The sequence below is a fragment of the Prunus avium genome, chromosome 3 (genome assembly GCF_965620075.1).
Source record: "Prunus avium chromosome 3, drPruAviu1.hap1.1, whole genome shotgun sequence".
Classification (NCBI taxonomy): Eukaryota; Viridiplantae; Streptophyta; class Magnoliopsida; order Rosales; family Rosaceae; genus Prunus; species Prunus avium.
This window is the reverse complement of record NC_142286.1, coordinates 35515818-35585222: the sequence shown is the minus strand read 5'-3', so window position 1 is coordinate 35585222 and position 69405 is coordinate 35515818. Positions and strand designations below refer to the sequence as shown.

Sequence of the window (69405 nt, the reverse complement as noted above, 5' to 3'; positions counted from 1 at the left end):
TACTTAACGATTTATGAAAATAAATAAATAAAATTTTAAAAAATTGAAGCCAATCACAAATTACTAGTAGTTTCCTCGCATTTTAAGATTGTATACATATGCGCCAACAGGTCTAGCTTAATGAAAAAGGATGTTGACTTGCAGACTAGTGGTCTCAAATTTAAATCCTCATGACACCTTGGCAATGTGTACGAGAAACCCAACCAATCAATGATTTCTATTTTCAGTTTAGACCATCGCTTCTATTAAAAACAAAACAAAACAAAAATCTATCAATATGCATCTACCAACCAATCAATCCAAGATTTGGATCTAGCAACTCATTTCTCATGTTATAAATAGTAATTTTTCGGCTGCTTGGTGCTTTGTCAATTGTTTAGTAGCTGCTCCAGCAATTGAGTATAGATTTAACCAAAAAGTTTGGACATTAGTGTGGTATGTTACTATGCTTCCCATCTTTATATAACCCATGTTATAGGCTTATAGCATATGCTTTGTTTGTGAGAACACTAGAGAATCAAAATGGAAGAAACAGAGGCTGAGGCAATGCTTAGAGGTCAAGCAGATATATGGAAGTACATGTTTGGCTTTGCAGATTCCATGGCCTTGAAATGTGCTGTGGAGCTACGCATAGCTGATATAATACACTCTCATGCTCCTACTGATCATATGATCACTTTGTCCCAAATAGCCTCACACTTAGTAGCACCCTCTCCAGACATCACATGCCTCACACGCATCATGAGACTTCTCGTCCGCCGAAACATCTTCGCCGATCATCACCCGTCCGAAGGGGGAGAACCCGTCTACGGGTTGACCTGCTCGTCACGATGGCTGCTACATGACTCGGAGATGAGCCTAGCTCCAATGCTTGTGATGGAGAATCACCCCTCCCTAATGGCGCCATGGCACTATTTCAGCCAAAGTGTCAAAGAAGGAGGGCCTTCGGCCTTCAAGAAGGCGCATGGGCTTGAGATTTGGGACTTTGCCTATCCAGGGTTCAACAAATTGTTCAACGATGGCATGGCCTGCACTTCTAGGATTGTGATGAAGGCAATGCTCACAGAATATGGACATGGGTTTGATGGGGTGGGGTCCTTGGTGGATGTAGGCGGTGGGACCGGAAGTGCAGTGGCTGAGATTGTGCAGGCCTACCCCAACATCAGGGGTTTCAATTTTGATCTGCCACATGTTGTAGCCACAGCACCAGCGTACCATGGAGTGTCACATGTTGGAGGTGACATGTTTGAGGACCACATTCCAAATGCTGATGCTGTTTTCATGAAGGTATGTCATGAAAAAAAAATGTATGAGAAAGAAGCTAGGGCTTATTGGCTTATTATACACTAACTTTTGATTGAGATTATGCAGTTTATTATGCACGATTGGAATGACTCTGATTGCATCAAGATTTTGAAGAACTGTCGAAAAGCAATACCAGAGAGAGGTGGGAAGATCATGATCGTTGATATAGTTCTAGAGCCAAGTGGTGATGGGCTGCTGGACGACACACGATTGGTGCTTGATCTAGTGATGATTGCACACGCGTCAGGTGGAAAGGAGAGGACTGAGAATGAATGGGAGAAGATATTGAAAGAAGGAGGTTTCCCTCGCTACAAAATCATCAAAATTCCAGCTCTGGTATCCATTATTGAGGCCTACCCTGTATGATTTAAAATTTAAATCAGTGTGAAGTGTTGTAGTTATTAATAATATGGCACTGGCAGCTTATATTTGTGACGTGATCTTATCCAACCTTGTTTTCCAGTTATAATGTCAATGATTTGTTTCAATTATAATGTCTCCGGATGAATATTTCTGGCATTTTCTTTTTTCAAATCGGGACTGTATTTTAGCAACCAAAAAAAAACTAATAGAATTTTATTTTATTTTTTTGTCTGAGAAAGCGATAATATTTTATTGATAGTGAGAAAGTAACAAGTAAAGAAAAAAGACTAATCCCTAGAGGATTAGGCAAGCCTCTACACATAAAGGTTCGGTCATTGGTCTAACCAAAGTAGCCTACTCTCCTTCGGCATAGACATCGAAAAAAACCTTTCCCTTGATAGAGCAACCCCCGGTCCCCGGGGTCTCAATTACAAAAGCCCACTAGTTACAATCATCAAACAAAAAATATCAATAATGACTTGGTATCCTCCACAACTAAACCAATGACAAAATGATCCATCTCCAATTTCCTAAGAAAGCAAAATTTTGCAGTTTTAGAGAGAGAGGAGAGGAGAGGAGAGGGGCTGCACTGCTGGGTAAGGGGTTGAGTAGGGTGGGAGGTGGTTGCGGAGTCTTCCCTGTCCTTTTATGTCTTTGTTATTTATTTTTTCTTTAGTTTTATTATGAATGTAAAAAAGAAGTTTTAAATCTAGCTGCATGACAAATTTTGAATGGGAGTATCAGACACTTTAAATGCGTGAGAGAGAAAGAGAGATCAAATGGAAGCATACCAATTTGATGAAACACTGGTAAGAGGTCACACAATTAGTTTTGCCTCTCATGTTTGGGTTTGTAAACTGCATGGCATTAAAATGTGATGTGAACCTCCACATTACACGTTCAAATTTCAGTGAAATTTCGTGATAGAGCACGTTTTCCTTACGAAGAGGAGTGTTTTGGACGGAACATTAGACTGAAATTGGGATGTGTCCTCAAATTTTGACGCTTTCCAAAATTGAAACAAATTATAGGGACCAAAAATGACTTTTGTTTTTTCCATTTTTTAAACGAAATTTCACATCAAATGAAATGAATTGGGATCATAATTTCAAAATTTACATGCAATGGGTGTTGCATAATTGGAGTGATGAAGTTTGCGTGAAGGTTTTGAAAAATTGCCGGAAAGCAATACCGTAAAAAAGGGGAAAAGTCATAATTATTGATATGCTGTCAATGTTGGATTTCTTGATGATTGTTCATCACACCCCGCGCGGAAGGGAGAGGAGAGGACTGAAAGCGAATGGAAGAAATTGTTAGAGGAAGGAGGCTTCTCCCGTTACAAAATCACCAATCTTCCATATATACCCTCCATCATCGAGGCCTTTCCTGCATGTGTCACCAAAAAATAAAAACTAATTACATCTTGCTTTTCTCTCTTGCTTTTATATCCCCCGTAATAAGAAACTGTTGGCAAGAAAACCATTAGCATGTACCTTAAATCATGCTATGTTATGTCAATTAATGCATCCTTTTTTCTTTCTGAAATTTGGAAGAAGAGGTGAGTTCACACTCCATCAATGTGTCATGAGAATTCGAACCTAAAATCACTGGTTTGTCAGTCAAGATCATTTTTTACTAAACTAAACCCGAGAAAATTGGATTGTGTATTTCCGTGTGATACAAGAGGAACAAATTTTCAGACGATCATGGTTATTATGTTTTTTTTTATCAAGTCATGGTTATTGAAATCCTGGCCACACACCAAAGGTATCAACTTTGATTTGCCACATATCATGGTGTATATGCGTGATGGAAATTTATAGGACGAACTCAGACCATTTTCAGGCGAAACCTGTTGGATTGGACTGTTCTGTGTTTCCTTCTTCTTGTGTATTATTATTTCGTTTCCAGCCCAAAAAACAATAAAAATATACCAGCATGTTAGCTTATCCTGGTCATGATGCAAATCCATTATTGACTAAGTAAAATTGAAAATACACGATTCAAGACTAAACATTAGGTCATATGTCAAGTCAAGATAGATAAGCAAGGAATTCATATGCCAAATCCCGTAAGGAAACGCTAGTATGTTAGGCATTATATCTAATCCCTGCAAAGTTTTAACTATATAAACTAGTTTTTTTTTATTAGTTCTTTGAAAAGAGAGATCATGGCAATGCTAGAAGTGAAGGAAGAGGAAGCCATACTACAAGGCCAAGTTGACATTTTGCGTTACACGTACAACTTTGTTGAGAGCATGGCCTTGAAGTGTGCTGTGGAGCTTGGCATTGCAGACATCATAAACTCTCATGGCCAAGGCCAACCCATCACCTTATCTCAAATTGCACTACAAATTGCCTCACCTTCAACCGACCTTGATCTCCTCTCACGTCTCATGAGATTTTTGGTCCACAGGAACCTCTTCGAGGCAACCATTGATCCAAAAACAGGTGACGCCCTCTACGGCCTCACGAGTTCATCCAAGTGGCTTTTGAGCAATGAGGAGCAAAGCCTGGCCCCTCTAGTGCTCATGGCCAATCAATCCCATCACTTAGCCTCCTGGCATTGCCTAAGCCAATGCATAAAGGAAGGTGGATGTGGGTTTCAGAAAGCAAATGGGTTTAGCTTATATGATATCCCAAGTGAGAAATCTGAATTGGGAAATTACTTCAAAGAGGGTATGGCATGCACGTCTAGAATTGTCATGAAAACAATCTTGTCGACTTATAAACAAGGGTTTGATTGCGTGGGATTGATTGTTGATGTTGGAGGAGGTCTAGGCACGGCTGTGGCTGAGATTGTGAAGGCTCATCCACATATAAGAGGTATCAATTTTGACCTAGCGGACGTGGTGGCTAGGGCACCAAAGTACCCTGGTGTCATCCATGTGGGTGGTGACATGTTTGATGTCATTCCTAAGGCTGATGCCATTTTCATGAAGGTAAGATCCATGCATTACATGCACAAAAATGTTATTTTGTTAGACTTTGAACATGAATCTTTAGTCAATTAAATGTGTACCAGAATGTTAGATTTATAGTACTAGTCTGAGAGCCATAATAAGTTTGGTGAGAAGTATGCACTAAAACTAACTCGTGACACTCTAATTTGGGATTCAGTGGATACTTCACAATTGGAATGATGAGAAATGCATTAAAATTCTGAAGAATTGTCGCAAAGCTATCCCTGAGAAAATTGGGAAGGTGGTTATAGTAGATGGGGTTCTTCTTCCAAATAATGGACTGTTGGACTTTTTTGTTCAAAGGTACGACCTGACGATGATGGCACAAACAATAAGTGGGAAGGAGAGAAGTGAAGTTGAATGGGAGAAGCTGCTGAGGGAAGGAGGATTTGGTCGCTATAAGATCATCAAAATCCCAAGCTTTCTATCAATCATAGAAGCTTACCCTGAATGAATTGCATCAATGTTGTTTTGTTTTTATCAAGTGCATCTCAATAAGCAACTCAAGTGCTTAATTATCATGTAATAAGGCTCTACTTGGAAAGTCAAATTTCAATTGTAGAGGATTTAAAAACTTTCTTAGTTCTCTCTCATTATCCTGGGTGCATTGATCAAATTGATGGGTGCTAACGGAAGCCCAAAAGAAGGTTTTGTTATACGGATAAACGAACAAAGTGTCAGCATAAGTTGTCACAACCATCCAAAAAATTATAAACTCGTGTCATGAAGGGAATCATATATTCTTCTTTCAAAAACAGTAAAAGTCAAAAAGAGAAAAGATTAACATCCAAGGCAAGAACATATTCTCATGAAGACAAATGATAGTTACAAATACAAGATAAACAAATTTCAATTATAAATGATAACTATGTGTCTCTTTGTGTGTGTGTGTGAGAGAGAGAGGAGGAGGAATCATTAAAGGGAGATATCGGTTTTAACATTCAAGGTCTAAAGTTTTGATTACTCTTTTGTTTAATCCATCTTGTTGAGCAGAAAAAGGGCAAGCAGATAGGACACAAATCAAACCGAAAGAACGAGAAAAATAGAAAGCCACAAATTAAGGTTTATGAGCTAAAATTATTGATTTATAAGTTAAGGTTATTTTTTAATGGACTAGACCCGAGAAAATTTAATTATGTATTTCCAGACCATACAAGAGGAACAAATCTTAGACGGTCATGGTTATTATGTTTTTTTGATCAAGTCATGGTTATTATGTTTTTTTGATCAAGTCATGGTTATTATGTTGATCCGATATATATAACTTTCACATGTGAGGTCAAGATCGTGATGAGGGCTTTCTCTATAAAGATGAGCTCTGTTGAATTGAAATCATTGTTGAATGTGGGAGGTGGGACCGGAGAGGTTATAGGCGAGATCAAGCAATCCTGGCCACACACCAAAGGTATCAACTTTGATTTACCACATGTCAAGGTGTATATGCGTGATGGAAATTTATAAGACGAACTCAGACCATTTTCAGGCGAAACCTAACCAGTTTTAATCAGTTGGATTGGACTGTTCTGTGTTTCCTTCTTCTTGTGTATTATTATTTCGTTTCCAACCCATAAAACAATAAAAATATACCAGCATGTTAGCTTATCCTGGTTATGATGCAAATCCATTCTTGACTAAGTAGAATTGAAAATACAAGATTCAGACTAAACATTAGGTCATATGTCAAGTCAAGATAGATAAGCAAGGAATTCATATGCCAAATCGCGTGAGGAAACGCTAGTAAGTTAGGCATTATATCTAATCCCTGAAAAGTTTTAACTATAAAACTAAGTTTTTTTATTACTTCTTTGAAGAGAGAGATCATGGCAATGCTAAAAGTGAAGGAAGAGAAAGCCATACTGCAAGGCCAAGTTGACATTTTGCGTTACACGTACAACTTTGTTGAAAGCATGGCCTTGAAGTGTGCTGTGGAGCTTGGCATTGCAGACATCATAAACTCTCATGGCCAAGACCTTGTCCCAAATTGCAGCACAAATCGCCTCACCTTCAATATTGTTACTGTTTTCAAGTATTTTGGAAAAACCAGAGTGAGAAGAATAGGAATAGAAGAAGGAAGAAAGAATTGACAAAATCTCTCTCTGCTATTCGTGTAGCAGAGAACCTTCTCTTTCTTTAGATTGCAAGAATTGGTACAGTATAGCTCACACTCTTGGTGTGAGAATATTACCGTTAAACAACGCCAGCTGGATGCATTACATCACAATGCAATCTCAGCCTTCCATTAAACTAACCAATCAACCTATGACACTTGGCTTATAAACTGAAATACAAGAAAACTAAAATTAACTAAATATGAAATTAGCTTGAGCACTTATAATTCAACACTCCCCTTTAAGTCTTGAGCTGATTTCACTCCAAGCATACCTCTGAGATAATTGAATCGATCTTTGGCCAAGGGTTTGGTGAAGATGTCAGCCAGTTGCTCATTCGTGGGGCAATATTCCAGATTAATAACTCCTTCTTGCAAAGCATCCTTGATGAAATGGTATCTCCTGTCAATATGCTTTGTCTTCTGATGGAATACAGGATTCTTAGTGATTGCTATTGCTGAGATGTTATCACAATGCAATGGAGTAGCTTCGGTTTGAAGCTCTCCAAAATCCTCTAACACAAAACGTAGCCAAATGGCCTGTGTAGTAGCCTCTGCTGCACTGATGTACTCAGCTTCTGCAGTGGACAGTACAACACAATTCTGTTTCACAGAGGCCCAAGAAAACACTCCACTTCCAAAAGTAAAAACATACCCTGATGTGCTCTTGCTATCACCAACTGATCCTCCCCAATCACTGTCACAGTAGCCGATCAGAATTGATTTCCTGCCTTTCACATACTCTAAGCCGTAGTCTAGAGTTCCCTTGACATATCTCAAGACACGTTTAGCTGTTCCATAATGTCTGTTTGTAGGACAGTGCATGAATCTGGCTAGCAGACTTGAAGCATACATGATATCAGGTCTGGTAGCTGTTAAGTACAGTAGACTACCAACAATGCTTCTGAAGTGTTCTTCATTTGCAGCTCCACTTCCATCATCCTTAGCTAGTTTCTCAGTGGCAACAAGAGGTATGGTTACAGATTTGCATTCAGTCAAGCCATATTTGTTCAACAAGGTGCTAGCATACTTCTTTTGATGTAGAAATATACTAGACTCAGTTTGAATAACTCTCATGCCAAGAAAATGATGAAGTAGACCCAAGTCAGTCATCTCATACTTAGCCATCATATCTTCTTTGAATTCAGCCAATAGTGCTTGACTGCTCCCTGTATACACAATATCGTCTACATAGATAGACACAATTAGGATCTCTTTATCTCCCCTGGCTTTGGTGTACAAGGTTGCTTCACTTAAGCTTTTCTCGAAACCACATTGAGAGAAATAGCTATCTATCTCTCCATACCAGGCCCTAGGTGCTTGTTTCAAGCCATATAGAGCCTTATGCAGCTTATATACCTTGTCTTCTTGACCTTGAATCACAAAACCATCCGGTTGAGCAATGTAGACTTCTTCTTGTAACACTCCATTAAGGAAGGCAGACTTCACATCAAGTTGATACAATTTCCAGTTCTTTTGAGCTGCAAGAGCAATAAGTGTTCTGATAGTATCCAATCTGGCTACAGGTGCATACGTTTCATTGTAATCCAGCCCAGGCTTTTGAGCATATCCTTTGGCAACTAAACATGCTTTATTCTTTTGAACTGAACCATCCAAATTTAGCTTAGTCTTGTAAACCCATTTAACTCCAATCACTGGTTTTTCAGATGGTCTATCCACCACTCCCATGTTCCATTCTTTTCAATCATCTGCAATTCATCTTGCATAGCCTTAAGCCAAGATTCATCCTGTGCAGCATCTGCATAGTTTTCTGGTTCCATGATGCACAAGTTACATTGTGCCAGCACATCATCTAGTCTCCTCCACTTCAATGGAGAATGATCATAGGCTTGAGTTCTCCTTTCTTCACTACTTATATCACTTGGAGAATGATCATAGGCCTGAGTTTGAGGTGTAGCCACATCATTGTCATCTGAATTTCCAGAATTGGTATCAAAATTTACTTGATTTCCTACTGAGTATGGTGGCATGTCTGAACCATTGTTATCTGTCCAATTCCAAGCACCTTCTTCATCAATTGTCACATCCCTTGACAATATCAACTTGTTAGAAATTGGATCAAAGATCCTATAACCTTTTTCACAAATTGCATATCCTACAAACACCCCTTTTTTACTCTTTGGTTCCAGTTTGTGTCTCAATTCATTCGGCACATGAACATAACACAAAGAACCGAATATTTTCAGATGTGCAATTCCAGGTTTCCTTCCACTATATGCTTCAAATGGAGTGATGTTGCTGAGGGCTTTGGTAGGACACCTGTTCAACAAGTAAACAGCTGTATGCACTGCTTCAGCCCATAGGAAATAGGGTATTTCCTTCTCATGCAACATTGATTTGGCCATCTCAATAACAGTCCTATTCTTCCTCTCTACCACTCCATTTTGCTGAGGAGTATAGGCCATTGTGAGTTGCCTTTGGATGCCTTGAGTCTCACAAAACTCCACAAATTCTGCAGACAGAAACTCTCCACCTCTGTCGCTTCTGATGCATTTCACTTTGTGTCCAGTTTGTAGTTCAGTCATGGATTTGAACTTCTTGAAACAACTGAAAGCTTCTGACTTATTTCTCAAGAAGTATACCCAAATCATCCTTGTGAAATCATCAATAATCAACATGAAATATCTGTTCTTTGAAACAGATTCATTTCTCATAGGGCCACACAGATCTATATGCACTAATTCAAGTGCCTTGTTTGCTCTTTGAGCTTGTTCCTTTGGAAATACATCCCTGTGTTGTTTTCCCAATTGGCACCCTTCACACACACCACTTTGTTCTTCCAATTGTGGTAAGCCATGCACCATGCCCTTTTCTCTTAACTGGTTCAGACCTTTAAAATGCAAGTGACCTAGTCTCTTATGCCACATCCATGTGCATTGAGTGAAACTGGTTTTCATGAGCAGCTGGTTGTCAGCAAGAAAGGATACCGGATAGCATCTGTTACTCTTCATTGGTACTTTGATGATTAGATAATCCATAGATGGACTATCAAACACCCTGCACATTCCTTCTCCAAACACCAAACAATATCCATGTTTATCCATTTGCCCAACACTGAGTAGGTTTTCCTTCAACCCTGGCAGATACATCACCTCTCTGATGTATTTCCTGCCCTTTTCTGTGTCAATCATCAGTGAACCAATGCCTGCTACATTGACAAGTGCACCAGTCGGCATTTGTACCTTCCCCGTCACATTAGTTCTCACATCAACCAGCAGTTTTAAATCTCCTGTCATATGATTGCTACAACCACTATCAACATACCATTCTCCATTGGCTTTGATTTCAGTGGTTGTGCAATTAGCATAAAACAGATTTCCTGTCACCTCTGTTTGGTTTACATAATTTGCCTTCTGCACATTCTTATTCACAGTACAGTCCCTAGCAAAATGTCCAAATCTATCACAGTTATAGCATTTTGGTTTTCCCTTGTATCTGCACTCACCCAAATGATACTTGGAACACACCTTGCATTGAGGTTTAGCATTCTCCTGGTTTGTGAAATTGACATTCTGTGCAGGATAACTGCTCTGCTGTGACTTGCCTTTTGACTCTCATGGCTTTCCTTTAGGATTCCAATTTCCCTAAGACTTGGATGAACCAGACTGAGATCCATTTTTATTCTGACCTTTGGAACTCACAGTGAATGAGGCAAATGCTTTTTCATGTGTATCAACATTATGCATTTCAAACCGTTGTTCTTGACTCTTCAATATAGCAATCACTTCTTGCAACTCCACTGTTTCCAGATTCTTTGTGTTTTCAATCACAAGACATATAGGGCTCGTTTGGTACACCGTATTAGACTTTGGATAGGAGTAAATAGTCTATGTTAGGTGTTTGGTGTCAACTTGTATTATTTAATTACCCGACTATTTTATACGGGTTGGGCTTTTAATACTCTCCTTACCTGACTAACTAATACAACCCACACACCCCGGATTAGATAATACATGCTTAATTATACGGTTAGGGAATAAGAACACGCGTTCTACGAAAAAAGTCAGACGCTCTTTTCATCTTCTTCTCCCTAGGGTTCTCTGCTATCTTCTCCACATGTTATTTTCTTCACTCTTCTCCAGGTATCCATCTCTCACTCTCTCTCTCTTTTTCATACTCTCTCCAATATGCTTCTTCTTTCTTCTTCTCTATTCTTTATATATTTCAATTTTTTATTAAATTTTTGTGGAAATTAGGTTATTAATTTTTCTTTTTTGACATTTTTTTAATCGAATGTTTTCTTTGTATGTGATATATTGATTCAACGTTGTAGGAATATTTAGATTGTTGGTATTAAACAGAGTAGTGGTAGTTTTCGTCCAAAAGCAAACAACTGTGCTAGTGTTGGTAGTTTAGTTGAATACATACATACCTGACGATTAGGTAGCAAAATTACAAAATTAAAATTGTATGAACTTGAATTCTAGGTACCTTTTTTTTTTCTGGGCGACCATGGGCCCTTTATGATGTTTTCCTCTTGAACCATTTTCTTGATTGATAAATTTTCTCTCTTCCTTTTCTTTTTACAATTCCCAAGCTTGTGGCCTTGGCTCTTTTGATTGCATTGCTTCTGTTTTGCTGCTACTTTCTCCTTCTTCTTGTTGGACATGGAAACTTTGATGTCCAATACAGACATATGCAGATCAATATTCATAATACAATTCTAATAGTTAAACCACATATATTTATGTATATGCAATCGGGATGGTATTTTGTAGCCTTTTGTCATGTGTAGAATTCTACTTATTGTTGTATTATTCTAATTTCCAAAAAAAAATATGAATCTTATGGTATCTTGTCATATGAATCTTAACAAAAAAAAATTCATGTCATTTGAATCTCAATTTCCATTAAAATTATCAAAGATTTTTTATTTATTTTTAAAATAGTTTGATATGATGTTATCCGGAACATCACCAAACACAGTATAACTTAGTCAGACTATTTATCCGGAACAACACCAAACGCCTTATAATATTATGGATAAATAGTCAGTACTCTCCGGAACAGATTAGTACTATCCGACAGAAATTAGTCAGTACAGTCCGACGTACCAAACGAGCCCATAGGATCATATTTCTTACTTAGACTAATTAAGACCTTTTGAACCTGCCTCTCCTTTGAAAGCACTTCACCAAACGTTTTCATTTGGTTGATCAATTCATTTAGTCTAGTAAGATAATTAGATAAGGTTTAATTATCATGCATCCTAGTGTACTCAAATTCACGTCTGAGATTTTGAAGTTTTACCGATCTAACACGCTCTCCACCATGATATTCTGAGTACAGCAGATCCCAAGCCATCTTTGCAGAGTCAGCATTTGCAATCCTTGGAAAGATCTGATCAGAAACTGCATTTTGGATAATTCCAAGAGCTTTCGCATCCTTCATGAGAATGGCAGCTGCTTTCTCTTCATCCTCTTCTTTTGAGATTTCCTCAGTTGTCTTCTTCTTCTTTGAATCTGATGAAGGAAGTCCTTTCTCTACCAGATTCGAAAGACCATAAGATCGAAATATGGTAATCATCTTAATCCGCCAAAACTCATAGTTCTCTCCAGAGAAAATTGGAAGTCTCGACTCTGAGCTTCCAGATCCAGCCATTTTGATTTCTGATGCACCTGAAAACAAGTTGTTTTCAGACCCTAAAAAAATGATCGAGCTCACTCAGCTTCGTAAGCTTGAAAATGAACTTCTCCTCGACCGATTTTCTTCACAGAATGAACGCCCCTGTTTAGCTAATCGAACCTGGCTCTGAGGCCATGTTACTGTTTTCAAGTATTTTGGAAAAACCAGAGTGAGAAGAAGAGGAATAGAAGAAGGAAGAAAGAATTGACAAAATCTCTCTCTGCTATTCGTGTAGCAGAGAACCTTCTCTTTCTTTAGATTGCAAGAATTGGTACAGTATAGCTCACACTCTTGGTGTGAGAATATTACCGTTAAACAACGCCAGCTGGATGCATTACATCACAATGCAATCTCAGCGTTCCATTAAACTAACCAATCAACCTATGACACTTGGCTTATAAACTGAAATACAAGAAAACTAAAATTAACTAAATATGAAATTAGCTTGAGCACTTATAATTCAACAAATATCTCCTCTCACGTCTCATGAGATTTTTCCAATCTACTATAACCACCTTCCCAATTTTCTCAGAGATAGCTTCGCGATAATTCTTCAGAATTTCAATGCATTTCTCATTATTCCAATTGTGCAGTATCCACTGAATCAAAGGTGCGACCTAACGATGATGGCACAAACCATAAGTGGGAAGGAGAGAAGTAAAGTTGAATGGAAGAGGCCGAAGAGGGTGCATTGATCAAATTGATCGGTGCATTTGGAAGCTCAAAATTAGGTTTTGTTCAACCATTGCTGGGCTGTGCTCAACCCACCAAGCTGCAGGCTAAAAGCCCTGTAAGGCCTTCTCCCTCAATTGGGTGTTTTATGATTTTCACAAGTCCAAAATAGAATCTGTTCATCAATCACCATCGTTTGACAAAACACAACTTTAGAGTAATGCCTAATTGACAAAATGAACAGCCATCTTTTGGAAACCAATTATTTACTAGCTTTCAACTTATACGTACGATACACAAATGAACAAATTTGATCTAAGAGAATAATATTTATATTCGATTTGCCAAAGAAACAAATTTGATTCCATGTGGAAAATTGAGAAGGTTCGAGTTATACTTGAACATGTACTATACATGAAAAAGATAATATAATTTGTACTTGGAATCATTAATATTAGTAGGTGATACCGTGATAATATCGAACTTTGAACGTATTTGCACTCGAGATACTCATAAAACACAACAATTTATTTTCTTTTTTTATTATTGAAAAAGCGATAGTAATTTATTGATAAAAATAGAAAAAAAAAGTACAGAGCAGTCATAGTGTCAAATATGAGTACAACATCTCTAGTGACCAAACACAAAAACAATTTGGTTTGATCCGAAGAGAATTACGCATAAACATAAAAAGTCTTAAAACTCCGATTTGGTAGACAAAAGCACTTATACTCATACTTACAATACAGATACACCGTGTAACGGCAGTAATGGCAAATCCATATCGAAAAGTCGAAAAGTAAAATACAAACTTCAGCAAACTCCTAAAGAGTTTCTAAGAATTATTATACTACAACAAACAAAGAAACAAGAACACCGCTCCACATCCTCTCCGGCAAACCGAAAAGACTCGTAGTGCCATACAGGCTAAACCCATAGTGTCTTACTGGCTAAATCCATAGTGTCTTACTGGCTAAACTCACAGTGCCGCAACAGCAAAACCCAATCCAACACAAACCGTTAACTTTCATTTTTGTAGCCCCAAATCCAAAACTATAGAAAAACCTTGTGTGCGTGGACCAAGCGGAAACTACATCATGGTGACTACAGTGATTTGCAGTGACTGCTTCAACAACACAACAAAACAAAAGACGTTGGGTCGACAGCTACCACAACCCATCCATCCCAGCGACAGCAAATCTAGCAACACAATCAAGTAAAAGATCCAACAGCAACATAAATCCACCAAGAACCTACAACAAAAACACACAAAACAAACAAACAAATTCCAAGATCCAAACATATCTAGGCAAGAGGATTCAAGATCCAAATAGATCTCGACTCCAAAAGTCTCCCCAAAAGATGAGGGAGGGAAGACTGGAGCAGAGAGAGTTAGAGAAACTACAATGGAAAGAGAAGAGAGGGGAAGAACTAGGAAATAGAAGGGTAGGGGAGTAGTGGCAAAGCCAAGATTTTGCATTAAGGGGGCCCTTCACAAAATATTATAAAATAATTTGAATAGGAGCATTCAAGCGCTAACTAGTTAATAATTTAATACGATACTAAGTACTCGGTTTAGCCCACTTCATAATATCATTTCATATTGATTAATAATTTATTCGTTCATTACAATCTCTTAATTTCATAGTATAAAATGGTTGAATATTAATCTCATCATCTACACTATTAAAGACTCATAAGTTAATAATTTATATTCCAACAGAGAGAAGAAATACAAAAAAACGTTCATAAATCCCAATATTAAAGTACTCTACTCATACATGGAAAAAGGGAGGGAAAAAAAATCACAAAGCTTAAGCTTAAGTTAAACAAAAGAGAAAGAGAAAGAGAATGAAAAAGATTAGGAGTTTTTAGTGCAAATATCATAACATAACCTAATAGATTTAATTGAAAGCAGAAGAGTGATTAAGAAGTTTAATAGTTAATTTGTAGACAAAAGAACCTAATATATTGTTTATTTTAAAGTAAATATCTCAAATATATTATAATATTTAAATACAAAATAGATTGAGGAGGGGAGGCTTGGGACCACACTAGTCCCTACATGGCTCTGCCCCTGGAGGGGAGGAGGGAGAAAAAGGAGAGACGAGTGGGAAAGGTGTTGGGTGGGGGGGTGGGGGGTGGTGTTGCGAGAAGCCACCGACCCCCAAAGGAGGCAGCAACTGCTGTATAACAGTGCGCATCTTTTAAAAAAATGACCAAAGCACAACAAATTCTTCAAAAGTAGAGAATTTGTCACTTGAGAAACTTAAATTGTCAAATAAATGCTCAATTTGTTAGAATGTGAATTTGATCCACACATTTAAACGTGCGAAAATAGTAATTTAGATTTGGTTACATTAAAAGTTTGATGTCTTGTTGTCATGAATTTGTTTTAGTAGTAAGAAAAAGAAAGGAGAGAAGTTCTTAGCATGGCATGTGGCAAGCTATTATAATGTCAAATGGATTATCAAATTTAGTGAAGTAACATCCCAAGTGCAATACAGCAAATCCATCCATGATCAGTTTCTGTAGACCAAAACAAAGCCCCAATGGAGAATGCCCATGCGTAGTGCAATTTTGATGTTTGTTGGTAGTTGGGCTCCAAAGTCCTTGTATATTTATTTCAGTTCACAACACAACACAACACAACACTATATATATATATATGCATGGTTAGTGGTTGTACTTTTAAGATCAATGACGTTCTTTGTCTAGATAAGATAGTGAAGTTTGGGATTTTCCACTTTGTGAACCAAAAACCCTAATAAGTGGATCACATAGTCGGTTGCACTAAAAAAAGAACCCTCCTCCTCTTAGTCAATGGGATTGTCTTAGAAACCACTAACATTGTACATGTGCCCTGTACATGTACAATAAAGAATTTCATAATTCTGAATTTGGGTTGATGAAATGGAAGCGTGGGTTCAATATCCAATTTTTTATATTTTAAGATTTAGGTCTTGTGCATTATTGGATGACATGGGGATATAAAGAGATAAGCAATGGAGCACTAGCTAATGGCATTCAAAAACACTTAACCCCTAGCTAGAGCTTGAGAAAATTAGTATATCATTGTAAACTCAATGTGCGATAGGCCAGTTGACCAAAGTACTGTATCCGCTTCATCGAACCCGAGTTTGATTCCTCACTCCGTACAATTGTTATTTTTTTTTTTATAAATAAAAAATAAAAAAGTTGTATGACAAATTAAAGGTGATTTGCGTTTGGCTTTTAGGACACTAACAAATCTATAACCCTCCTGCTTCCCACTAGAGACATGGACATCCAAGAGAGAGAGTTCTTCTAGGCTTATAGCCAGCCAAACATTCTTTTCACACGGTAAGCTAGTTAGAATGTTTTGGTCTCAATGCCTTAGGCAATAGCTACCACATTTCCTGCCGCACCATTCTCAGGTCTGGTCCTATCCTATATCTATCTCAAAAAGCATGACAGAAAAATGCCACTAGCTCTTTGGATTATATTTATTTATGTCCTAAAACGTTTGTTAATAGCGCTATTATATTAACAAATCATTAATTAAATACCTAATACTTCATATAAATTCACCTTGCTGATCTAATTCCAACCCCCCCAAACAACTCCCAAAATTGTGGTCGACTTGGTTGTATGGTAATCACAACCCTGACAAAAAAACTTGAATATATCCTTCCATGATTCAATTTCTCCACAAATTGACAGGGTGAGACCAAACATTTTATTGCGCCACAATTAAAGCATGACTATTAGCACTTTAATGATGACTCTTTAACCCCAAATATTATTCAATATCCTTGGAGGAACCAATCGACTGAAAACAACAACTTGATGACCTATCGGGTGTTCAATGGCCGCGAGCACATAGAATGACAGAAAACACAGCAGGCCAAGGCAACCTTTTCAAGGCCAGAAAGTGTTTTGGTTGATGCAAGCACAACACAACCATGGACCCCACTTCTCTAGTTTTGTAAGTTAGATTATCCACAAATCCTCATATAATCATTCTTAGTTTCTACTTCTAGACTCAGCCATTTGTGCTTCTCTTTTTCCTAGAGAGATAGAGACCAAGTCTTGTGTGCCAACCAATATGTGGTCATGGACTCACGAGAAATGATCACATATTTGGCACATTTGTAGAAAAAGAAAATTTAAAAATAAAAATAAAAATAAAGTTGCAGGACCAGGACCAGAAGGCATTTTCCTCATCTCCCATAGGTTTTTTCTTTTTCATAAAATGGTCAAGGGAATATAATTTACAGAAAGCACTATTATAAACTCATAATTCAAGAGCCTCTCTCTAACCTCACCCATCTCTCTCTACTGACTAAATACAAAAGGCCCAACAAAAGGAGTCAAAAGTCATCACATACCCTCTACTTATCTCATACATGGGGATGAACACTAAAACACCCTATCAATAACCAAGTACGTACGGCACGAAGAAGAAATCAACCACAAAATCCTCAAGACTTGTAGCCAATTTACTCCAAAACAAAGGTTAACAAAAACCAAATTATCCAAAGTGAGGATTTTAGTGTGGTCAATCACTTTCAAGTGAGAGTTGTTTTTTTTTTTCTTCTTCTTTTTCTCTTTCAAAAGTAGTGGCACTGGCCACCACGCCGAATGGCCGTGAAGTAGTTGAAGTCGTGGTGCTGGACCCTAAGTTGCTTTAGCCAAGAATCAGCCACGCTCAATAGTGACATGAGCCTTTCTTGGTCCCTTCCACAATTGCCTGAGACCCACACATTCCCTTGCATCTTGTAAGTGGCCAAGCCAAATGGAGGGAGAGAGATGCTTTCCCCTTTCTTTCGCTTCCGCTGTTCATCGCTCTCCATATCGTCCTCAAGGTCCATGTCTACACAGAGAGCATCATGTGGTGTTATGTCAATATTGTGCGTATACATAGCTTTCTGAGAATTTAGATATTTAAGGTGAAAATGGCATGAGCATAGAAACAAAACAAAGTGAAAGGGACTGAGAGAATACCTTGAAAAGAAGATGAAAGGGTGTGATAAGTGAGGAAGGATGTGGACAGATCCTTTATTGTCCTTCCCATGGGAATGTGATAAATGGGGTACCTGAAAATAATCACATTGACAATGTTAAAAACAAATATGAATTTCTATTAATAAGGGAACATGCTAATGTGCGTAATTACAGTCATTTGGGTATTACAAGCAGTAATTATTCTCTACAAAGCATAATTAAAGCTCATGTGGGACTGATTTTCTCAAGTGTTACACACACTGCGCTATGAAGCAACAAAATGAAAAAGTTGAGAAGCATGCTTTTTTTTTTTGGTCGAAAGAGAAACATGCTTTACTACTCTGCTTCAATTTAGATATTTATTTGGGTGTCATGTGTTCAGGCGTGCATGGAGAGAGAGAGAGAGAGAGAGAGAGAGAGAGAGAGAGAGAGAGAGAGATATGTACCAAGCAACAGCCATCCAACTAGCTGGTGATAGATCAACACTCCTCAATGACATCAAGCCAGGGTATCTTTCAGCTAATGTATTGATCTGAAAGCATAGAACGAACAAAGTGTCAATCAAATCCATATGCTTTTATTATATGGATAGTAAAACGGAACCTGAGAAACGAATCAGCACTAGTTTTCACAACCATCCAAAAAAATATAAACTCATGTCTTGAAGGGAATCATACATTCTTCTTCCAAAACAGTAAAAGTCAAAAAGAGAAAAGAACATCCAAGGCAAGAACATATTCTCATGAAGACAAATGATAGTTACAAATACAAGATAAACAAATTTAAATTATAAATGATAACTATGTGTCTCTCCTTTTGTGTGTGTGTGTGTGTGTGTGTGTGTGTGTGAGAGAGAGAGAGAGAGAGGAGGAATAATCATTAAAGGGAAATATCGATTTTAATATTTAGGGTCTAAAGTTTAGATACCTAACAAACAGGAGAAAGTAGTCAGATGACTATAACAAATCCATTAATGTTTTGATTACTCTTATGTTTAAGGAGAAAAAGGGCAAGCAGATAGGACACAAATCAAACCGAAAGAACCAGAAAAATAGAAAGCTACAAAGTAAGGTTTATGAACTAAAAAAAGGGTACCTTATCCATGAGAGGAACTCTTCCATAGGGAGTTGATCTCTCAAAATACTCGAAATATAGGTACCCTAATCTATCATTCACATGCCAGAGATTGTCTTGCTCAAACCCACCATCTTCTGAGGAGCATGCATCCCATCTCCATTTATCACTTTCACTCTCAAAACTGCATGAATCACTAAACGAATCCCTTGTCTCACAGTCACCCGACTCGGCCTCTTCCCTGAAAAAACTTATTTAAATGTGATTTTGCCATTGCAGGTGTTTAAGAAACACAGATACCGAATTCAATTGTAAATTATATAAAGTTGGAATAAGTAAACCATATCAGAAGAGCATGTATTACCAAATCAATGTTGTCCAACTAACCCATATCTGAATCTAAGCATTTCAATGGTACAGCAAATCCAAAAACACCACCAGATACACAATAGCCACCACAGATAACAAACTCGAATGATGCTTTCGACCAAAAAAGAAAAAACTTGAATGATGCCATATTGGTTTTGAGCCAATCAAAAACAGCATTTTACAAATTTGATCACCCCAACAATCAGATTACCAAACCAAGCAGGCACAGCTACTACATATGTAATTCAACCTCAGATATAAGTAAAACCCACAAGGAGAATTGCATGTGTGAAAACTGAAATTGATACCTGAAGCTATTCACAGATGAATTGCTGGTGAAAATTTGAATAGCAGAGAGATAAGGGACATAGTACTGCACAAGGGTCTCGCCGCTGTCCAAGGCAATATTAACTCCAGCACCATATGCACTCCATTCATCATAACAATTCCAGAGATCACTCAATGTGAAATACTCAACCTTTTCTCTCTCCCACGGGTGCCATAGACGGTTGAGGTTCCTAATCTCAGACTGCAGCACGATCATGAATACCAACATGTTCAAGAAAACAAAATCAGCATGCAATTTGATGAAAAATCATTCATTTACAAACAACCCAGAAACAGAAAAAGGCAGAAAATTACAAACCTTGGGTAGGAATTGGGATTGGAGCACTGGTGTTGTACAATGGAGGAAGCACTCAAGGTTTGATTGCATTGACCCTTTGTCCAAAATCATATTTTTTTTCTCTGTGATTCTTTTAAAAATGAGAGAGAGAGAGAGAGAGAGAGAGAGAGAGAGAGAGAGAGAGAGAGAGAGAGAGAGAGAGGAGAGAGAGCGAACTTGGAGATTTTCGCTCACCCTGAATCAGAGAGAGAGAGAGAGAAACAAAAACAAAAAAGATTTCTCTCACCCCAACCTGAAAAACAGAGCGAACCTTATAAAAACAGAAAGAGAAAAACAGAGGAGAGAGAGAGAGAGCGAAAGAAATGGGAAAGGGAGAGACTGATTGTCGGGATTTGATTTCCCTAGAAAACACAGAGACAGAGAAAATGGCAAAAATGCGAAATGGGCCTACGACAGACTTCTATTTTTTGACGTTTCGACAGAAATATTCACGGGCAACTCTAAGTACTAAGTCTTCTCACCTCTGTTATTTTTTCACAGAGAGTCTTCGCTGGCAATGCTATCAATTCCCAACTGATTTCCGTTCTCCCCAGAATTTAAATTCCGGCCAGTTCTCCATACACGGACAGAGAAAACAAACTCAATTCTCTACGCTTGTTTCTTGGTTTTTCTAATTTCTGACTCTTTTTTTTCTTCCTTCCACTAACCTTAAAGAAAACTCAAGCCGGTTCTGGTTTGGTAGATTTTGAAGATACGGACTTGTCCTTGATCAAGTCACGACAATTCAACGTTAACCCTTCAAGCTGAATCAAACCCACCAGAAAACCCACGAAAATCCCATAAAGAAACAGGCTTTCCCCGAGAACTTCGAAGGAAAAGAAATCCTGAGAAAATGAGAGAAAAGTTCTGAAAAGAGTTTTCTGAGTGAGAGATTGATGAGTTTTTTTCTGTGGTAGTTTTCGAGATGTACGCACAAACAAGGTAACAAAGGAGACGTTTTGCAACAGAAATATGAAGGAAAATAAAGGAAATAACTTTCCCGGAAAAGCAGAGCAAGCAAGGCAAAAACACAGAGAGAGAGAGAGAGAGAGAGAGAGAGAGAAGAAAATATCAGAACAACCCAGTTGAGCTTTATGTTCTAGAAAGAGCCATTTTGTAGAGATAAAAAGCAGCGAAAAGATGGAGAGATTTTGGGATACCAACAAATAATTAAGGCATCAGAATACCAGATTTACCATTTAAGAGTCTCATCTGTCACAATCAAAGGTCCCTCCCTCTAAAAGATAACCATATGAATTTTCTTTTCTGTTTGCTTCTATCCTTTTTATTTTCCTATTTAAGATTTAATCCAATACATGGCAGCTCAAGATTTAACTCAGTAGGACTTGGTCTCCATGGCTTGCTCGGTAAGCAGCATGATCATCTTTCAACTATTCATGTTTTTCTTTTCAACACTGCAATTTCCAAATAAATAAATAAAAATTGATACGAAGGAGGATCAAAAAATAATATGTTTTTTTAACTGAAACTCTTTTAAACTTATTTCTCTCTAACTTCGGTGTTCGGGATTTGCGTTTTTTTAGTACAAACGATTAAGAGAGGGGGTTTTCACAAACATTCATTATATTTACGTTTTATTCATTGGATTTACGAAATACAATATATTTGCGTTTTCTTATATAACCCAAAAGTTGGTCGTGGTCGAGAGTCGGGACTTTATTTTGTAATTTCGATTGCTTTGAAGAAGAAAAAAATATTGTATGTTTTAGCTTTTTTTTTCTTTTTATTATTTCCTATTACATGCACAATATAAAACAATTATAGGAGGAACTAAATTTGTGATCTCATCGTATCCAAACAACCATTTCTTCTTTCACGGCTTCCTAAATTATTGACTCCAAAAAATAACAATTATTTTATCTTTTTTTAGTAAGAAAGTACAATAATGTTATCATTCCAGCTTATAATTGCATGAACATTAGTTTTTTTTTTTCCTTCTTTGCTTGTCCTCATTTGTAACAACTACCAAATTTGTTAACCAAATTTGTACCCAATGAATTGGTATGATATTATCGATTTGTACCAAATTTGACATAATAAAAACAAATGAACCAATCTATTCCATCCTAATATAATTTTATAATTCTTCTACTCATATTTAATTGTTATTTTGATAATAACGTGTGATTTTCATTTAAAATGTGAAGAAAAGTGCCGAGAAAATATCGATTTTAGACCTCGGAGAGCATGACTTTGAAGATGAATCCTACTACCTACTTCATTTTAATTGTTTTGTTAATTACTATTTTTGTTCCACAGCTGTGGGACATTAACTATTTATTATTTCACTATTTAATTATTTTCCATAGCTACAAGGCAAGGAAAGGTTCGTGAAGAAGAAGGAAAACTTGGCATTTGGCAGACCGCGTAGACGTAACAACAGGAACACTGTCACAAAATACGTAAAATACGACGACGTAGAATGCCTGCAGAAGCAATTAGCTTTGAGTATTTATTTATTTCTTCTCTCTTTTTTTTTTCCCTTTTTTTTGAGTCCACAATTATATTGAACAGTCTGAACACGGGGAATAGACATCCAGTACGGCAGGGCACAGGGTAGCGTTGATGAGGAAGTAAGCTTGATGTGATGCTGAAATTTTGGAGTGGGCCCCGGTGGGCCCTCCACTTTGACCAGTAGATTTGCTAGGATCGTGTTGATAAGTCTGACAGTAATGTGTATGAATAGGTAGATCTCAGATCCGTCCAAAATTATGGAGATGACAACGCAGGAGATTAAGACATTTCCCCCCCTTAAAATCTTGGTTTAGTGACAAGTTTTCTGGGGCTTGATATGTCATTTGGCAGCATGTTTCATGCTTTTCTAATTTTCCCTTTCTGAGACAAAAAATAAAAATAAAGTAACCCATTATTGGATAGCTACCTCATCTTTCTTCCTCTTTTCTCAATCTCATCCACCAATGAATTCTATGATCGAAATTCTTTCATTTTTGAGGACAAAAATTAAAGATAATTTCACCAATAAGTATATCCTCACTCTGCACCTGAGTTCCAATCCTACTACCCGTAGTTTAGATTAAATTAAAATAAAATATCATCTATTATTGCGGAGTAATAATGAAAAAGTACAAGAAGATGACACTGAGGAGAACGCTAATTATTTTATTAGTATTATCAACCCAATGGATAATGAAGGCCAAAGAACAAAAATCCAGTGGGTCATCATACCATATAGAGCCTAAAGAACTAAGAGACAAAATTCAAAGAAAAAAATTTGAACAAGTTAAAAAGAAAATGACTGTTTATTTTCTTCTGCATAACTCTGTTACTGAACAAGACGTGGCATAATGTTTTTGGTGGTCGCTAAAGAAGAAAATGACACTGGGGACCGATGTGAAACTGTAAATGGTAGCAGTGCTACATGTCGTTTGCTGGCAAGATTGTATGTATGTATGTGAGTTGGGTTTAATTTCAGGTGCATCTTCTATCTATCCAAACTTCAAAAGGGCCCCCACCTGAGGGACCCATCTGCGACATATTTTTCTGCATATTTAATTTGACGCATTATTTCCACCTACAAATATGATCATGATAAGAATCCGAAAAGAAAACGAAGCGAACTTGCCCCACCCCCTTGAATCTGCTGTCTGCTAGCACTTTCAAAGCTTTGTCGAAACTGTTTGAAACTCACAAATAATTAACAAAATAAAGTGCTGCCTATATATAACAACCCTAGCTAACCGCTACAAGCTTTTAGCTCAATCACTGGCTAAAGGAAGGAAGGGATCCTAGAGCCTAGAGGAAGTCAATTTCAGCAGACTCAAAACCCTAAGCCTACACTAGCTTAAGAGTTCATTTGTTTTCATGTGATCGGTTTTGAAAGTTGGATGGATATGTGTAACTAGCTATGTTGCTAAAAGTTGTGAATAGAGGTGTAAATTGGATTCGAAAATTCGATTTTGACTGCTTTTCATTCCGAACATCAAAATCAATTCTGACAACCTGAGAAATTTTTTGAAAGTTAAAAAAGGTACTGTTTTTACTTAGTTTTATTTTTATTTTATTTTTCAGGAAGAGCTTGCATTAATTTTCCATGCCAATTGTAAAAGTCTTCAATTTGTTTTGTTTGGAATGTCTCAAATTTGAATTCTCAATTCTCCGGTTCAAGAAAGAAATCTTTTAGTAATCTCTACTATAATGACATGTTCATTCCTTCGACAAAAAGGAAAGAAATTGTGATATAACTTCATTGCATTGTGCATTGTGCATTTGCATTAGATAGGTGCATGCCACATCTAACCCAAAATTTCCTAACAAACAAATCCGCACATTAATGAATATATGGAAAACAAAGTGCTATAATTATGATGCTACCACGATCGTTTTCCATATTGTGATTGAAAGTCAAACTACGTAAAGACTACGTGTGCATCTTTAATTTTTTTTAAAAATTTTATTTATTGGTTTCGAAATTCCGAAATTATGCTGAAGGAAAGAGAGAAATGAGCAACAAGGAATGAATGATAGGCCAAACGTTTCATATTGTTTTAATTCTTTTTTTCAAATTTTATTTCTTTAGAAATTATATAAATAAATGTATGAATAAAATGAAATATAATATTAGATCAGTCGCGGTCAGCAAGTAGCAAGTAGGGTTTCTTTTTCATGGCCCATGCATTAAAGATGAATTGGTTAAGTAGTGAGCTAGCTGCTCGTTGGGAGTTGGGAAAACAAATCCTCCATTCATCCAAGGCCAATTTCTGAAGTGTATATTCAACCGTTTCTGGTTGGAGACTCCGTAGGTGTTTGGTATAGTTGACTTCCTCATTTTGTTAGAAAACGCTTTTAGTTCTTCTAGAAGTACTTTTAAATGAGCTTTTATTATGTTTGGATGCTATTGAAATTTATTATTACTAGTACAAATCACTGTTTCATTTTTTTTTTCACTTATATATATTGTACTCATATTTTTGTGGTTTAATTTTGCCATAAAAAAATATTGTATAAGTGTGCTCCAATTGTGTGCATGTACTAATTTTCAACTCCTGTCACAATCCAAAAAATATGAAGAACAAAAAGAAACGAAAACTCCTATGAAATTCACGTTTGATTAACTAAGGGCCTGTTGATAATCATTTTATTTTATTTTCATTTTCATTTTTTGTGCTATAATATAAGGAAAAAGATGGAGAATGAGAATGTAGATGGGATTGAGAGGGAAGAGATGAGAGGGGAGGATTGGAGGGGGGGAGTAACAAAAGTATGAACAAAAACTATAAACTAATTAAAATTGTTTTCACTTTTGTTACTTCTCCTCTCATCCTCTCTCTCAATCTCTTCCGCACTCTCATTTTCCTCTATACTTTAGCACAAAAATATGAAAATTGAAAATTAAAATTGAAATGGTTATCAAACGGACCCTAAGGTAAGTGACCTAGTACTATAAAAAGGTCGATGAGAAGAAAATAGTCAATCAACCAAATTGTACAAATAAATAACCGAAAAATATTGTCCTACTTTTACCCATGATTGAAGGCATAGGGCAATTTTGGAGTGCTAAGCTTTGAAATTTAAAGCATTAAATCCCATAAAAGTTCACAAAATGTATAAGTATACTCCAATTGTGTGCATGTACTAATTTTCAACTCCTATCACAATCCAATAAATAAAATAAAAATGAATGAAATTTCCTATGAAATTCACGTTTGATTAATTAAGGGCCCATTTGATAACCATTTCAATTTTTGTTTTTTATTTTTTGTTTTTATTTTTTGTGCTAGAGTATAAAGGAAAAAGAAGGAGAATGAGAGTGGAGATGAGATTGAGAGGGAAGAGATGAGAGGGGAGGATGGGAGGGAGGAGTAACAAAAGTGTAAACAAAAACTAAAAACTAATTAAAATTATTTTCACTTTTGTTACTCTTCCCTCCCATCCTTTCTCTCAGTCTCTTCCGCACTCTCATTTTCCTTTATACTCTAGTACAAACAAATGAAAAGTGAAAATTAAAAACTAAAATTAAAATGGTTATCAAACGGACCCTAAGGTAAGTGACCTAGTACTATAGGAAGGTCGACTAGAAGAAAATAATCAAACAACCAAATTGTACAAATAAATAATCGAAAAATATTGTCCTGCTTTTACCCATGATTGAAGGCACAGGGCAATTTTGGAGTGCTTAGCTTTGAAATTGAAAGCATTGAATCCCATAAAAGGTCACAAATGTGGTGCCCTTTCAACTATACTGGGTGATTAGAGGTAATGTCTGCTTAGGTAAGTGATAAATTAAATTACATTATAAATATCTTTAAAAGCGATAGAACTAGGAGTTAAATGAAATAAAGAAGCAGCAAAAAAAAAAACTCCTAGTAAGTTAACTCGATTTCACGAGTAGATTATGAAACCGTGTCCTTTTTCTTAAATTCAAATAATAAATTTATAACAACTGATTTGTGAAGAAATTACAGAAAACAAATTTAATTTGTTTCGCACTTCTGCTTCTTACGTTTTCGAAACTGTTCAATTCCAGCTATAAAACGATAACTTAAACTATAAAACCAAACTCTTGCATTTACTGAGCTCTTGGGACTAGTCAGGTGGTGAGGGAAATTAAAAATAAATAAAAAGTCAAGTGTATGATAAATTATTGTTTAATCTCAGTCACGATAAAATTACCATATGCTTTTGTTTTTGTTTTTAATACAAGCGATAGTCTAAACCAGAGAGGGGGGGTTTCTCACACACACACAACCAAGATGCCATGTGTATTCGAATTTGAAACCTCCGATTTGCAAGTTAAGGCCCTTTTTCACTGGGCTAAATCCGATTGGCTATTATCTAATATATAGTATTTCAATAAAACACTTAATTATGTGTTAATAAGAGACATATGTGTAATTTATTTACATATGCTCGTTGAATTTGCCTCATATATTAACCGTTGGATTTGCATCAAAAGTTTAGAACATGGGAAGAAAGAGACACTAGAAGAAGATAGAAAAGGAAGTAAAAACAAACAAAAGTGGGGGGCTTTTCTCCTCACTCTTGAAGAATATGCTTTCAACTCAAGGTTTTATGCCGGTGTAGTTTAAGTATGAATACTTTTCTCAACACCCGTCAACTTCGCCTAAGTTCCAAACTCCGGGTCCATGAAACTGTTCTCAACAAAAAAATATATTGTTACCGCGATTGAAGGGAAATGGGAAGCTTAAAAATATTCGTGGGGAAGAATATGGGAAAATGAAAGGAAATTGGAGACGGTGCCTTAATTGACTCCACACTTTAAGTATTTCTTATTTTTATCCCGAAATTAAAATGGGAAAAAAACCAATTGAATGACACTTTTGTTATGTGCTATTTTTTTGGTCTTGCCAACGAGTGTTTTGAGGCATTTGTTTTGTTTTGTTTTGTTTTTTTTCAAAAAATCTTTTCTATTGAGAGGGGTGATAGCATACTAAACTCATACATACTGCACGGATGCTAAGTCTCGAATTCAAAACATTTCATGAAGGGAGCATTTGCTGCAAACCACAACACTAGTAGGTCATTTGCAGGTATTTATCTTGTTATTGTATTGAATGTCAAGAAAACACATTTAAAGATGTAATAGTAGTTAAGAGCATTTATTTATGCACCCGAAGTTTTATGTTCGATTACTCTCTTCTTCAATATCGCTTATATACCCAAAAAAAAAACCCTAACGCGGCGTGCGTGAGAGAGAAGAAGGTCTCAGACCAGAAAAAAAAAAAAAAAAAAAAAAGAGAAGAAGGTGTGTATGTACTATGTTGGGTCGTTGTAGCATCTAATGGGCTTGTGTGGATGGACCCGAGAGTGTCCCTATTATCTTAAATCCCACCGAAGTTTAGTACTTTCCAAACCTGTCCCGCTCTCACTGGGGTCAAATACTGAAAACCATTTAAGCACCCCTTCCTAATTCCCCAAACTAAGATTTCACCTCCTCAAATAAGCTCCTCACTCAACCTCCTCATTCTAGCCTCTCCAAACTAGCTATGCAGTCCCAAGTAATTGTAAAAGTCGGACAAGTCCAAAATAGTCTAGTCCCACCGACTTAAGCATTTCTTAATTGTCAAATTTGTGAAATGAGTATGTTCCGTGGAAAATGAAGATAGCATTTTGTTTTCCAGTGGCTAAGTTTAAACATGCCCATAGTTTTTGGAATGTATCAAATGGGTTTTTATATTTTGTAATTATGTGCATGGACTAACGAAACCGTTAGGCTATATATGCAACGCGTGAAGCTGACTATATGCAGGCGGCCTCTAGTGTTTGATGAAGTAAAGTCTATGTAGAAGTCAATTAGGGTTTATCTAATCTAAATTCCTAGATTCACATACACCATGGATCTGGTCCAGATTATTAGGTCTTTATCTTTAACTTCATCTGCCTCATCTCTTAGTTCCGTGAAGCTAAAGGAAGCAAGAGTATCGACACTATTCTATCACTTGGGTACAACGCATTGTTTGACTCTTAAGAAAGCTCTAACACGTGTTGCGTTGTGGGTAAAGTTAACTATTGAACAAATATTGGATCATGTCGATTAATTCTTTAGTGTGATCAAAATACAATTATGAAATGTTTAACGGTTTCAATTCGTGCTGTTAATTAATTGAGACTCGGCTTAATGTGCATGGCCATGTTGAGTTTAGAATACAAAGACTAGAAGCTAAGCAAATTGTTAACAAGGAGAGACCACCAAACCTAATTACTTTCCTTAATTGACTAATCCAGTCTCTTTGAGAGAGAGAGAGAGAGAGAGAGAGAGAGAGAACGTCACCAAATTGCTTGTGGTCGAGGATAGATGGGCCATGCCAGCAAGCAAATTGCTTCTTCACTATCACTACAATGTTCTCTTTAAGTGCAATTGCTAAAAACTACATGCCCTTTGAGTAAAAGTATTGCTCTCAGTCTTTGTTAAGGCCCAATAAATATACCTAACCATCTTCTTACCATTCATATATATATTAGCCGCCCATATGCAAGTAGGTATTGTTTAATTTGTGCACTTCACCTAACCATACACACCCTTAGAAATTTCTCTACCGCAACCACTATACTTGAAGCTTTCCAACCCAAAGGTTGCGTCTAAATATTCGTTGACTTCTCTGTAAGTCTTGCCACATATTTGCAACAGAATGGAGACATGTTACGCCATTTTGTTTGTCCAACAATAGCAGAAAAAAAAAAAAAGGTTTAGTCTTTTTATTAGTCCCTGAACTTAGACCCGATTTGCATTTGAGTACCTTAATTTTCAAAATGGTTCCTGTGGTCTTTCAACTTCAGTTTCGTTAGGACAAATGGTCCTGCTGTTAATTTTGTTAACTTTTCTGTTAAATGCAGCGGCAAAATGGTATTTTTGTATCAAAATTGATTAAAATATGAATAAAAAAAATTAAAATTAAACTCTCTCTCTCTCCCCCTCTATCCCGATTTCCACTCCCCCCAAACTTAATTTTTCTTTTTTTTTTTGTTGGTTTTTTATTTGATTGTTATTTTAAAGATATGATTTTTTATTCTTTTTTTTTGTTTTAATATAAAATTACCATTTTGCCCCTGCATTTAACTGAAAAAGTTAACAAAATTGACGGAAGGACCATTTGTCCTAACGAAAGTGAAGTTAAAGGACCACGGGAACCATTTTGGAAATTGAGGTACTCAAATGCAAATCGGGTCTAAATTGAGGGACTAATAAAACGATTAAACCAAAAAAAAAGGTACCAAATTGAGTTGCATGTTGGGCCTTTCTGCTAAAGGTATTGAACATTTGAATGGATCGATACTAGCACTTAGCCCCAATAACGGGCCTCTTAGGATATAGTTAGAGATTTTAATCTATGTTGGACAAATGAGGCCCAAAACCCGAAAAATTTGCAAACCAAATTCACAACATACTAAACCGTTACACTTTGGCAGTGTGCATGTGAGAGAACCCTTCTATTTCTTAAATTTGATAAAAAAACGTTGTCTTATTTATTTATTTATATGAATTTTATTTTCTTAAGGTTATATTTTGCAATCTCTTTTTGGTTGTTGAATCTTTCCAAGCCATGACATACAATGCACATAACTTTTCAGCGCAGTGAGGTAGCAATGAGCTTTTTTTAGCTTCGAAAGTTATATAAACTGAGCAATGTGTAACAGGGGGTTCAATTTGAGGATAGCAATTGACAATTTTATTTTTTTTTAAATGCAATTGACAATTCAGAATCTAAATATACTCACATATATATAACACTGTTAATTGAGGATATGAATGTAGTAAATGTATTAAACAGGGTTTTCATGATGATAAAAACCCCACCATTAATCTCACTCTGTAACCTCATAATTAACCTCATAATTACCAAACAAAATGTAAAAAAATGCAACAGTTCAAAATACTAATTATATTAATAATACAAAAAAAAAATGCTCCTCTCTCCATGAGTACTGATCAATATTCCCTTTTTTGTTTTTTGTTTTTGAATTTACCTGCCTCTTAATAAGGCCTTCTCTGCAGTTTCCACCTCTTCCAAAATCCTCGCCTTTCTCTTTGCCGGAAGTGGAGCTGTTGGTCCAAAACTAACATAATGCCCTGACACTGCATTGATTGCCGAATACATGTCTCTGAAAGAGACCCTGCTAAGCAGAGTCTTCTCCCGCCTGTACTTAGCCACCCAAGAATTTGATGTCTCTCTGAGCTCAGCCACAGCAGAAGCCACATTGGGATCGTTCCTGTCCATGTTAATGGTGTTTCTCACCTTGTTGATCACCTCCTCTGTTTCTTTAACGTACTCTTCATCCGAAGCCGCAAGTGCGGATGGTGTCAGTGGGAAGAGCCATGCTGGTGACGACAGACTTGCCACCGCCGCCGCCGCCGCGAAAGATAAGAATTCGCGGCGGCGGGGTTGTGGGATTGTGGTTGTGGTGGAGGTGGTGGTGGGTTTGGTGGCCTTGATTGGAGGGAGGGATTTGAGTTTAGAGGTGGGAGTTAGGAGTGTGGGTGAGGCCATGGTTTGGTAAGTTGAGGGAGTGGAGGGAGAGAGGATTGGGAGGAGAGAAAGAGTTTTGTGTTTGTAGGAGTAGAGCAGTAATTGGGTTTGTGCCACGTGTGCTTATCACCTTATCTTAGTTTTTGGTCTTATGGATGAGAGGTGACCCAATGAGATCTTAGATATAGATCTGCTTGGGGTGTGTGTGTGTTCTTAATTAGGTTGAAGCTACTTGAAGTTTGTGAGGCCTTCCTTCACTGGCTGCATTTAAAACAGCAAAACTAAGAACACAATTTTTTTTTATGGAAGGACAACAATCTTGGTTTGGAGACTTGGGAGCATGAAGAAACTAAAGAACAACCCAAAAGGAAGCTACAAAAGCTTTGGGCCTAAATGAACTTAAATGTCCTTGGGAAAAAAAGACAATTTTAAGCCTATATTGGTAATAAACTTGGGCTCAAAGAGAATTTTAATCCTTAGGATACTTCATCATCCATGTAATGTTTCAATCCATTTTAATATAGTTTTTTTTCTCGAAAAAATACAAGCGATAGTCTAAACTACAAGAAAGAGGAGAATTTTTCAAACACAATACCAAGGTGCCATAATTTGCAAATCCCCATTGGCATTCGTTGTAATAATTTGAGATTCCTAAGTTCTCTAACTTGTACGACCAAAAAGAGTTCTCTAACTTGTAAAATCCAAGTTGTAATTTCAGACCAAATCCAGATTCCTTTGTTTGAGCTGGTGGTCTGCCAACTCTGTCCATGCTGTCCTCGTTTATTCAGACTGCTATTGTAACTTTGTTCAGGAACTTGGATGGTTAATCTATTCAGCATATTAGCTCACACTTTTCTCCTATTACACAACATGATTTGTTCTCATAGCTAGTCTCGTATGCCTCCCCATTTGCTTGTAAACTGTGCTTATTGTTTAGTTTATATGAAAATATATATATATACACATTTATATTCAAATACAAGTTCTCCAAATCCAAATTCAAATTCATCCCGAAGGCCATGTTTAGTGACTAAGATTGAATCGGATTAGGAGGTATGATTGGAAATGATAAATATCTTTTATTGGCACTATTGTCCCGAGTTTGTGTTGTGACTCTCGAATCTTGAGTTCAAGGTGAAAGGGGTTGGAGTAGTATGATTATGTATCCCACTTTTTTTGTAGAATAAATTATCATACAAAAATGCACATAATATAATTACGATAAGATTAACTTCTATCCTATCTACATTATTTTTTAGCATCAAACATGGTATTGGATTAAGCTAATCCAATTATACTACTTATTCTACCCACCAATCCCTCAGTCCAAGAAAAAGCTTTTTAGAGAACATGCATTCTACTCTCGTAGCACAAAAAGGAAATTACAGCCCCTGTTTTGTTCCTCAAATGATTCATTTCACTGGCAGGTGCTTGCCTAATTTTACTTTCCAACTTTATTTACTTGGGCAATATTGATCCAGCAACTCAACCTCGGGTTTAGTTCCAATATATATTTTTTTTAATGGTATAGTTTGCATATCATATATGAACCCCACTCAGTTTTTATCTTTATTGTTTTAAAATATAAGATTGATGGAAAAAGGTATTGGGGTACATACTTGTTACTTCATAAAGAAGCTAAGGGTAACATTTGTGCTACCCCTTTTCATCATTCTATCTTGTACCCATCCATACATTTAAAAAGGAAGGTGTCCCCAACTTTTTGACTAAAAATACGAAGTAATCAATGTAAAATTCCATATAAAAATATATATTTCTCTTTTTTGTTTGTTTTTTTGTTATTAAATTCCATTTTGAAATCGTAAAAAGAATGGAAAATAAACTAAAAAGAATCCGAGGGACATGTGTGTAAATGAATATTAAGAGTGGTAATTACCAATTAGAGCATCAAATGAGAATTATTATAATATTTTGTATGGTCATTCCATGTGGTTATGATCCTTAATCATGACCAAATAATCATTTGTCATTAAAAAAAAATAATGTGGACAATAAAATTCAGTAGACAGGTAGAACATAACGAAGTTGAGATAAGGGCCTACATTTTTAGAATTGTTTTTAGGATATTTTTTGTAAAGATAAAGAACCGCAGTAAAGCCATGACTTGAAAGTTTGTGGAAAGGATATATAAATAAATATATTTTTATTCTTTCTACTGATAAATTATGAAACAACAGGAAGAAGGGAAAAGGCTAGAGGAAAGCATAAAAAAGTTAGAACATATCCATGACTTTATATATATTTATTTATCAAATGATGAAATTTCATTACGAAAAATTCACCAAAAGATAATAGGCACAAATATGACAATACAAGAAACTCAGTAATAAAGCACAAATCTAATCCGCAATATAAGATAAACATGAGCAATAGACTACCTCAAATAATGATATCAACAAATAAACAAAACTAACATTGACTAAAACTAACCAAATTGAAAACAACAGCAGCAAAAACCCCAAAAATACATAAACACCACCAAACTTCAACCATAAACCAACAACGCTCAAAACAACCCAAAGGCAAAACAAACAGAACCACAAAACACGAAAGAGGTCTTTTAATTTAAGAAAATAAATTAAACTATAAACCTATATTCATTCAACATTTTCATCTAGTTTATTTTATTATTATACTTCTTCAATATTATTTTCGTATTTTGAATAGGCCTCATCATTTGGCCCGCAAGCTCATGGGTCGATGGGGGCCTGCTCGGCCTGGCCCGTTATGGGCTTTGGGATAGCCCGGATCGTATTGGGCTGGGTTGGGTTTAGGCTTGGGTGTCTGAAGCTTAGCCTGGTCCATAGACCCAATCCGATTAAGCCCAAGAAAGCCCGACCCGATAGGCCCGTATACATATATAATTATGTACAAATAAGGGTTTATGATTAGGATTATATCACTTGAATCACAAACCCCCCTATTTCATTTTTGTGTGTGTGTGTGTGTTACTTGTTTGAAACGTTGTGTTTGTTTTCACTGAATTCTGCTTATTTTTGTATCCATTTTTTACATTTGGTCCGCTTGCTGTTCTTCATTTTTCTGTGTTGAATCCAACCATATAAAAAACACAAATTTTGCATAAACGGTTGAAAAGTTATAGATCAAAAAATGAACAGATGTTGAAACTAAAAAACAGAGGAAGATCATAATTTGTCTATGCCTAAAACGTGATAAACTGGTGCTACCATGGTGATACAGTGGCGATATAGTGGTGATAGAAATTGCTGTTTGTGTTTATTTTGGGTTTCTTGTTTTGTTTTGTTTCATTTCATTCACTTTTCTTTACTCATTCATAGTTTATAATTGGATGATTAGCACATTAATTTGTGTTAATTATTAATACAACAATTATACATATCAAGAATAAGACGAACAACATATCATATAACCAAACATAATCATACCACCAAATATAATCATGCTTTTCTTGAACCCATCACCAAACATTTGTATATTTATTCATACCATCTTTTTTTTTTTTTTTTGATACTTATTATTTTTTAAAATTATATCTTAAAACGTGTTACGGTCTAATTATGATACAGTTGAGTGCCTCTTTTTGAATGGCACATTGTTTCTTTCTCCTATTCTTCTTCTTCTTTTTGAATGAAGTAGGCCCATTTCGGCCTGGTCCGCTAGACTTAGCCCGACTCATGAGTCGGGCCTGAGCTTTGAATTTTCTAAAAGAAACCAGCCCGCCCCGACTTGTTATTTTCTCTCTTCTCTTTGAAGTTCGGGTCGTCCCGGACTCATTAAATTTGGGCTGGGCGGCCCATTAATGAGCCCTAATTTTGGATACGGGAGCAAATGTAAACCCATGTTGATTAGTCAATGCCTTTTGGATATAGATTATCAGAAAATAAAAAAAGAAAAATAAAAAAAAATCTTTTGGATTTAGAGACATGACCTGATTTTCAGAATAAAGGTGGGGTGTGAATTCAGTCATGTCCCATGTGAATGTAACGTGTTCCTATCATTTATCAAAGAAAAAAAAAATGATAATTTTCTAAAATATGTGGAGGTACATTTTTGAAAAATATGTAGAGGTATTTACGCAGAATTTGATACGGCTGATCATTACACAATGCTTTCTATGAACACAACTGATATATGAAAATGTATATCAGCACATTATATTATTTTTGTACAGAAAATGAAAACAAATGAGAAAAAAAAAAAAGGCAAGTTACTTTTGAGCTGGGTTGCCCTTTATTCCTTTTTCAGTCCCACATGATCTAGGCCTAGAGCAGTTCTCCAGCTCTTCACAATTAAGTGGCACAAAATTTGGTTGGGTCTCTCTCTCTCTCTCTCACAAATCCGGAGGGTCTCTCTCTCTCACATCTCTCTTCAATGCTGGCCTTGCAACTTGCATATTGATATTTGCAACTTCAAGGTTTGTGGTTAAGTTTTTAAGTTTAAATTGCTGACATAGAGTTATGAAACATGTTAGATGCAAGTTTTACTCGTGCACAAGAATTGAATTCAAAATCTAAGCGAAGATTTCATTTGTGATAAAAGTTTATTTAATCACATATAAAATTAAGAACCGTAAATCAAAACCATAAGTGGGTCACAAACTCACAATAATGGTTTAGGTACCATCATTTTCAAAAATTATGCTTATCCTATCTTCAACATCATATTGAGACAACTGCAAAGGAGTTTAAGTAATAGACAAGTTTGGTAGAAAGCCTAATCTCATGCCATGATTTGGGTTTAGGAGAACCCTAAAAAGCTTTTCAAGTAATCTGTCAGACTGTCACCCTTTTAAAAGTTTTTAAGTTGGGTTGCTTTCATATTTGCCAATTTGCCATTGCCTAGGCCCATCTCTTTTTCCCTCCCTCCCATTTAAATCATACAACTGATCTTTATAAAAAGAGATAAAAATAAAGAGAAAATAAATAAAGGAAAAAGAAGGTCGACAGCAACGCTAACACGGACGGAAGGAGAGGAGAGGAGAGGAGAGGAGAGGAGAGTTGGCAAGTTGTCAACTTTTTGTTTACTTTGAGTTGAGGGCGGGACATTCAGCCACGTCACGTGTCCCGAGTTTGTGTCAGTTTGGCGTGCTTTTCTGTCTTTTAATTTCGAGCAGTACCAGTTTCTGGTTTCAAGTTTTCACACTCTTCTTCTTCACTCCAAAATAATGGTCAGTAAATCATGTAATTCTTTTTTTTACTGTTGCTCAATAGTGCATATGAGCCCTAATGACAATACAATACTAAAGAATAACGACTTATTTTTGCAAACGTGGATTAGTTTAGTTGATCGAGATAGTAAGTTCATTCTTTTGCATTAAAGTTCGAATTATTTTCATTTTAAATTAGATTAATTTAAAGTAGTTTATACTAACCTTTATGTTCAAAAAATGATTTAGTAGCAAATCAAATATGTGTATGCATGATTTATAACATTTGATGCATTATCAGTGAAGTGTGATTGCCCAAACGAGCAATTAGTTGTAACACAACTCAGGAAACAATGAATATATTAAAGGGAAAGAAACATGTTCGTAAACTCATATTAGGACCTTTTCCAATTGAAGTAACAAAGAGCGTAGAAATGTAATTTCGATCTTAGGTAGGAAAATGAGAAGAAAAGGAAAGAAAGGGAAAGAAAATGGGATAAGGATTGGACGAGCCATAAGGTGAGTGTAATGAACAGTGTAAGTTGCATCATGAGATTGATTTTTCAATCATCATTTCAGCCGGAAGTGCACGGCTACTCCACAGTAACTGCTCTCTCTCTCTCTCTCTAGTTTCTACTTCTGTCCTGCCCTGCTGTTGCAATTAATGCACCACCCTCCCTCCCCTCCACCATATTAATATCTCTCTTTCTGCTCTCTTCTGTTTCCTTCACTCTGATCCCAAAGCTCAAATCTTGCCATAGAAAATTGCAGAAGAAGGTAATGGATCCTATGTACTCAATGAACACTTCATACCCTTTTCTTAAAGTTTCTACTTTTGCTCCAATTTTTAGTGCTTTGTTTGTTACATTACTAAGTTCTTTGATCAATGATGCTCTTCTTTGTTTGTGTTTTCTTTCTTTTTCTTTAACTCTTGGACTGTTGCACTCTTGATTAGAGTTGAACTTACTAGTGATTTAGAGTTACAAACACAGAGCAATGGAAGATCTGCGTGTACAACTTCTCTATCTCTCCACACACTAATCTTTTACTTTATCTTTTGGGTGTGGAGCTCAGTTGGGTAGCTGGGAAAACTCAGAAAGTGAGAGAGAGAGAGAGAGAGAGAGAGAGAGAGTTAAACATCCTAAATTTCATGTTTTCTGCCGCTTTTCTTTGTAAAGATTGAAAATTTCAGCTTAACTAGCCTGGTGTAGCAGGCTCAGTCAAGTTAATGTCTCTGTCTACTCAGGTCTCACTCAAAAAAGTTTTCAGATTTCTAGTTTAACTAAAATCATTCTCTTTCCCTGCATTTTCCTAGCAACTTAACAGAAAATTTGATGATTGTTTGTTATTTGTTTTTTACTTTTTGTTTGCTCTTTTTGATGATCCTGTAATATTTTAGAGATCTTTTCTGCTCAAAAGTTGTAGTTTTTCTTTGGCGTTTTCTCAGTAACCAAACATGGTTTAATCCTGTTTATGCTTTTTTTTTCTTTGTATGATAAATACGTAATTTTTACATGATTATGTTTTTGACAAAAAAAAAAAATCATTCCTTTCGTCTTTTTCCTGCTTTTCCGATTTGCTTTATCTCTTCTCGGATTTCTCTCTGCTGGGAAAGCAACAGTTTCGTACAAATTTCATTATTGCTTTTTACCCTCCGTCTCTTTTTCTCTCTCTCTCTCCGGAACAGTCCGTTGACCGAACTCTATGATCTGTTTGGTTACTGTGAAAGCGGATAAAAAAAAGAAAGAAAGAAAAATATTCTACATAACATTCCAAGCTGTCAAGAGTATGTCTTTCTGGGTTTCTTAAGATTCCTGTACCGTGTCTTTGTGAGCAACCTTATCAAAATTGGGTTTCTCTGAGTTTGTTTTGTTCGTGCTACTGGTTTCTAGTTAAGCTGAGGAGAAGGCAAGATTTTGGAAAGTCTCATTCTTCTTCTTGTTTTTGCATCTCTATGCACTACTTGTTGGGCTGTGTCTTTGGAAATTCCTTTCGCCGTAGTTTTGTTTTGTTTTGCTTTATTAAGAATTCACACGGGTTTTAGGTGACATGTATTTATTTTTCGCAAATTATTGAATGATGGTGGGTTCGGCATAGGAGGAAAAGACAATGAGAAATTCATGGTTAATCCCCTTGGGTTTTTGGGTCTGAATCTCATAGTCACTGAATACAGGGCAGATTTTCTGTTTTTTTCTGTCTTCATTGGCTTCTATTTTGTAAGGTCTTTATGTGACTCAAATTGCTGAAAATCTTACCACTTGGTTTGTATCACTGTGAGTCCTCATGAAGGGCAAAGGATCAGGACAGCCTTTTTAAGTATATTCTATTCCTTGTTCACATGGAATTGTTTTTTTTAATGCATTTCAGTTTCTTTACATGCAGCCATTTTTGCATTCTGTGTAACCAGAGACTAAACAATTCATTAACTAATGTCTTCTCGTTTTCCTCAGCTGGTTTTGCTATCGAACCACGGAATACATTTGACCAAGATAAAATGACCTCATTTTTCTATATGGACTTGTAAAGTGGCTTGTGGTTTGATGTGTTGGAATCTTTGGTATTTGGATAGTCTATTGCTCGGTTGACCATTTGAGCAAACTCAGAATTTCATGTGAGATCTGTTTGGCAAAAGGAGGAATTTTATCCTTTACTACTTCAGATGTCTTCTTTGTGGAGCTGAGCAGATGGGGGCTTGCGTTTCGACTAGTAGTCGGAGTACTCGTAGTAGCAGGAGCAATGGAGAGACAGTTGCTCACTCATTCTTGGGGATTGGATTTTGTGGGCAAAAGAGAACGAAGAAGACATTCTCTGACCATGTATATACTCTCCAGACTTTACACTCCATTCCCAACCGCATTTTTACCAATGGGAAGAGCCGAGCTTCTTGCATATTTACACAGCAGGGTCGCAAAGGCATAAACCAGGATGCCATGGTTGTGTGGGAAGTAAGTTTCTTCTGTACAGTGGGAATAATACTTGAACATGTTGGTAGGATAATTTCTGAACTCTTGATTTTTTTTTCTTTTGAAGGATTTCATGTCAGAAGATGCGATATTTTGTGGCGTGTTTGATGGCCATGGTCCACATGGTCATCTTGTTGCACGCAAAGTGAGGGATGCATTGCCAGTAAAGCTGCTATCCTTCTTGCATTCTTATCAATCAAGGTTAAATGGGTCCAGTAAAACATGTTTCAAAGGGAACCTAAAGAGATCAGATGGTGGAGATTCTGAGAAGGATGCTTCAGCTGAGGAAAAATTAAATGTAACATGGAGAGAGGCTTTCCTGAAGTCATACAAGGCCATGGACAAGGAGCTGAGGTCCCATCCTAATTTGGACTGCTTCTGCAGTGGTAGCACTGCTGTCACTCTAGTCAAACAGGTATGGCAGCAAGCACCTTCTATGCTCTTCTTTATTTTCCATTTAGTTTGCTCTGTTATTGATTGATCCTCTTTCCAGGGTTCAAATCTTTTCATGGGTTATATTGGGGATTCCCGAGCAATCCTGGGATCAAAGGACAGTAGTGATTCCATGGTGGCAATCCAATTAACTGTTGATTTAAAGCCTGATCTGCCAAGTATGAGTGATATTATTATCGTTTTTTCATCAATGTTTTGGCTGCCTGCTTGTTGTATGAACCTTACTTGGTTGATGCATTGTAAATGTCATAGGGGAAGCTGAAAGAATTAAACGGTGCAAGGGTAGGGTATTTGCTTTGCAAGATGAGCCTGAAGTGTCTCGAGTATGGTTGCCGTTTGATGATGCCCCTGGGTTAGCAATGGCTCGAGCCTTTGGTGATTTCTGTTTAAAAGATTATGGAGTGATCTCTATACCAGAGTTCTCACACCGGATACTTACTGAGAGAGATCAGTTCATCGTTCTTGCCTCAGATGGGGTAAAACTTTCAGCTTTGAAAACCTCATTTTTTTATTAGCTGATCCCGTATGGACCGTGTCTTATAAACTGCAAAGTAAATTACTTAAAAAAGTAACATAATAATCATACAACAACGAGGAAAATCCGTTTGTTGAGCAAGACAGCTGCCAGGAACCAACTATGAAGTGATTGAACTACAAACAATTTGGATAATCACCAAACATGATAGTGGAATAGACGATAGATCTCATGAGATGTAAATACCAGTAAGAAAGTCCTGAGCATCTGGATTCTTAAAACATCAGGGACAAACGAGTGCTAAGATCTGGCATGATCTTGCTACTTGAATGTGTACTTTATAGTTAAATGAGGGCTGCATTATCTTCTATACCTTCCACACAAGCAGGCCATGAAAATGGGAAGTTTGCTCTGCTTATTAATGTCCTGTTTCTCTGTTGGTCCAATGGGAACTGTAAGCCCCTCAGAGTTATACAGAAACCCAGGAAAACCCGAGATAGCATGATTGACATTTAAATGACTGCTGCATGGCTAGCGGTGGCACTTGGCTATTGATATATTGAATCACTCAAATTTTTCCAGTCAGCAGTTTTTAACTCCATGTTTTTTTAGGAGATAGTGATATGTATATTTATGTTTTGTTGAATCCCTCCATTAAATTTTTTTCCCTCGTTTCTTTTTATTATATTTCTGAAATGTCCATAAGAAGTAGAACTGGGTCTTTTACATGCAAATTTGTTACTTTCTTTCAGAGAATATGATTTTTCTTAGAGATGAATGGGTCTTTAGGGAGACTTTGATGGAGAACCCGAAAAATATTTTAAACCTATAACCTTGTTATGCATTTACTTTTAGGCTCTGCGACTTGTAAGAAAGCGTAAAGGGGCATTAGATGTTAAAGAATTTTAATTTGTAAATGTTACAGGTTTGGGATGTCTTAAGCAATGAAGAGGTTGTTGAGATAGTGTCCTCATCCCCTAGCCGGGCATCAGCAGCAAGGATTGTGGTTGACTCAGCTGCTCGTGAATGGAAACTCAAATACCCGACTTCAAAGATGGATGACTGTGCAGTCGTTTGCTTGTTTTTGGATGGGAAAATGGACTCTGAATCTGATTATGAGGAACAAGGCTTTTCATCTGCAACACTTCAGAGCAATCACTCCGGAAATGCAGTTGAATCAGATGATGGCCAGAAGTCAGAGCCATCTCTGCAGAGGAATTTCACAGTAAGATCATCTGATGAAAGCGATACTTATGGACGACTACCAGTTGAGATTGAAGGGAATGAAGAAACAATGGCAGCTGAAGACCAGAACTGGTCAGGTTTGGAAGGTGTCACGCGTGTGAACTCCCTTGTTCAACTTCCAAGATTTTCAGAGGAAAGGCCTTAGATTTTGTGATTCAAGTATAAATGAAATGGGCTAGCGTTTGTTGTACTATGGGATATTTTTTGCCTCTTTAAAATCCAAACGAAAGATAATCTTTCTGGATTGCCATTTCCTCAGCATTTTGTTGGAGGAACAAAAAGTCAGGGAACAATTCTCTTCAGGTAACTGAGGCAATATAGCTATCTCCGTCTTTCCAAGTTTTATGTAAATTGTTTAGTCAAGTTCCAATTTAGTCACACCCCACGCTTTACCAAGTTGAATAGTCTACTAAAGCTGTTGCTGCCTAGAACAAGATACGCATCCTGAATGAAGCTATATAATTGTGGGTTAGGCAAAACAATTTTCAGACAATGTGAAGTTAATTGTGAACAAGATTTAGCTAGAACTATATTAGGGAGGCTAGAATTAGGGTTATAATGAAGGGTTTTTTTTAATGTAAAGTTATTATTGGACGATCCAGTGCAAAGTTATTATTGGACTGTTGAATTGAAACCCCTCATTGATGCTTCCGAACTATATCCAGCGGTATTCGGTGGGCTGAAGATGGATAATTGGTAAAGGAAAACTACTGGTACCAGAAACACATTTTTTTCCTCTCTCTAAATGGATGGCTTTAACTCTCTGGATTTATGTGGTAAGAAAAACAAAAAACAAAAAAAGAAGAAAGAACGAGAGTCAATAAAATGGCAGGTGAACAATAAGTCAGTGGAAATTGGAATGTGGAACCCATATTAAATAACTTGTCAGGGTGGCGAAACCCAAACCAGAAACAAAATTAAAAAAAAAGCACTTGTGCAAAATATGGAATGAAGCCATAAATTTGAGAATCTACATTGCAGGTACCTTTATAGCTGGAAGTGCACATCTTTTAAAGTTCGCAGCAGTAAAATAATTAGCATTCACAATAAGGTCTTCTCCACAAGAGCTCAGGTGACCAAATAGTAAAGAAGATGAAGGCCCAGAAAGGAACCAGAAATTAATAGTAAACTACTCTCATTCACATTCACAGAGGAATGCGATGACAGAGTTGCACATCTAACAAACCAGTAGCATATAATGCCTGCATTAATGGCCGCAAGAGTTGCTGGTGCATATAGGTCGATTTTAATAGCTATGAAGTACACGCCAAGACAAGACCCCACTGTCTTTTTTATCCTTCAAGTGCATCAAAATTATCGAACTAGAAGAAACCCAACTCATCACTCTCTTTTTTTTTTTGCCTGTCTCTCTCCATGCACGTATGCATTTGGATATCTCTTCTCTGTCTATCCATGGCTTCTAGAGGCGCACAGTCTCTTAACTCACCGCCAAATGTTCACCCAACTTGCTAAAAATCCTCAACTATAAGAAGAGCCCTTCTTTTCCTACATTCTCCAACACCAAACCAACTTCAGCAAGAGCAATCTTCTCCTCTCTTACTCTCTCTCTGTTTGTGTAACATTTCTCTGATAATGGCTGACACAACCCGTTCTTCATTTCTGCCTCTCATCTCCATTCTTGTTGTCCTTCTTGCAATAACAGGGCAAGCAGTGGCAGGACGAAGTGTCCCAACCAAAGATGACAAGAAACAACCTGAGTGGTTTATTGGCCATGATGGCAGCTATCTCATTCCAGGCATTGGGCGTGTGATATTCCCACCACTGCATAATGTTGTACCTCAGACTCCATTCCCCGACAACGGCAGCACCGGCAGCACCGGCAGCACAGGCAGCACCGGTGGAAGTGGAAGTGGAGAAGCGCCAAGTACTGGTCATGACTATGTTCCCGGTGGCGACGATACATTCGTCCCAAACCCGGGTTATGAGGTTCCAACCCCTGGCAATGGTGCTGGGAATGCCCCAGCAACCCCCACCAGTCCCTGAATTTGTTTGAGCATGAGGAGCTTTGAATAAGTATGCTAGATCACGGTCTGTATCATTCAACTAGCTAGTGTGTTAGATTTATGTGTTTCTGTTTTTCTGTCTTTGGTTTTGTTTGGGCTAAGAGAGCTCGATAGGTGTGTATCTCACTTGGCATTGCAGTGAGAGACCAGGGCGGTGCTTTCTGGCTTTGAAATAAAGCAGCTTTTGCTAAAGTGCTTTCGTTGTTTAATTAGAATCACTGAATTATCAGTAGCGTTTATTTCAGTACTTGCTTTTCTATGCACTCTTTAGCCATGTTTTGTGTTTGCCCAGCATCTTCATTTTCATTTTACATAGCATGTGTCAGTGGTAGACATATAAACATAAGGGGCAAGACAAATATTTTGTGGTGGGCAAGACAAATATTTTTATGAGGTGGACCTAATAGAAGAAGCAACTAGACCTAATCTTAAAACAAAAATGACATTAATTCGAATGGACTGTTTGATTGATTTCAAGTTTGCTATTTGCCTATTAATTTATCAGGAATTACAATGCTATTAGTCGATATCAAGGTTTCTCAACAAAGTCAAAGCTTACAAAATGTCATCAAATTAATTCATGGATGGTTAGGTGTGCCATCAATGAAGATTATATACGCCCCACTTCTTAATTACAACTTGGCATGAAAACAATTGACAAACACCATCCTGATCTGAAGAAGAAAAAGAAAGGCATAACCCATCAACCAAGTTCATATATGAATAGTACATGATACCAATTCGTAGAGATTAACATTCATATTACACTGATATGATCCACTTCAATATGCATATATATGTTCCCAGAATTACAGGCCATAAAAAGCAATTGTTTCTAAATCACATTTGATCAAAAGGGCACATGATTTTTCGATACCAAGAAAACGTCACGAATTTGAGATCGCAGAATCTGAATCTGACCAAGTCAACGCCCGGTTAGGCCTTCAAGCTTGCACTTGTACCTGTCACATAATCCCAGATTTGTCATTAGAGAAAAGAGCTGCAAAGACATGAACAACTTGTAGACACTGGTCAATACTCATGCTCTCTCCAGAATGAGTCACCTCAATATGTCTAAAATATTATGAACTCCTAAACTGAAATCTTCACATGCTTTAAGTTAGCACCATAAGCAATGTTCATTTTACTGATTTCACGTTACGAATTTTTGACAACATTCTACTGAAAATTCAGAAGCAAAACAAACACCGGCTAAGATATAGCAACAATCCAATTGACTGAAAACATTGATTAATTTATTGGTTGCAATTTTCTGGAGTTAATTGTAATCCTAGCAATGTAATGAGGGAAGTGACTAGTAGAAAGTACTGGTCTATAGGGCCAGCTCCTCTATTTGAATAGTTCACATGAATCTATCAATCTGAATTTCTTTGTCTTCAGGAAATCTAAGAACTGTCAATTTCAATATTTACTTGGATTGCTAGCAACATGTGCATAAACTCACTACATCAGCCCACAATGAAAAGGAAAGAGAGGAAGCTGATTGGGACAAATAGGCCTAGTACTTTTCCTAGAATAAATACCACCACCAACCACAGAATTTTCACATTGAACATGCCATGAATTCAACTACCCAAATGAGAACAAAATGCAATTCCACTGTACACAAATTCATTTTAAGGTGGGCTAACCTTCATTGTCCCATGCATTCAATTCAAGGACCTACTCATTCCTCTACATAAATCTAAAACAATAATATTCCATTGAAATACAAATTCTTAAAACACAAAGAGCCTAACCCGTATATTCATATACATGTAGCATAATTAAGCTATGTATTAGCTTCTCACTCAATTGATTATCGGAAAAAATTTCAAATCCAAATCAAGGAAAAACCTGATTGGACCCACAAAAATCAACAAAGAACAAAGTGAACCCATTACATCAATTGCATTAAAAAAAAAACCCATCAAGGAAATGGAGAAAAGAGGGGTGGAGGGTCAACCTGATTGAAAAGAATGTCGGTCTCTAGAGTGAAAAGGAATCGGATGTGGTGCCGAGTATAATCTTGAAGATGATGAAGCAGAGGAACGCAAAGAAGATCGAGAGGAAAACGTAATCCACGAAGACGAAGAACTCCGTTGAGCCATGGTTCCTCCTCTTTTTCTGCTTCACGATGTTGTTGCCATTTGACTCTTGGTGCACCTCTTCCACTTTCGCCATTGTTGTTTGAAGCCCAGTTGCAGGTGGTTTTGGATCTAAAGGGGGTTCCAGGATCCAGGTGCAACAGATATTTCAGATCTGGGGCTCGTTGTATAATTTCCTGAAATTTCCAGCCTGAGGCCGTTGGTTGTCGGCGGTTGAATCCCGCGCGCTTTGTAATGTTCTGAGGTCACGTGCCATACATGTGATATGCAACAAAGTAAATGGGCCTTTTTTTAATTATGACTAAGTATATGGGCTTTCAAGGATTATATACACATTGGGCCTTTTTGAAAAATTAAAAAGAGTCCTTTTCTGTTTTAATAAAATATATAGGGGGGTGGATAACAGATTGAACCAAACTCGAGTGCACTGGACGAAGCAATGTCGTCGTCCTGGCCAACCGGGCTGATTCACGTATATAGAAGAAAAATCCAATTTAAAAACTCAATATAAAATAATGCCATATATTTGTTACATCAGAACAAAGAGTGGTGGCTCCAAATGATTTTGACTTATTATAAACATCCATTTCATACTTCAAACAAGATTAGATCAAGTAGTTACAAAGCTGTATCAAGTACAAGTATACAGTCTCTACAAAGCTGTAACGAGAGTTGCAGCAGCTATTCCGATCATTTTACACAACTAAAATCATCCTGAAGATCGTATTCAATTTGAGAATAAATATAGAACACACATGATGCTAGAATTCTTTGTAACGTATACGTTTGGTCAGGGCACCCAAGAAATTCCCGCCTTCCATTAGAAGCTTACTTAACTCATTCTGCTTCCTATTAGATGGTGGTCTGCACAGCCAATGACTGATTATCTCCCCTTTCGACACGAATGTATTGAGTGTTTGGCTTCAAAAAACTTACAGAGCAGAAATGGTGGTTACAGTGTTGACGGTAGAAAACTGCCTCTTAGTACCATGTTCTCCAAATAATTTAGTCCTGCTTACAGAAGAACAGAGTTACGAATTTATTAGTTTTATTTACTTTTCATTGGACCCAAAATTCAGCGGGTTACCCTTAGGTATCTTGTAACATGTATTGAAATTCTCAAATAGGCCCTACGGTAACGGTGCTAACATGGCATACCTTAGGAGAATTGCTTGACGAAGATGCAGAATCTGCTCCAGATGATGCCTCAGATATACTGGACTCTGACTTCTCATTTGAATAACTATACAGAAAATTTCCAACAGTGAGAGAAGATTAAGACACCTCTAGATTAATACTTTGCAACCTTACCATGTGTAATAAGCATCTAAAAAGATAAGAACAAAGAGGAGGCATTAAAAATATGACAGTTTACTCTACCAGGGGAGGGGTACACAAATTCTTGCCATATAAAAGAAACTAAGATCAGAGGCTTACGTTGAGAGAATAGTAACCCAAATAAGCTCCACGCAGTCCACCCAAAGAAGCCTTTGTTCAACAGGGATCAGCCCATAGGTAACCAGATGAGCAAATGGCCAGAGTTTCCATCCAGCCTGTCATGCCAGTCACAGATATAAGTAGTTTAAAATTTAAAACACACCAACTAACCTATATTGGCTAAAAACTTAAACCGCAACAAGCATTTGGATCAAATATCAGAATTATAGGAATTGCTAGCCTCCTAATGTACATTATAATCTGAAAAATGATATTCACTTTTTTCATTTCCCCCCATGATACTCATATATGCTTTTTCAGGTATCATGTTAAGCTCTGCTGGTATGACTGTATGAATACAAGTGAAAGAAACAACTACTACTTTCAGTAGGCCACATTAGCTCAAACTTCAAACCTCCTTTTCTGTTAGTCACATTTCTGTACTTTACTGGCATATTGAAGTTTTGTATGCCTGTTACTGTTATATTTATTAATAAACTCAGCAGCATATGAAACAAAACAAGCTATGATAACTGGGTTTGAATCAGATATAAGGTCAACACTAACATAACCTCAACTGTTTTTACAGAAATCTAACTCTATGTGATTCAAAAGACACTCTTGTAATCCAGTCAGAATAATCAAAATTAAATAACAAAAACAATAAAAAGACATTTAAAACTGATAATAAAGATTTAGAAGAGTTTCTTACTGTCAGCATAGGCCAAAATGTAGCCTTCAGTTCATCAAAAATCTTGGTTGGGGACTCTAAACGCAAGAACCCCAAAACCACAAAATAGATGCTGTTCCAAATTGCCGCCCACACTGTTTGGTCAAAGGCTATTTTAGCAGGGACCACCCACCAATCCTCCAAAGGAAAAAGAGCCTGGAAACCGTAGTCAATATTTCAGCCATTCATAGAAATCAATCAAACAAGCCAGACATAAGCACCAGAATCATCACCTCACAAAATTGGTAGTAATAATGAGAAAGGGATCCGTGGAAAGTAAACCCAACAAGGCCTGATCTGAACATGCGTTTCCGGTCAAATTCGAGAAGAGGCTTCCCTTCATAACACTGCATATACAATGGGAACAACTTAGAAACAACAAAAAGAAGTCATGACTGAGGTGAGATGAACTTTATCTAATGTAGTTGGAAGATAGACCTACCTGGGCAATCCAATCTCCTAGAGTATAGACAACCCCACTTATCATCATTTTGGCTAAAACAGGATTTGCTTTGAGAGCTTGTTCATATGCAATCCAATTATGTTCAGGTACATATCTTAGTATCTCATAAAGGGTCCACCCCTGAAAAATGTCTCAAAAATTAGCTTTGACATGCAAAATATTCTCATTCAATAAGGAGGAAAGAACTCAGTTTTGGTTCAGCTCATCATTCTACCAAAACAAGTTCCAAATCAAGCAGAAACTTAACTGAGTATAGGTTAAGTATTATTATTTATGATCAACTAATTCCAGAAAGAAAGATGAGAACTTCAAGCTAATCATCAACAAATAAAGACATACCCATCTCAAAGCTCAAAGTACAAAAGGAAAATAAACTTGGCCGAGTATACCTTAGACATAAATTCTGCAGTTTTTTGCATATAAGCATCAAAACCCATGAAATCGGACGTACAGAACCACTACCATAAATTTTATAAAAAAAAACAATCGTAATAAACAAAGAACAGAAACTAATATATGTATGAGATCACGTACATGCCAATAATCATGGTCAATCGTGAGCAACTTAGAGACCGCAAAGGTCCCAAATCCCAGAACAATTAAGGCATTAATAGCTCTACTGGTCAGCTTTTCCAAATCATCCCCCTCTCCTCTGCCTTCAGAATAAGCTGATGATGATGAAACAGCCTCAAATTCTTCAGACCCATTAACCAATAAGCTGCTATCTTGGTCCTCTGCATGTTTTTCCTTCAATGGAACCACCTCTCTGTCCTCTGTGACCGACCCAACAGTCGAGTTTCGTTTTTTCCGGGTCGAGAAGCCCAATAGCCATGATGGGTCGGGCTTGCTGAAGGTTTGGGTACAGAAGAGTGAAAGAAAGTTGGGTTTCTGAGATTGAGCAGCGAAAGAGGAGCTTGCGGGTGAAGGGAGCTTATGAGCTGCGATTATGTTAAGAGTAGCCATTTGGGGGTTAACAGAGATTTTCAGAGGAATTGAGAAATTGAGAAATTCAATATAAATAATGACCAAATATTACGTGGGAATTGACATGGGCTCCGCTGAAATGTTCGATCCTTTGAACTATACAAATGAATCTCGATTTTTCCGTGGAAGAGAGAAAACGATCGTGCTTGCCTTCTTTACCATACATCGTACATGCTTCTACAGTTGTGCCACCGAAACTGTGTGTGTTTGTTTTTCGGCTGTGTTTGACTCTTTATTTACATATTCGAAGTTAAAAATAAAATATTGAACTGTCACATTCTTTAGATTTAGATGATTTTTTTATTAAGTTTGTTAGATTATAATTTGATTTAGTATTTTCATTAGCTACGGTGTTAATTTAATGCAGACATGTGTACAAGATTAGCAAAAGATGGTAACTCGAATGAAAAACTACAATAGATGTTTGAGTGACATTGTTGAACCCCATAACTTATGATTTTATTTTATGAGTTAGCTGGCACTTTCTAGCTAGCTAGTTAGAAACAAGACACTACAAAGTTCATGGAAAGCGGCTGCAATCTTCAGGGCCAAAACGCAATGTCTTTTGGTTGAGATCATATATGAAACGGTGATGTGTTAGCTGGTATGCACCTATATATGATTGTCTCATCATTTTCTGAAGACATTGCCAAGCAAAAGTACTTCTGCTTGGAGGGTTCATCGCTTGTATCCACATAAAACGCAGCTTGAGGCTGCAGCAGAAGATCAGCACCACTCAGATGGAATGTGATTGATGGAAGATTGTTAAATCCTTGACTCACTTGTGCCATGAATGTAGAGCCCTTTTGATAATCAAAGATTTGGATAAGAGAATGAGTTTTTGAGTTCTCTGCGCTTGTGTGAGGTCAGGTTGGTAGAAGGGTGACTCTGGGGAGTCGCGGTGAATGAGCTAATGGTTAGCCCTTGTTTTGCATTAAACAGAATTGATGATAGAATGTAGAGAAAACGAAAATGAAGAGGATTTATAATGCAGATTGTGAACTTTTGTTAATGCCAAAGATGCCTTCAGTTCACAATATAGATTTGGTAGTTAAGAGTCAGAGTAATTAGGTGATCTTGGTTGGTCTCAAACTTTTTTTTCTTATACTAGTGGTTTGAGGAGCTGCACCCTGTAAGTTAGAAGATGCCACTGTAAGACCATCTCCAATCATAGGGCTAAATGTAGTTTAGGGTTATAAATTTAGCCCTTCAAAATATTAATTTGTTAAAGAATAGTGTATGGCTAAATTTTTCTATCTCCAGCCATGCAGAGCTATATTTTAGGGCCCTTAATATTTTATTATTTTGAGAAAAACTAGGGTACAACACTCATACATTCCACTACTATGTATTGTTTAATTTAATTAAAATACTATTTAGAGACAATATTCCATATATGACATGTGTACGTTGCAAAGATGTTCATCTGCCACTCGTGACCAATTTTGTTTGAAAAGTGAAGCAATTACCAAGAACACTACAACTCAGCATGCAATTCTCTATGACAAATAATGTGTGCAATAACAGAATTTAGTTTTGTTGGTTTTGCTAGGCATCGCAAATATGTTAGAGTTGAAATTAGTCCCACATTGGAAAACTAGAGTTCCTTGGAGGTCTTTATAAGACCTACTCTTGGAAATAGAATAGTTTGGATTGGCTATGCAAGTGGCATAATTGAGTGGTTTGTGGGTATGGTCTTAGAGTCAATGGTTAATTAATATATATTTAATAAATCAAAAGATGGGCCTTGAGCCTCTTAGGCCCCGTTTGGTTCATGGGAAAGGAGACTTGGGAATGGGAATTCAATTCTTTTCCCATGTTTGGTAAGTCCGGCATGGGAAATGGATGCCTTGCACATGGGAAAGTAGGGGGGAAAGTGATGCCCTCCTCTTAACTTGGGTTTTGGTTTCCCTCCTCATGGGAAAGTTTGGGAAAATGAGCCAACATTCAATGCACAATTTTCATGACTATTTTGCCCCTATGAACAATTTATAATTACAACGTATCATTAAATGCATTCTTTTTTTTATTTGATTTAATATGGATATAATTGGAAAATTATACAAACTTTGTTTTCCATTCCTACTCAAATCAAAAGATGGGCCTTGAGCCTCTTAGGCTATGTGATTTAAATTAAACCTGGTAATTAATTAATTGTTTATTTGAATTACTTTTAAATCAAAGGCTTTGAAACATTTCCACAAAAAAAGAAGAATAAAATATTGAATTCTCATATTGATTTACCGTGAAATTTCTTTGTCTTCAATATCCGTTTTGACTATATTGAAACTAGCCAATTGAATATCAATAAAGTATAAACTAATGCAACTAGGAGGGTATTTTTGAAAAAAAAGAACAAAAGGTAAAAGTAGTACAGCTGCACAACTGTACTGTTTCTGACACGTGGGTGGACATTGTTGATCAGGTCCTTTTCCAAAATAGTATCGCCGCGCGGCTATACTTGGGTTTTTTTTTTTGAAAAAAAAAGCACGTGGGGGCCAGGTGCTAGGCAGGTCCCTTTTTTATTTATTTATAAATAGTATAGCCGGATGACTATACTCTCGAAATTTTGTTTTTTTCCAAAATAACGGCTATACTATATATATATATATATATCATTTTTTTTTAAAAATAAAATAAAAATTTCCCTGATTTTCCTTTATCGATAAGAGTTGTTTAGGGCATTATCAATTGCTATTTGGCCATTACTCGAGTCTCTATTGTCCCTTTTGATTTGTTTACTTTGCCATAGTTTTTACCCATATAAATTTTTTTATAGCATTTTAACATTTAATACTCGTATTAGACGTGTACGTATGTATTTTTCAATAACACATCCATTTTTTGAACACGTCTTGGGCTATGTGATTTAAATTAAACCCGATTAGGTAATTAATTAATTGTTTATTTGAATTACTTTTAGATCAAAGGCTTTGAAACATTCCAAAAAAATAAAGAAGAAGAAAATATTGAATTCTCATATTGATTTACCGTGAAATTTCTCTGTCTTCAATATCCACTTTGAATACGTTGAAACTAGCCAATTGAATATCAATAAAGTATAAACTAATGCAACTAGAGGGTACTTTTGAAAAAAAGTTTTATTTATTTTTAATAAACGGTATAGCCGTCCGGCTATACTACGGTATTTCTTTTTTAAAAAAAAGTAGTACAGCCGCACGGCTATACTGTTTCTGACACGTGTATTTTGTAGATCAGGTCCTTTTCCAAAATAGTATCGCCGGGTGGCTATACCTGGGTATTTAAATGAAAAAAAATTAGCACGTGGGCGCCAGCGGCTAGGCGGGTCCCTATGTTTTTTTTATTTATAGCGGCTATACTCTCGAAATTTTGTTTTTTAAAAAATATTATAGCCGCGCGGCTAGACTCTAGAAATTTTGTTTTTAAAAAATAGTATAGCCGGCCGGCTATACGATATATATATATCCTTATTTCTTAAAAATAAAATAAAAATTTCCCCGATTTTCCTTTATCGATAAGAGTTGTTTAGGGCATTATCAATTATTATCAGGCAATTACTCAAGTCTCTATTGTCCCTTTTGATTTGTTTACTTTGCCATAGTTTTTACCCATATAATTTTTTTTTAGCATTTTAACTTTTAATACTTGTATTATATACGTATGTACATATTTTTCAATAACACATCCATATAAAAAATTGGCTTATTTAGCTACATGCCCCCTGTGCTTTGCAACTTGTCTCAGATTACCACCCGGGTTTTAAAACGTCTCAAAATACCCCCCAACCTTTTAAAAATGGTCTCACGTTACCCTTTCCGTCAGGATTATTGACGTTCCGTTACAAGCTTTGGGCCTCACTTCGTTTTAATCTTTAACCTCTGCGAATAAGGGCTTTTTCACTTTCAGATGAAGAGAGGAAATAGGGTATTTGGGTGAGAAGGAGGCTAGGGCTTATCAAAATCTGTGGTGGGGTTCGAAATTTGGGAGAATTTGGAGAAGAAATCACGGGTTGCACGATTTGGGAGAAAATGGGGAACTGGGTCACACGATTTTGGAGGTTCAGTTGTTGTCTCTGTGAAACTAGGGCTTTTGCAAAATCTGAGGTGGGGTTCGAATTTTGGAGAATCTGGAGAAGAAATCACTCTTTGGCGTTAGACTTTAAGGCTAGAAAGTGCGAAGATGGTGGTGCTTAGAGAATCTGGAGGTTGTCAACCCATATGTAAGTGGATCCATTCTCAGTCGATTTTCTTGATTTTGGCATGTGCATTGGACTATTGTTGGAGTTTTTTTTGTTTTGTTGTATACCTTTTGACTCTGTGCTGGTCTGGTGTGGCATTGTGTGGTCCCTTATGTGTTCCTTGTCTGGTCTTTGTGTGTTGCTGGATTTTGTTTTGTTTTTTGGTATACTTTTTTACTCTGTGCTATGACTTATTTAGACTGAACCTTACAAACACCTTACAAAGCACCTTGGTATTCAGACTAAACTAAAATTTGCCAAATATGATTTTTATTTTATGGTGTACTTTTTTACTCTGTGCTATGGCTTATTTAGATTGCACCTTGCAAACACCTTGGTATTCAGACTGAACTAAAATCTGCCAAATATTATAGTTGTTTTGTCTTTGTTACCTTTATCGACTTGTTAAGTGACTCTTCCTCTTACACAGATAAAGATGCTGACGAGGTTGTTACATTTAAGTTTTTCCATGGAGGTAAACTAGTTAAAAATAGAAGGGACAGTGAATGGTCTTATTTGGGTGGTGAAGTCAGTTGGTTTGATTATTGTGAGGTTGACTATATGTCCATGTTAGAGCTATTTGGAATGGCTAAAGATTTGGGATATGGCGATGGGTATGATGTGAGTTTTTTTTGGTGAAGAGTTTGGAGCTGGAAGACTTATTCAAATAATATAAGATATTACGCTTTTAGCTTGTATGAGCATGGTACCTAAAAGCAATAGTAGGGTGATAGTTTTGTACTTGAAAGTAGTGAGTCTGACTTCAAGCCAAGTGGGGAATGATAGCAGTGATCCAGAATATTGTTGTTCTGAGGATGATGATAGCAGTGATCCAGACTTTGTAGACAGTGACTATGCACAGAGTGATGAAGAGATTGACTTATTGAAGAAGGATGATAAGTGGTTCGAAGGTTATGTGGATCATAGTTGTACTGACAATGATCCTAATGCAGAGGAAAATGATGAGTCAGACAATGGAGAAGAGTCACCTACACTTACCTGCCCAAATAGCTCTTCAAGTGAAGATGAAGCAGTAGGTGAACTAAGAAGAAAGAAGAATAGAATGCCAAAAGGTGAAGATTTCAGACCTGAAATTGATATGGCAAACCCAAGTTTCAAAACAGGTTTAAAGTTTGCAACTGCCGAGATATTTAGAAAAGCTGTGAGGATATACTCCATTAATTGTGGAAGGGAGTTGATATTTATGAGTAATGACCATAACAAAATAAGAGTAGTTTGTGAAGAGGGCTGTCCTTTTGTTATCCATGCTTCAAGTGTTAGTGGTAGCACTTATCTGCAGGTGAAAACATTTAATCCTACACATGTTTGTAGTAAAGGGAGTAAAAATATACATGCCACTGCTAGCTGGTTGGCTGAAAGATATTCTGGGCAGTTAAGGCTTAATCCAAATTGGACTGCTTCTTCTTTTGCAGAGCAAGTTTACCAAGACTATGGTTACAGACCATCTAGAGCAACTGTGTACAGAGCAAGAGTCATGACAGTTGACATTGTAGAGGGGTCTTACAGTAAACAATATGAAGTTTTGTGGGATTATTGTCATGAGTTAAGAACCAGAAATCCTGTAAGTACAGTTATCATTAAATCTGAAATGGAAGGTGATAGGCCTCGGTTTCAGAGGATTTACATATGTCTTGCAGCCTGCAAGAATGGGTTTTTAGATGGTTGTAGGCCTGTGGTTTGCTTGGATGGGTGTCATGTCAAAGGGCCTCACCCCGGGCAAGTGCTTTTTGCAATGGGAGTTGATGCAAACAACGGTATGTTTCCACTTGCCTATGCATATGTAGAGAATGAGAGCAATTCAACATGGCTGTGGTTTTTAGAATTATTGAGTGGTGATCTGAATATTAGGAATAGCCATGGTTATGTATTTATGACTGACAAACAAAATGGTTTAATAGATGCTGTGGATGCTCTATTCCCTCATGCAGAGCATAGACATTGTTTGAAACATCTGTATGGAAACTTCTATTTGGAACATAGAGGTCTTGCTTTGCAACATCAAATGGAAGCAATTGCTAGGGCCACAACAATGCCATGGTTTCATGCAGAGATGAGAAAGATGTTGGAATTGTCTAAACCTGCACATGATTGGCTTGCAGAGAAAGATCCTAGGCATTGGAGTAGGGCATATTTCAAGACTGATCCCAAGTGTGACATGCTTATGAACAACCTCTGTGAGGCATTCAACCATAGCATAATGGATGCCAGAGACAAGCCTGTTTTGACTATGCTAGAAAGAATTCGTTTGTACATAATGTTGTTGATGGCTGGAAGAAGGGTTTTCTGTGAAAAATGGCATGGACAAGTTGGGCCAAGAATTAGAAAAATATTAGAGAAAAACAAAGGAAAAGCTCAGTGGTGCATTCCTAAGGCTGCTGGACAGAATAGGTTTGAAGTGATGCACCATACTTGCCGTAACTTTGCTGTTGATTTGAATGCCCACTCTTGTTCATGCCGTGGTTGGGATTTGAATGGAATACCATGTTTGCATGCTTGTGCTGCAATAAGTTGGTTCCATGGGAATCCAGAGGACTTTTGTGACGCAGTGTACAAGAAAGAGGCTTATTTGAGAGCCTATGAACCATTGATTATGCCTATGACTAGCCAAGATCAGTGGATGAAGATTAATTTAGCTCCATTACTCCCTCCAAAATACCACAAGCAGCCTGGTAGGCCTAAGAAGACAAGAAAACAAGCTTTTGATGAGCCTAAACAACCTGCTAATTGTTCGATTCATTTTTACACATGATTTATCATGTTATTCACCCATTATTTTGAGTTAGTTCTTGACATTTTATCGCTTTTTACTTCCTTTTTGTGTTTTCATAGGTTTTACCTTGGTTAGAATGAAAATGAGCTAAAAGTGCATTATTGGTTATAAATTCTGATTTTGTTCATTTTCGTAGGTCAACTTCTTGGCCTGGGATCAACATGCTCTGGTGCTCGGATGAGGTGAAGATCTTCATGAAACTTGTTCCAATGGATGTTGACTACAACATATCCAAATTTGAGCTCCATTGGACAAGTATTGCCTATCCAACCAATCCAGCATGTTACCACAGCTCTGGAAATCCGAAATTGGCCAGCTTTTACCTCCATTGTGTCATCTTGATTCTTCCTGTTACCATAACACTTGGTAACAAGAAATTACCTTAGTAAATGAGAGATATTATCTGAAACAAAGAGCATCTTGGTGAAGACAATAACAAAAGAGCCCATCATGGCAAGGAGACAAGGCTTAAGGCTTTAACAAAAGTAATTGTTTTATATTAAAAGATATTTTGGAAAAGCTGGAAAGGAGGAGAGAGGAGTGCAAAGAGCATCAGCCATTGCAATCAGAATCATTCCACAATTTGCAGAGATTTTGGAGCTGGAGATGAAGCTTGGAGCTAGGGAGCTCAAGGAGGAAGACAAGGGCAACAAAGCAAGAAGTGGAAGAGATTTCCACCATTGAAGACCTTGAGCTCCCATGTTCACAAAATCTGTAACTTCTTTCTAGTTTTGTTTTGAGTTTGTATTTGAAATAAGTATGAGGAACTAAACTCCATAGCTAGGGCTTAGGTTGAAGCCCTAAACATGATTACCTTATTGTTTTGATGCTTGAGTGTATGAATTTCTAGATATTGTTGATGAATTCCAATTCACCAAATTAATCTATCCTTGATGTATGTTCTTCTTTGATTGATCTCCTTTGAAAGCATGCTTCTTGAGATTGTTGGGATTATGTGTATCTTCATGTTATCCTAAGCAATAAATGGATGAAGTAAGAATCATCCATGTGAATTGGTTTCTTGAATACCTAATGTAAACACCATGCTATTAGGGTTCTTGTGATGTTCATATTCTCTTTGAACTTAATGGGTTTTTCTTGTAATTGAATCAAAGTACTAAGCACACCTAGATTCGATTATAGGGAAGGCACAAGTATTGTAGCACTCGTACTGCACTTTACGTACATTAGAGAGAATCAATGCGTCTTGAGCCACTCGTACTGGTCTTGATTGCGAACATCTTCAACAACACATTTAGAGTTCATCACTTGAGTATTCATGAACATTGGTAGAATTGTTTAGGGTGGATTCCGAAACCCTAGTGTTTGTTACATTTTAATTTCACAATTTGATAATTCATCTCTGCCATTCTCATTTAAATTCAAAGTCCATTTACTTTCATGCAATAGAAATAGGTCACTTGAACCAAACCAAACCCCCACCCCCCAAATGTGTGTGTGAGTTGCGTGTTTGACACGTTATGTGTCTTTGTTACTAAATTTTATCTATTTCCGTAATTGTTTTGGACTTTTGGTCCGCGTTGTGTTCTTGTATTTTCTGTGCTGAATCCAACCGTATAAAGAACGTGAAATTTGGATAAACGGTTGGAAAGTTATAGGCAAAACACTGGACAGAGGTCGAAACTGGAAAAACAGAGAAACGAATCTGCCCAAAAACGACCGGTCATCACTGTTCAGGCGACCGGTCGCACATGAATCTGCCCAAAAATGACCGGTCGTCACTGTTCACGACCGGTCGCACTGTTCATTTTCACTGTTCACCGCACTGTTCATGGCACTGTTCACAGGTGATAAATAGGTGATAAAAGGGTGATAGAAAGTGCTGTTTCTGTTTTTCTTTGGTTTCTTGTGTTGTTTCATTTCTTTTACATTTCTTTACTCATTTTTAGTTTCCAATTTGCATTTGTGCATTTGTGGTGTGTTAGTTGAGTGTTCTCTTTGTACTCGAATTAGAACTTATAGGCAACCGACAAGTTCTTCGTGGGATCGACCCCGTACTTACATAATCTATACTTCGATAGATTCGTGCACTTGCGGGTATTTTTAATTGGTTGTTTGCACATTAATTTGTGTCCTTTTAGGAATGCAACACTAATCCATATAAGCTTCCTAGGTATGGCATCCCTTTAAAATGTGGCAATTGCGGTGGAGAAGGGAATAATCGAATTGGTTGTAAGGTATGTGTCATTATCCAAAATTGCTTTGCATTTAAATATATTTGATTTGGTTTCTGACTTGATGACTTTGCTTATTAGGAACCTAGAAATCCCAACATAAAGCCTACTAGGAAGAGGAATGTTGCCAAGGAAAAACTTCTAGTAAGTGCCACGGTTTCAACTATGTTTTCACCATTCAAATTTTCATATCATGTCTACCTAATTATTATTTGTTTTAGGTAAGAAGGAGAGATGGTGGAGACCAAAGTAGCGGACAAAAAAGTATGCAACTAAGGCAAAGGAGACAAGCAAGTGCTTCCCAAGGGCCTTCTCAATCTGAGGCATCTGAAGTAGTCGAGGCTTCTCAATCCCAACAATCTCAACCACCGCAGGCTTCTCAATCCCAACCATCACAAGCAGGTCATGCTTCTCAATCCCAACTATCTCAAGCAGCTCAAGCTTCTCAAACATGTGATTCATCTCAATCTGAAAAACTATCTCGAGTACAACAACGTAGGAGGAGGATGAAAGATCAACAGAGGAGCCATTTTGTCAAAGATCCTTTTTTTCATCCTTAGATGTGATGATGTTCAACTTTTGCAACCTGTTTTGGAATTAGGATAAACTCTTTTTGAATGGTTTGAATGGTTTGAATGTTGTGGAATTATAAATTCTGCAATTAGTTAGTTTTATAAGACTTTAATGGTTTGATTATGGTTGCAATTGGGTTGTTGGTTTGTGGGATTATTGATGTCTGTGATGGTTGGTTTTATTAGGCTTTCATGTCTGTCAAGGTTTTTGAGTCAGGTACATGGCATGTAATTGACCATTTGATATGTAATGTGATGGTTGAAACCTATTTTGGTGTTGTGCTTATATTGATATGACATTGAACAAAAAATGCTTATATTGATATGATGTTTTAATGTAACCATTTCATATGGCATTGAACAAAAAATGCTTATGAGTAACTTATTTTTGTAACTTGTTTTTGGTATCCCATGAACAAGATATGCTTCTGAGTAACTTGTTTTTGTATCCAGAGGACTTTTTGGTATCCAATAAACAACATATGGTTGTAACCTAGTTTTGGTATGATGCTTATCAATATGTCACCATTTCTAACCTCTAAACAAGTTTCCATTAGGGATGGCAACGGGCCGGTTAGGGGCCGGGTATGGCAATACCATCCCCGTCCCCGTCCCCGACCCAATCCCCGGTTTAGGCTTTTCGGGGAATCCCCGTCCCCGTCCCCGTCGGGGAAGTGCCTCCCATACCCGCCCCGATCCCCGGTTTTTAATAAGACATTTCTTGTTAAAATAATTTTCTAAAGCACAATCACAAAATTGTGAAATTTTAAAAAGAGCCACCACAAGATATTTCTTGTTAAAATAATTTCTCAACAATTGCTCAATCCAAATCTTTAGAAACTTTTTCAGTAAGCACAACAAATCTATCTAGTCTTAAATTAGAAAATCAATACCAAAGAAATATTATGTCATCAAATAAAACTTCACAATTTCAATGAACTCTCCTATGCTTCATCATTCATAGCTTTAATCAAAAAACAAAGAGATGTTCTCTGTTTCAATGGTAGACTCCTACAAAAAATAATAATAATAATAATAAGATAAATCTTATTGTTAAGGGGAAATATCCTATTGTTATCTATAGATGAGACATTCCTAGTTGTCTGTGCTTCTGTGCATGCTAACCCTATGCAATGTATTAGGAATAAGGAGCGACGCCGACGCTAGGGTAACTTCATTTATTATATTTTATTAATATTTTTTTTATATTAATTATAAATAAATATATTACTTATCGGGCCGGGTTCGGGGACGGGGATAACAATACCATCCCCGGCCCATACCCGACTGGGGATTTTGCAAATTCGGGGATCCCCGTACCCGGCCCCGATTTCCCCCCGAAAACTCCCCCCGTTAGGGCCAAGGACCCGATGGGGACCCGACCCGACGGGTATTATTGCCATCCCTAGTTTCCATTCATATCATAGATCAAATAAAACTCTAAACTCTAAACAAATATTACAATGAACTAATGCTTACTCATAAAACTCAAAACAGATTACATTGTTTTCCCACCAAAATACATTATATTACACAAACTGAACTACTGCTACATTACATTAGCATTTGTTCTCAAATTACAGCCCACTGAACTACTGCTTCTCAATCACATTACACCCACCAAATTACAACACATATTACTCTTAATTCCTCCAAATTCATCCTAATTCATCACCATGGCAAACACCACCACCCAGGAAAGCAACATAGCAGCCCACAATATTTTTGACTTTGCTCGAATATTTGCATTTTCCTTCTCCACCCTATCAATCTTCCTCAGCAAACCAGGTATCAAAGACTTTGAACGCTCACACATTTCTGCATCAAATCACTGAAAAAACCTACATCCTTTTTCACGACTTCCCTGTATCAACCAAGAACAATAACTGAAAATTTGATCCATTTGATCAATGACTGAATATTTCATCAATTTCATCAATGACTGAATATTTCATCAATTTCATCAATGACTGAATATTTCATCAATTTCATCAATGACTGAATATTTCATCAATAACAACTCTATCAATTTGTGATGCCCAAAACAATAATGACTGAAAATTTGACCTAAAACATTCTTACCTTTGACTTTGGGCAGACTAGAAATCTCCGCCCTGGGTTTGAACTGGTCCACGAAGTCTGCATCCGTGCTAACTTCCCACAATGACACCATTGGGCATGCCTTGCTTCTCCGGTTTCCATCTATTCTTCAATTCAGTGTGTATTCACAGAGAGAACAACCAGCTGAACCTCCAAAATCGTGCGACCCAGTTCCCCCTTTTCTCCCAAATTGTGCGACCCCCTTCCCCCTTTCCCAAATCCGAACTCCACTCAAAGATTCATAAACCCTAATCTTCTACTCCAAAATCTCCCAATTTCGAACTCCACCTCAGAGTTTTATCAACCCGTGATTTCTTCTCTACATTCTCCCAAATTTCGAACCCCACCACAGATTTTGGTAAGCCCTAGCCTCATTCTCCAAATTCTCCCTTTTCACCCAAATACCCTATTTCCTTTCTTCATCTGAAAGTGTAAAAGCCCTTATTCGCAGAGGTTAAAGATTAAAACGAAGTGGGGCCCAAAGCTTGTAACGAAACGTCAATAATCCTGACGGAAAGGGTAACGTGAGACCATTTTTAAAAGGTTGGGGGGTACTTTGAGACGTTTTAAAACCCGTGTGGTAATCTGAGACAAGTTGCAAAGCACAGGGGGCATGTAGCTAAATAAGCCTAAAAAATTTAGCCCACTCCAATTTGAAATCCTGAGTTTGCAGCTACCAATAAAAAAGAAGCAAGCGAAAGATATGTATAATAATCTATGGAAGTCCACTCTTCCAAATTATTTTATATATAAGGTGGAAGTCTCCACTCTATCAAATTATATTATACAAACACACTAACCAAAAGGAAGCGTTCATTATATTATACATAAAAGGAAGCGTTCGACATACCAGCGGCCACATATAAAAAAACTAATAGATGTAAGCTTTGGGCTTTGAAAAGGTTGTATAAATAGTTGGGTTTCTCATCTCAAGTGATAAGATTCTAGAGTAAGGCTTGGTCACTAAATCTTTCCTTGAGTTCCCTTGGACTTTGATAGCACAAGTGCTCTTAAAAAACCCATTACAGGGCTTAGAAGAGCTGTAATGGGATTTTCCATGGCTAGCCAAACTTTTATCCTTCTTCAAACCAAGAGTGCTTTGCATAGAGTTGAGTGGCATAAATGTTCCTTGCACATCTTCCACTCTCAAGGGATCAAAAATTGCTTTGTTGATGTCAGCAAGCAACTCTGTTGGGGAGTCAAATGCATTTGTAGAATTGAAAAACATCTGAAATGATTTGAGGCATTGAAGGTGAAGTTGTTTGCATGCTTCTGGCATTTCATTACTACTCAGAGCCAGTTCTAGAAACTCTTTCTTCTTTTCATCCAATGTCTTCTGTACAATTGCTATTGATTCTTCAACCCCCAAATTTGGATTTTCCTTCATGTATAGCAGAACAAGGTTTGGCTTTCCCTCCTCTTGCTCCTTCTGCAATTATACCATTAACAAATGAAAATGAAGAGATTACTAAACATAATGAGAATTATTAAGAATTTGATCATTAAATATGTACCTGGTAGCTTCTAATTTCATTCAAAAGCCTTGTCAAAAGCATAAGTGAATTTGTAAGTGGCTGCCTTTTCTTGAGGATGTCTATTTCTGGAGGTGGATTAAGCAGAAAAGCAGCTGGAAGAAGAATAGTATGTGAAGCAATAGAGCTTGTGGCCACTTGGAGGTACTCAACGGTTGATGGGGCATGCCCATTTCTGCTCCACTCTGCTTCCTTTAACCAGCTTGCAAAGGTTTGGCACCACTAAGATTCATTTGGTAAGAAGTTGAAAATAAGTTACAAGCTTTTTTTACCATAATGCTACGCAGAAGTGTAAGAAAATATTGTCAACTGAAATTTGAAAGTGAAGTCTTACTAGATCCTGGAGATATGCCTTTATGTCATATCCATTTTTGTTGAAGAATTTCCCAGAAATCTCGTCAACAAAATCTTTGAGAGCATTGAATATAGTTTTGCCATGTCCAGTCAAGCCTTTTGGCTCCCATCTGATTTTATATGATATATCAACATTAGTTAGTAAATTACTTCGTAGGCATTCGTAATTCACCACATAACAATGAGTCTGGTATACAAGAATCATTGTTTAACATTAGAGTACCTGTTGACGGCATTGGCAAGAGCTTCCAATTCATCCATTGAACCTTCCGTATCAAAAAAATCATCAGTAACTGTAACAAGAATTGCACTCTTCACAACTGCCAGCCGTACATCTGAAAGGGAAGAGTTTGATGCGGTTGAAGCAACTGCAAAATGGCAGTATGTGGTTTTCTGTCTAGCAAATCCCATGTCAGCAAGACCCATTTCCTTTGACCACCTGCATATGATTTTTCACCACCAAAAAAAAAGGGGTTTTCATTTAGACATGACTGATTAAAATAAAATAAATAAATAAAATAATTAGGAGTACCTTTCTAACTCCTTTAATTCATTTCTGAATATGGACTGTCTTAGGGTATAATTCTCAATGGCAAGTTGTAGCAGCGTGGCATTGCTTTGAGATGATAATCTGCGGGAAATAATTAATCAAACCGGGGTATTTACCAAAAAAAAATTAATCAAACCGGTTAATCAGGTAATTAATTGATCTGATTGTGAAAATTTGACTGCCTTTCTTCTAATTTGAATTTAGTGTTAGTAATTACCTATAGGATAAGGCATTTGCTGTACATGGACCAAGACTTTCTTCCCTCTCAATGCACCTCCTGTGCTCTAGATGATCCAAACGAGCAAGCCATGGAATACTAAGTTCATGCTTAATCTACACATTATCCAATAAATTAAGGAGCTGATTAAGTAACTAATTAGATTCGATCAATTTACACATTCCGTTAATTTGACCGTCTAATCATCTATTAAACTAATGACGTACGGCAAGTGAGGGACCCATTTTTGTGCTGATTTGTCAATAAAAATAATAAAAAACATCCTTAAAATAATAAAACAATAATATTCTTTTAAAAAACTAATATCTAGGGGTGTTTTGTCGTTAGCCCAATTTATAGTTTATGTTTACCTGGCCTTGCAAATTAGTCATACTAATAGGTCGGACCAAATTCATACAATCTTTCATTGTTTCCTTTTCTAGTATTCTTCTTGAGAATGCCCTGGCATCCTCAAGCTGATTTTCTCCTGTAAAAGGAACATCAGTTGCCCTGTATACATGATACATGGCACTCAAAAAAAGCTCCTGATGCTCTTCTATGTAAGCCACTATATCTTCATCCTCGAGAAACCTGCAGAAATTTCCTGCAAAAGTAATTGCAATGCAAATTAATATTTAATCAACAAAGTTTATGTTAAATTTTAAAGAGATGGACTATCGGCCCACTACTGGCAACATCGATATTATCCCCAACTTTACCTACAAAGCCGAGTAAATGTGGGATTTTAAAATAAAAGACCTCGGTGATATTAATAGTGGAACAATTCATTATATGTTATATTTTATTTGATCAAGTTTTTGATGTGGGACTTTATATTCTTCAACATGCCCCTTATGTGGGACCACCACAGAATGGGCCACACGTTCAGTGAAGTCCACATCGAAGTCAATCATTTAAGCTCCACACATGAATACCACATATTAAGTAAGGGTAAACATTCAAGCCCAAAACGTGAGCACCACGTGTTTGGTATAGGGTAAGGGTAAACGACCAGTAATTCAGGCCTAGTCAATCAATCTGCTCTAATACTAGGGAGGCTATAATGAGGAGTTTAAAGTGAGGAGGCCATTTGAGGAGGTTAATCTCACCATCAACAAATGTGAAAAAATCATGGGCCTTAAACATTTTAAATGTTTTGATGGTGGGATTGGCATCCTCAAATAGCCTCCTCACTTTAAACTCCTCATTGTAGCCGCTCCCGCTTTGATACTATGTTAAATTTCTGAGAGGCGGGCCATCGGCCCATTACTAGCAACACAGACATTGTCTCTAAGTTAATCACCTACAAAATCCAGTAGATATGGGGTTTTGTCACAAAAAGGTCTCGGTGATATTAGTTGTGGAATCACTCATTATATATTATATTTATTTTGTCAAATTTCCAATGTGGTGGGACTTTAGATTCATCAACAGTTTAATATGCAATTCAATTAATAAACATATATGTAATTATCATTGATCCTTACGAGGAGAAACTCTATAACCATGTAGTCTTAGAAGTCGAAATGCGAGGGAATGTTTATACAGTTGTAGTGGCATCGCATTCTTTGCCATACTCTTCGGTTCTTCGCAGCTGATGTAACTTCTGCTTTTAGACAAAAAAGAATTAATAACCAGATTAATTATATGCACATGTTAAAATTCTATATATATGATTAATTAATGTTGTATATTAGGATTGAGTGTCACCTGTAAACTTGGGGCAGCAAACTTGTAATCTCCTCCGTGAAATGCTCTGCCAACCCCAGCGTCTCAATCTGGTTAATTAGAAGAATCTTTACAAGGTCTTCATCCAAGGGGTAGACCGCAGGAACTGTAAACGTACCAAAATTGTCCTACTATGTTAGCCCATGTAGTTTTTTTATTTTTAATAAAAGCGATATTGAGGAGCGGAACTCGAACACATGACTTCATGTAAAAATTATTTTCAACAACTTGATATACAAGCCCCTTGTTGTTAGCTCATTTGGTTAATGTGTCATTTAGTGACGTATATATGAACACTCACATGTTTGGACAATAGATGACAAACTACGTAGGCCAACAATGACATCATATAATACAAAATATAAAATGAAAAGTACGTACCTCCATAACCACATGTTTGGACAATAGAATTCAATTTTACCAAAAACTCCTTGTTTCCTGTCTTCATGTAAGCATATGCAATGGCTGATGGGGATTGGATTAACCCGTCTTCAAGATATTTTAACATGAGTGCTGGATAATACTGTTGCTGACCACTACCAGACACCCACCTGCCCCAACAGAAAACTAGCTAGATAAATTTTCAAACTTGGGATATGAGAACCAGGCACTATTATAAGTGTACTACATATATAAATAAAGTGAAATTAAAATTTAAAACTACCTGCGCGTTTGCAATATTTCTTGTCTCTCTAGGAAGACTTGTTCCACTAGCCCATTAGAAAAGTAAACATGTAAGCCTTTGGTCTCTGCAAGTTCAATCATTGCTGGGAAAACTATTGCAAACCACTCAGGAAAAGAACCATTCTGCTCTTCCAAGAGCCTCTCTGTGTTTCCATGGATGAATGCCAACCCTAAACATACATATACACACAGTCGAGTCAACAAACACAACAAAAGCAAAGTTTGCAGCAATTAGTTATGCCCAAAATTGGTTAATTTTCGGGTATAATTGGGTACTTTCTTCTTAAAGTATGGTTCTCTTGATTTAAGCTACTGAAAGACTGTAATGTTTGTTGTGGATTGTAATAGAATCCGAACGTCCAAATTAGAGAAAAACTTTATATATATGTGCGTGTGTACCTCTCTGAATGGCATCGTGGCCGACATTCCATGTGGTAAGTGCAACAATGCAAGCAAGAGTTGAAGTGAGGCACTCTATGGTGGGATGAGCAATATTCTCACCCCAGAAACCTCCTCTGTTTTGGTGTTGGAGCACCCAATCCAAGCACCCCTGAAACAATGGTTGATCTGATTGTTGAGGGTTGGGAACCATTGAGAACCAAGCAGTGTCATAAGGAGAAGGAGGCACAAGAGAATAAACATCAAATTCTGATGACGCTAAGAGATCTTGTTTAACCTTCATTAAAAGATTCTTAACTAGAGATTCTTGCGAATCCATGCAAAATATATATTTTTAATTCAGAGTAGGTACTACTCAAGTAGTCACACGCACACTACTTTTTCCTTTTCTTAGTATTCTTTGTGTAGATTCTCGCATAATCTGTGTGCTATTTATATAGAATCAGTAGTTTAACTCAAACCATTAGGTATTTCAACATGTGTGTATTTCCATAAGTGCCCTTTAAGTACATTGAAAGTGAGTGCAGAACAAAAAGAAGAGAAATGAGAAAACGTGAAACAGGTTTGGAGTTGCAGGAGAAAAATTGTGGTGCGCACTTCACCTTCACACACATTCGTAGCTGATTTACTTGGAGAATACAAAATTGTACTGTTTTAATTGATATTAAGTGTTCCAGCATAGTGTTTCTTCCAATAAGATTGAAGTTCATCTCATCTCGGAGATCATAAATGTTATTATATCGCATCGGTTTAAAAAATTAGGAACTCGGAATCAAAAAATGAAAAATCAATTTCTACTGCGTCGAGTACTGGTATGAAATAATTGCGGGCCGATTTTGTAGTTGGACCAAATAATCGTGCCCTGTGTCCAAAATCCAGACCACATTAATAATGTGGGTTTCCACGAAAATATATATATGTGTGGGAAGTACTGGCATAATTTAAGGTAATGAACTCAAGGCTAGTTACATTACGGAAGCATGCATGCACTTCATTAATTATTATAAGGATAACACCTGGAATTCTAATTGTCTTTTGCTTCTTTTTTTTCAGTGTTTACACATGAAAATTCTAAGAAATTAATATGGATACATGTTGGATGTAGAATTTTGAAGTTTGTCAATCTGGTGGACCAGATCCGGCCGCAATTTGATGCTTCATTTTTCCTCCTCTATTTCTTCGAAGTTGTTCCAATTTAGTCATTCGATAATTATATTTTCATGTAGTAAGGACCATACATGTCACATTTTCTCTAAGGCGCATAAAAAATCATACGTCACATATGCCGTTTTGTTTGAGAAAGACGACGGAGGACTAGCTAGGGTAGCCGGCCGACATTTATGAATTTCTCAACCTGCTAACACACAATTCTGAGCTTCTTGCGGACCACACAACCTGTACTGTTGAGACTTGAGAGGCACCTACGTAGACCAGACATAGTAAGTCAAGTTCATGAAGAGTGGTAGACAGGGTCACCGCTATTTTCACGACATTGTTGTTTTGCATGCTTGAAGCCAAACATTTGAACATATTAAATTTGGGAAGTACAAACAAGTAAGGATTTTATTAGTATTATATATATTCTAAAACAACTCAGTGACGTATTTATATTGAAGGTGCGATTGTCATACTCAAATTTGATAAATCCATTTTAGCATGACATAATATACAAAAATCCTTATAGAGCTTATTTGGAGTGAAAAACTCAAAACTAGCCACTTGTTATTTTCTAATTGGTTCTTATAAAATTTTAACACACTGAAAACCAATTAGAAAATGACAAGTGACTAATTTTGTATTTTTCTCTCCAAATAGACTCTATATGAATTTTTGTATAATATGTCATAAATATGTGGAGTTAATAGTCTATAATCTAAAGTCTAAAGAGTGTGCAGAGTTAATCGTTCCAATAAAGTCCATGGTGCTTTATTTCAATCTAAATAATGAGTTTTGTCTGAATACAACAAATACACAAGAAAAATGAGTTTGCTAATGCACCGCAGGAAAAATAATAGTACTCTGCGGATGAGACATTATTTTGTACCAAGTGATAGACAACCCATAGCTGCTCAGCCTCTCTAAAGCTTATCTTGTATCATTTGTTGAGAGTATTTGTCCCACATTGAAATGTTAAGGGACCTAGCCTGGGTTTATAAGGAGTTGGGCTACTCCCCCCATTGCCAATTGATTTTGGAGTGGAACCTCAACTTCCTTCATGGTATCAGAGCAAGGCTTCACGTGTTGGGCCCAACGGCCACACGTGTTCCCACGTCACCCAATATGTGTTGTTCACGTGTTAGGCTTGAAAGTTCGCCACACGTGAGGGGGCGTGTTGAGAGTATTTGTCCCACATTGAAATGTTAAGGGACCTAGCCTGGGTTTATAAGGAGTTGAGCTACTCCCCCCATTGCCAATTGGTTTTGGAGTGGAACCTCAACTTTCTTCATCATTATCTATCTCACGTGTAAACTCATTGTAATTATCTTAACGGTGTTGTGTTCTTATCTGGACTCTTGTCCTTGTTATCTGATGTACCTTTGATTCAATATAAATAAATACAATACCACAGCCACTGTTTCTGTGTGGCAATTCCAGTTGTGTTTTGAGCAATCTTGTTTGAAACTTATTTAAAACCCTGACATGGTTTTTCCGGAGCTGCAGATTGTAACCTAAGTAATGGCAAAGATGGCTTGAATATTTTGCAGCATAGGTTTTGTAGTTAATTAAGACAAATTAATTGATTTATCTTGGAAATCCCACTCCTCGAGTTTTCTTTAGAAGAGAGATCAATTCTCCTACACGTTTCACCTTGTAATATGTCCTCTCTCATCTTTAACTTTCACATACATCACAACATCTCAATGATAAGAGAAGGAAAAGTTTTAAGACAAATAGTCCCACACATATGCATGTTGAAGGCA

The 69405-nt window shown here is 36.9% G+C and overlaps 9 protein-coding genes across 13 annotated transcripts in view; 5 read left to right on the top strand and 4 right to left on the bottom strand.

The window, feature by feature from the left end:
- The window catches only part of LOC110772239 (xanthohumol 4-O-methyltransferase), a 4094-nt gene extending 2301 nt beyond the window's left edge, over window positions 1-1793 (top strand). Inside the window, exons 2-3 of one of the 2 annotated variants that reach the window (XM_088251128.1) lie at window positions 664-1287; window positions 1372-1793. In XM_088251128.1, coding sequence (XP_088107254.1) covers window positions 664-1287; window positions 1372-1671 — 924 coding nt within the window. In that variant the 3' untranslated portion in view covers window positions 1672-1793. Of the gene's footprint in view, window positions 1-350; window positions 1288-1371 lie in introns of those variants that run through there. The other variant, XM_021976664.2, reaches the window with a different exon arrangement.
- A 2018-nt stretch (window positions 1794-3811) lies between these two features.
- On the top strand, window positions 3812-5204 carry LOC110772240 ((R,S)-reticuline 7-O-methyltransferase-like). Its single transcript, XM_021976665.2, has 2 exons — window positions 3812-4609; window positions 4788-5204. The coding sequence occupies exons 1-2, from the start codon at window positions 3839-3841 to the stop codon at window positions 5082-5084; spliced, it is 1068 nt and encodes a 355-aa protein (XP_021832357.1). The 5' UTR covers window positions 3812-3838; the 3' UTR covers window positions 5085-5204.
- A 12047-nt stretch (window positions 5205-17251) lies between these two features.
- LOC110772241 (plant/protein (DUF789)) lies at window positions 17252-21286 on the bottom strand. 2 transcript variants are annotated; one of them, XM_088250828.1, is made up of 7 exons: window positions 20312-21286; window positions 20131-20277; window positions 19793-20013; window positions 19137-19356; window positions 18488-18573; window positions 18042-18133; window positions 17252-17910 (listed from the first exon to the last, which is right to left on the bottom strand). In XM_088250828.1, exons 2-7 carry the CDS (start codon window positions 20218-20220, stop codon window positions 17648-17650), a joined length of 972 nt encoding a protein of 323 aa, XP_088106954.1. In that variant the 5' UTR covers window positions 20221-20277; window positions 20312-21286; the 3' UTR covers window positions 17252-17647. The 2 variants fall into 2 exon arrangements, with proteins under 2 accessions (XP_088106954.1, XP_021832359.1); XM_021976667.2 differs by having other exon boundaries at window positions 20131-21286.
- A 9096-nt stretch (window positions 21287-30382) lies between these two features.
- On the bottom strand, window positions 30383-31335 carry PSB27 (photosystem II family protein). Its single transcript, XM_021976622.2, has one exon. The coding sequence runs from the start codon at window positions 31131-31133 to the stop codon at window positions 30609-30611; it is 525 nt and encodes a 174-aa protein (XP_021832314.2). The 5' UTR covers window positions 31134-31335; the 3' UTR covers window positions 30383-30608.
- Window positions 31336-36752: 5417 nt separating this feature from the next.
- On the top strand, window positions 36753-41748 carry LOC110772232 (putative protein phosphatase 2C 52). Of its 2 annotated transcripts, none has more exons than XM_021976654.2 (6): window positions 36753-37038; window positions 38712-39206; window positions 39292-39639; window positions 39718-39835; window positions 39930-40153; window positions 41078-41748. In XM_021976654.2, the coding sequence occupies exons 2-6, from the start codon at window positions 38946-38948 to the stop codon at window positions 41540-41542; spliced, it is 1416 nt and encodes a 471-aa protein (XP_021832346.2). In that variant the 5' UTR covers window positions 36753-37038; window positions 38712-38945; the 3' UTR covers window positions 41543-41748. The 2 variants fall into 2 exon arrangements, with proteins under 2 accessions (XP_021832346.2, XP_021832348.2); XM_021976656.2 differs by lacking the exon at window positions 36753-37038 and adding an exon at window positions 37791-38577.
- Window positions 41749-42907: 1159 nt separating this feature from the next.
- Window positions 42908-43665, top strand: LOC110772248 (cell wall protein precursor). The gene has a single exon (XM_021976677.2). The coding sequence runs from the start codon at window positions 42991-42993 to the stop codon at window positions 43399-43401; it is 411 nt and encodes a 136-aa protein (XP_021832369.1). The 5' UTR covers window positions 42908-42990; the 3' UTR covers window positions 43402-43665.
- A 431-nt stretch (window positions 43666-44096) lies between these two features.
- LOC110772261 (uncharacterized) lies at window positions 44097-49345 on the bottom strand. Of its 2 annotated transcripts, none has more exons than XM_021976691.2 (8): window positions 48694-49345; window positions 48139-48279; window positions 47930-48043; window positions 47679-47852; window positions 46967-47082; window positions 46688-46772; window positions 45388-46543; window positions 44097-44383 (listed from the first exon to the last, which is right to left on the bottom strand). In XM_021976691.2, exons 1-7 carry the CDS (start codon window positions 49120-49122, stop codon window positions 46535-46537), a joined length of 1068 nt encoding a protein of 355 aa, XP_021832383.2. In that variant the 5' UTR covers window positions 49123-49345; the 3' UTR covers window positions 44097-44383; window positions 45388-46534. The 2 variants fall into 2 exon arrangements, with proteins under 2 accessions (XP_021832383.2, XP_021832384.2); XM_021976692.2 differs by having other exon boundaries at window positions 45388-46540; window positions 48694-49344.
- A 3959-nt stretch (window positions 49346-53304) lies between these two features.
- LOC148296043 (uncharacterized) lies at window positions 53305-56132 on the top strand. The gene is made up of 3 exons (XM_088250677.1): window positions 53305-53344; window positions 53793-53976; window positions 54089-56132. Exons 1-3 carry the CDS (start codon window positions 53305-53307, stop codon window positions 56130-56132), a joined length of 2268 nt encoding a protein of 755 aa, XP_088106803.1.
- Window positions 56133-61879: 5747 nt separating this feature from the next.
- Window positions 61880-66860, bottom strand: LOC110772206 (S-linalool synthase-like). Its single transcript, XM_021976624.2, has 12 exons — window positions 66485-66860; window positions 66066-66255; window positions 65783-65952; window positions 65384-65507; window positions 65161-65279; window positions 64045-64277; window positions 63674-63789; window positions 63439-63537; window positions 63130-63345; window positions 62887-63016; window positions 62535-62774; window positions 61880-62449 (listed from the first exon to the last, which is right to left on the bottom strand). Exons 1-12 carry the CDS (start codon window positions 66801-66803, stop codon window positions 61892-61894), a joined length of 2514 nt encoding a protein of 837 aa, XP_021832316.2. The 5' UTR covers window positions 66804-66860; the 3' UTR covers window positions 61880-61891.
- Window positions 66861-69405: the final 2545 nt, after the last annotated feature.

Bases quoted from the DNA above. Each gene is read 5' to 3' on its own strand.
- LOC110772240 (XM_021976665.2), top strand. From the start codon at position 3,839: ATGGCAATGCTAGAAGTGAAGGAAGAGGAAGCCATACTACAAGGCCAA. The intron at 4,610-4,787 runs GTAAGATCCATG...TTTGGGATTCAG, and splicing joins CTGATGCCATTTTCATGAAG to TGGATACTTCACAATTGGAA.
- LOC110772241 (XM_021976667.2), bottom strand. From the start codon at position 20,220: ATGATTTTGGACAAAGGGTCAATGCAATCAAACCTTGAGTGCTTCCTC. The intron at 20,014-20,130 runs GTTTGTAATTTT...ATCGTGCTGCAG, and splicing joins AATCCCAATTCCTACCCAAG to TCTGAGATTAGGAACCTCAA. The intron at 17,911-18,041 runs GTATTCTCTCAG...CTCTCTGTGTAG, and splicing joins CCTTTCATCTTCTTTTCAAG to ACATGGACCTTGAGGACGAT.
- PSB27 (XM_021976622.2), bottom strand. From the start codon at position 31,133: ATGGCCTCACCCACACTCCTAACTCCCACCTCTAAACTCAAATCCCTC.
- LOC110772232 (XM_021976654.2), top strand. From the start codon at position 38,946: ATGGGGGCTTGCGTTTCGACTAGTAGTCGGAGTACTCGTAGTAGCAGG. The intron at 39,207-39,291 runs GTAAGTTTCTTC...TTTCTTTTGAAG, and splicing joins ATGCCATGGTTGTGTGGGAA to GATTTCATGTCAGAAGATGC. The intron at 40,154-41,077 runs GTAAAACTTTCA...TAAATGTTACAG, and splicing joins TCGTTCTTGCCTCAGATGGG to GTTTGGGATGTCTTAAGCAA.
- LOC110772248 (XM_021976677.2), top strand. From the start codon at position 42,991: ATGGCTGACACAACCCGTTCTTCATTTCTGCCTCTCATCTCCATTCTT.
- LOC110772261 (XM_021976691.2), bottom strand. From the start codon at position 49,122: ATGGCTACTCTTAACATAATCGCAGCTCATAAGCTCCCTTCACCCGCA. The intron at 48,044-48,138 runs GTAGGTCTATCT...TTGTATATGCAG, and splicing joins TAGGAGATTGGATTGCCCAG to TGTTATGAAGGGAAGCCTCT. The intron at 47,853-47,929 runs GTGATGATTCTG...TACGGTTTCCAG, and splicing joins ATTACTACCAATTTTGTGAG to GCTCTTTTTCCTTTGGAGGA.
- LOC148296043 (XM_088250677.1), top strand. From the start codon at position 53,305: ATGGTGGTGCTTAGAGAATCTGGAGGTTGTCAACCCATAT. The intron at 53,345-53,792 runs GTAAGTGGATCC...CCTCTTACACAG, and splicing joins TGGAGGTTGTCAACCCATAT to ATAAAGATGCTGACGAGGTT. The intron at 53,977-54,088 runs GTATGATGTGAG...AAGCAATAGTAG, and splicing joins GATTTGGGATATGGCGATGG to GGTGATAGTTTTGTACTTGA.
- LOC110772206 (XM_021976624.2), bottom strand. From the start codon at position 66,803: ATGGATTCGCAAGAATCTCTAGTTAAGAATCTTTTAATGAAGGTTAAA. The intron at 63,346-63,438 runs GTACTCCTAATT...AATCATATGCAG, and splicing joins GAATTAAAGGAGTTAGAAAG to GTGGTCAAAGGAAATGGGTC. The intron at 62,450-62,534 runs GTACATATTTAA...GTATAATTGCAG, and splicing joins ATGAAATTAGAAGCTACCAG to AAGGAGCAAGAGGAGGGAAA.